Here is a 72,089-nt window from a genome sequence, read left to right on the forward strand (position 1 = left end):
CTTTCCATTACAAAATACTTATGTACATTTTCTTCATGTATATTATAACAAAATAGTTATTTCACATAGATTAACTTGTAGAATTCCTTTTTAAATAACTTTTCTGATGAATGGATGAAGTGTGAGTATTTGAAGGTGCGTGGGCATCGCCAGAGAAAGAACAGGCCACACAGATCTTCTGGTGTTTGCATCTACATCAGTGGTGTGCTGTGACAATCTCGCATTCAGGTGGCTCTTGCACATCTTTCATTAAAAGGAAGCTACTAACAGTTTCTACCACTTCCAAGTTACTGGGTCACAAGCGACTCAGTAAACCTGGTTATTTTCCATTGTGCTGAAAACCTATCCATTCCACAGTGACAGTAATGAGATGTTTCCCTCAGCTGTGTACAAATTCCCCTGCTTATTTGATCACTTAATCAACCCTTTTGATATAGATACCATTGACAAGAAGATAATATGCCCACAACGGAAAGTGAAAGAACACAGAAGGGAAATCGGCTTCAAGCTTAATGTTGAGCTGATGATTCACTGTTTGTGCACCGGATCGGAGTCCTCAGAAACACTGATATTGTAGCTGTTACTTACAAAGTTTGTTCTCTGCTTCTCTGACAACACTGACATTTTACATGTGCTCCAGGAAGGATCCCATTTCCAAATCCCCCCAAAAAACATACATGACTCTTTGAGCGCACAAGAGCAGCCCCTTTTGACAATGCACCCTGTGCCTCGCCCCATCACTGCAAAAAAAATACACACGTTCACATGAGAGCAACAGCAGAGTCATCACTGCCCTTATTTACAGTAGAGTGCTGCTGGGACACCTGAGCTCTTTGCAGGAACATGAACTCTCGCATCTGCGGTCGGCTCTCGCCAGGCCAGCCCCCGTCTCTCTCTCTTTCACCGACTGGTTTTCACACTCGGGCGTCTGCGCGGATCCTCACCTCGCTCAGCTGGCAGGCTCCTGCTGGTTCTGACACGTCTGAGAGAGCAGGAACACCTGCCCCAGCTGCTCCGGCGGAAACTGCAGCGGAGCCGGAGCGGGCCGTGACAGCGGAGCGAGCAGGTGCGTGGGTGCGAATCGGCGAGACGGGACTACAGCGGGAGTAGCAATCTCAGTGGAGGAGAATAATTACAGCAAACGCTTGAGATGCTACAGAACTAACTACGGTAAGTGCTCATCTTTGGGTCCCCTTGTTATAGGGCCCACTCAATAACTATGCAAGCTCTCACGCAGGAGGCAGTAGAGAGCCCCGGGGTAGGTCCTCCTCCCTATCCCACAATGCATTATGATCATTCTGAAATAAAATTCCTCATATCTCATTTTCACTATTTATTCTGAATTTACACCAGTACTATGAAGACCACGAAAGAAAGAATGATCTTCTAAAGCCAAATAATGGAAGGGTGAAAAGGTTACTAATTAACAATTAATTAGAACAGACAATGACCATTTAATTAAAAATGAAATCTGATTATTTGATGTTAATGTGCAGTTAAATGATACTAGGATCTTTCTATTCAAAGGCGACAGCCAGTAAGCACTAATGCTACTTCTCCTGTCTTTAGATTTGAGGGGTATGTTTCCACACACAGAGAGCCAGAGAGTCATGACAGCAGCAGCACATTGAAAGTTTATCACTGTAGGAACCAATGATGTGGTGGTCTCCACATTTGACTCCTAGGTTAACAGCCCTGGGGGTCGAACTAACAGTTCAGTCCAGTTTTCTTTTGATCCAACCTGAACCAGATTTTTAATCATTTATACATTTTATCACAGCACTGAAAGCACTCACATTCTGGGACCAACATTGACCAATTAAAAAATTGCACAACACAACATTAATCTTCGTTAATGCTTCTTTTTCTATTTTTCAGTTTAGAGATGCCGGAAGGATCAGCTGACCTGTTAGCCCCCAGCACCTGGTTTACATGTGATGTACTTGTAAAATAGCGGCATAGGGACCTGAAAAGAGTATCTACTGAGACTGGACTACACTGACATACTGGCATCTGCCTACAGGTACTGGTTTGGGGCAATGGCCTTTGTAAATAAAGGCAGCTTGTTTACAAAAAATATTCACCAAGCTGCAAAAGCAGCGTGAAGTCATTAGTCATTGACTAAAAATATTTGTATTTATATAAACTTATAAATAAATAGCTAACCTCTTACTCATTTTTCCCCATCCTACGCTTATATCTTTAAACTTTTTTTCCCACCACTTGCTCAAAACAAAAAAAAAAGTTTACATGTAATTAACCAAAAGTAAAAAGCTTGAGGAGTCTTCTCAAGAGTGCCAGCACAGCTGACACGCCCGCGCTTCAAGTTTCAGGCAGTCTGCGGAAGCGAAACACTACATATCTACAACACAGCGCCTCCACCCAGGGCTCCCCCTGTGCATACGGCCTTGAGGGGTGCAGCACTGTTCAATAAAGGCTGGGCAGACCGCTAATGCATGCATACACTCCAAGCCACTCCAGGCTCCAACAAATATGTTTAGCAGCACTGTGCCGTGATCCTACCATAAAAAACATACACTGACAGGTTGATTGCGGCAAGGGTTTCAGCGTTTTAAATTAATCTTAGCTGCTGTTTTGGTGGAGCGCTGGACTGTCTCTGGAGTGTATGACAGAAAGGCCTATGAGATGAGATTCCCTTTTGGTCCAATGCCAGTGTTTAATGTAGACCGTGTGCTCGCTGCACTCATGTTCTGACATTGCAGTGGCCTGTCCTCTCCTTCGGCAGCACACGCTCTGTAGCACCGCGTTCGTCTCATCCGAGTAGGAGAACCACAGCATCAGTCACAGTATAGACAGTGATCAAATGAAGGTTTAAAAAAAAAAACAATAAACCCATCAGACCAAAAGGGAATACTCAATCAAAACTCTGCAGAACGCCCCTCAGTTTGGTGCTGCCATTTCCAAATGTACGTTTTCACCTCATGCATTAAAAAAAAAGTAGGAGAATGCACTTACATTTCTTTTTAACAGGGATGGAAAAAATAAAATCAAAAACAACAATTGCAGAGAAGCCTCCAGGCCAGCAGAGGGTGCTACCTGATGCGGCCGTCGGCTCGGGGCGGCCCCAGCTGGGACTTGGGATCGGGGCTGAGAGAGCTCCACATGGTTTTGGCGCAGGCCTGCATGACGGGGCAGGCGCTGGGCCCCGTGGAGCACACGTCCACCGCCGACCACATCTCCCCCACCAGGCTGTCCACCCAGTGCTCCAGCTCCGCCCCCGTCAGCCCCGCGTTGCGCTTCGCCGCCTCCACCTGACCCAAGTGCACTGGGATGTTGAGGACCGGGTTCAGGCCGTGGAAGCTTTGATCCATGTAGCTATTCTTGGCAGGGCCGTTGTGCAATCTCAGAGTGTCCTCTGTGTGAGAGAGAAAGGAATTTAGCTACGGCATTATGGGATAATGGGGTGCATTGAATTATCGTGTGCATAGATTACTGTTACACGATACTGCTACCCATAGTATTCATTTACATATGAGACATGTCTTTTTGTTATGTATGACATACGTAACATTCAGAACATTACATACTGGTAAGACTGAAACAAAAATAGCAAATTGCTAATTGCATGTATCTGTATCAAAGTTTGCTGGTTCAGTAAAATGATGTAAAATGATCTGGCTTTAATGGGTGGAAATGGGTGAAAGAGTAAGGCAAGAATAAAGTATGTTTGATGAAGAGTAAATCATGTGACACATCTGTGTACTGATTTCTGTCTGCTCAGTGCATTAAATTCAGCAGGGATGCAAATGAATTGCAGATAGACTACACTGCATGTTACACAAAGCAATATTTGGTGGATTTGGTTATAAAAATTTTAAGAATTTTTGTGCAAGTTGCTTTGTATAACACGGGTTTAAAGCAATACAATTTGAGAACAGTCTGTTGTGTATTTCAGGCATTTAATCTATTATTGTGATGCCGCACTGCTGTAAAATTAAACAGCGGGATTAATGGATTCTTCTCCTTCCTTCACAGGCTGGGAAACTGCCAAACCTTAGGAGATACAGGTAAAACAATGCCAATCTATATCTCCACTATAGACGGGCTCTGGTGACAATAGACTGCTCTGTGTTACGGAACAAAGACCTGTATCACACAAATGACTGAGTGCCACCGTGGACACAGTTTTTCCAGGCTTTTGGTGGTTTGGAGGCAGCTGTAAAAAAAAAAAATTAAAACGGCCAACAGAGACTGATAGAGGCGGCGGGGTGAGACCAAAGAACCGCAGTCCTGAGGGTAAAGATGAAGATTCCTCATCACTCCTCGCACCTACCCTCTAGCTAACCTCCTCAGGGTGGCTACTGTTCCCCGGCGGCCCTGCCCCCGCGGCTCGCACCCACACGTTACCCGGCGTCAGCGCTTCCCCCTCTCTCTCTCTCTCTCTCTCTCTCTCTCTCGGCCCTCACCGAAATCCCAGCAAGCTCAGCTTGTGCGGTCAGCACGGCGGCTGCCAGGAGCTGGCCTTCACGGACCGGCGGTGCTGTGGGCGGCGTTTATACGCTCTGCCGGCGGCGAGCCCGTAAACGCATTCCATAAACGTTTATTGGCTCCGCATGCGGACGGGCAGCTTGGAATCGGGTGGACCGACGCCAGCCGCGATCGTAAAAACCCGGGGAAAGGGGCGGGGAGGGGCTCAGAGAAGAGATCTGAGGTGCAGGCCCGCGCTCGCCGCGCAGCTCCTGCTGAAGGTGGTGCGGCAGCCGCCGCCGGAGTTTGCTCAGTAGCATGACGGCCCAGGTGTATTGGCCTCTCAGGTGAATTGCCCTGGTGCGCAGGCTCTATATATAGCACCCCGTTGAATGAGCGCACAATGTGACTCGATGCTGAGAAGACGTGGCACGGCATGCAGCAGCGACGGCGGTCGGTGCCTTTGAGAGCCGGAGAGAGAGTGTGACCTTCCAGGCTGCCACCAGCACCATGCTGGGGGAACGGTGCCTATTTAATGTGTCAGGCAGCTGCTTTGTACAATCAATGGGGAATTGTGCTGTAAAAAGTCAACAAAAAGCCCCTTCACCAACAAATCAAAAATCATTTAATTACTCCGGTGACACAATGCTTCAAATCCCACGGCAGGTCATCTTAAGAGCCCGGGCTCTGTTTGTTTATAAGGCCATAATTAAAATAACTCAGCTGACTGACGATTTCTGGAGCCGATTCCGTGCGGCTGCGCTTTTGCTTTATTATCACTGTTCCGAGTGGCATCAAAATCTGTCTGATCAAAAGTCTGAGACTCTCGATCATCCGTACGCAGGGCTTTGTATTTGTGCTGTTCATTACCATTCAGATATTCATGTTTGTCATTCGTGATCATACTTGATCATTGACTTAATTAAAAAAGAAAAAAGGATAAGTAGGAAGAGCTGAGACTCTAATATAACCACAAATCTGTCTATTAGAATACGACTGTGCAGTAAGATTAAATAATGAACTGAGAGCCCCACTCTGCTGCTAGCGAAATGCTAGTTGTACATTACACATGGGTATTTTCAATGAAATGACTATGGAAAAGGACTGTATCTTTCTTTCCGTTTGTTTTGTGTTTTGTGTGTATGCGTGTGTGTGTGTGTGCGCTGCAGGAGTTGGCTCACCTTGGCGGATGGGCTGGTGCTTGTTATAGGCCAGAGGGGTGATGAGGAAGCGGGTTTCGGCAACAGGGCTCCAGTGGTGAAGCACGCGCACCGTCCAGACGCCTGGCCGCAGGGGCAGATTCAGGGGCGGCCTGTAGTGGGTGAACTCCGCGCTGGCGTCGATCAGGATGTCATAGGTGGCAGCGATGACGTTAGTGGGGTCGATCCATACTACTGTCACGGTCACGTTGGCCCCTTTGCCCCACTTCTGCATTCCGACCGGCTCCTCTGTCGGCCCCATCAGGCCCCCGAAGTTCCGGAACATCCGCTCCTTGGCGTCCCACTCTGTCCCAATCTGATAAGGAGAAAGAAAGAGACAGATAGATAGATAGAGCATGGGAGGAATGGAGACAGATTGAGAGAGACACAGAGATCGAGACAGACAGAGAGAGAGAGAGAGAGAGAGAGAGAGAGAGAGAGAGAGAGCGAGAGAGAGAGAGAGAGAGAGAGAGAGAGAGAGAGAGAGAGCAAGGGAGAGAGAGAGGAGCGGAGAGATCAAAAGTTACTCTAAACAAAGTTAACAACACATGCCTATCACTTCAAACAGCTGTTAATTGAAAAGTCATGTTTTTCACAAGTGAGCAACTGCCTCTTGCGCCAAGAGGTTTGCTTGATCAGCACAGGTCTTCTAATGGTGATGGGGGGGGAGGGAGACATAGCGCCTCAAGCTTAAACAGGAGGAAGCCGAAGTGGTCCCCCAACAGACACTACCACCGTCTCCGGATCGATGCGAGACACACTTAAGGTAAACAATCCTGTCCGATCAATGCGGACGGACAGACCGCTGCGGCGATGCCCGTGTTCGCCGGACGCCTTGTTCCGGACACCTGGGACGGGGATCAAGCTCACACCTAAACAAACAACAGCGGAAGGCAATAACCCCTGCTTCTTACTGCGGTAACGACCGCGGCGCGTCCTGAAAGTGAGAAAGATGGAGAGCGCGCGGAGAGCGGCTGTCTGCGGCATGTAAGAAACACAAGACGGATGATGACTTTAGGATCTGATCGTCATTACAGGGACTGATTAACAGCGCCTGCCGATCAATGGCTGCCTGTAAGTGTGCCTATATTAAGCAGAGTGAGAAGTGAGAGTTTGGCTTTATAAATAGATCCGCTTCTGATAAATCAGCACATCCCCAATGCTTAAACAAAACAGCACACATTCAAGCACAGGCCATCAAGCGGAGACTCAGACATTCTGAAACTGGCGATACAAAATAAAACAGAAGCGCTCCATTTCAACTACAGTGCCTTGTCTCCCTTGTTTATGAGGTACATGGTGATTGCCTGCTTCAGAGTTGATCTATCATGTGAATTACCCACGCTTGAGCCTGCTGTTTGAGCCTGATTGACAAAGGTACAATAAATTACCACTCAGCCCCCACTCAGAGCAGGTAACACTGCTGCGTGGTTAGCCAGTTACCACACCTTTGTCAATCAGCCACAGCCACATTGCCTGGCTTGTTATATTCAACGGAGTTCTCGGTGTGGAATGTCCCTCCAGTTGCCAAGAAGACTAGGGAGGCTCCCTTACGCGGGCCTGCATGGTTCGGCAGCTCTCCTCTCCGGTGTCGACGTGGAAAACAGCTCCTACCGGCTACCCAGTAAAGCACCGCCATAAAACATGACAGGTCAATTTGATCATCCTGTTACCAGACCAGCAAAAGCCACAGCTGGAGTTTATTAAAAGTATTTTATGGCTGTGAGGCAGGGCCCTGGGGTTCTGTTCAGGGCCTATTAGTGGCAGCCTTAGCCGGGTAATCACACGCAGGTGTTTAATACAAGCCAGGAGGAGTCCCCCGGCCTGGGAGACGCTCACGCTGAGGATGCCAGCACACGGTCCTCTATTCAACGAGAGCGAAAGGAGAGGAGGGGGGAGAGAGAGGACATGCTCTCACAGCAGTGGCATACTGTGCAGCAAGCATCATTTCCCCGGTCTCACCGCAGGCAAAGACGGGCGGAGGCCAGCTCTGACCAAACGCATCCCGCCGTCCTTATTTCATACACCGCACGCAGGACAGACTAAACACCGCCGCCTCTTTCTCTCCCGCGAGGGCAAGGGAGGGCGGGCTTCGCAGACGATTTTGTAGGCAAAAAAAAAAAAAGGAATGCCCCGTTTCTACCACAACTCGCTCAGCTCGAGATCACAGAGCCTCCAACTAACGTGCTTATGAAGTGGAGGCAGAATATGAATTTATGCAACATCTGACACTGACGTTTCAAATTATTCTGCCTGCCAGGGAAGGCGACTCAAGTGTGAAAAACAGAAACATCTCTCTTCCTTTTGGTTTAATTATTCCGGTTTTTGAACGGCGCGTCCTGCATGCTAACGCACTGCCTTTGAGAAAGTTCTCCAGTGCCTGGATGAAAGATGGAGAGGAGTTGCGCTGATACAGGAAGAAAGAAACATCTTGACTGTGGGAGTCTGTAAGCTTCAGATTAAAATACTGCTAGGACTTTTTCTCTCACTTTTTTGACAGAAGACAGTAAAAAGAATTACCAGCACAGAACAAATACATGAGGATGAAAAAGGAGCATTTATTTACTGAAGCCAACAGTACTGATAAATATCCAAGCCATTTCACTATGGCTGTTACTTTGACTATAAAAACAGAATTCACAAGATTTGTTCATTTGAATTAAAATTTCTTACCTCCGCAAACTGTAGCCGGCTGAAGCTATTGGACGGGTTGGCGATCTTGAAGACCTTCTTGGGCATGACCCAGGTCTCCAGAGTCTCCAGCTTGCTGGTGGCCAGGTTGGTGGCGTGGTGCCTCACCAGGTAGCCTTGGAATCGGTCAGACAGGAAGTAAAGGTGGACCGACACTGGATGGCCCATGGAAAAGTACCTGAGGGACAAACAGAGCATTCAGGGATAAGCACAACACCAATGTAAGACGAGGATCCTCATGGAATCATGAAGAGTCAGCAGGATCTATGCAGATGCTAATTTTTGTTTCTCTGAATCTAATCTAAGGGCTGCAAAGCCTGTGAGCTCTCAGTGTTTGTCATTGAGAGGGCTAGATAATGCGCACTTGTTCCTGTGACCTTTCTTCTGTAACATCTGTTGGCGAGGACTGGAGATGAAGCCAGCGCTGTGTTCTGTCCAGACTGCATGGCAGCCCGTTTCCATCGCTCAGCTCTGGGCATATGGGCCAGGCGTGGCGGTCCGTCACAACTCACTGCCTCTGACGATCCCCTCACAGAGCCCCACAGAGACGTGCACATGAACACGTGCGCATACACAGGCACACAGAGACACACAGAGACATGCACGGAGACAGACACGGGGACAGACACACACACACACACACACACCACACACACACACACCACACACCACACACCACACACCACACACACACCACCACACACACACCACACATACCACACACCACACACCACACACACACCACACACACACACACACACACACACACACACACCCGCGCACACACACACACACACACACACACACACACCCGCGCACACACACACACACACACACACACACACACCCGCGCACAATCCCCAGCCAGTGACATCACTGGCACCCCGACTGTCTGACGGCACTCGGCATTTCGGCCAGTTTCCGTGGCATGCGGACCGCGCCTGCACGGCACTGAGAGATCTCCCCAAGCCCAAAGAGCCGCTCCTGCTCTCTCCTTCCTTCCCTGCACACTGCCAGCACTCACAGGGCAGGGGTGCAGCTAAAAACACGGCTGAACAAAGACAGACTGGACAAGCAGGACACGTCTGACCGCGGGACACGTCAGCTAAATAAGCAGCTGCTCGTGGGGCACTCGTTAGACGTCATTAGTGACAGAGTGACGATGATCTTTTCCTGAACCACCGATGACGGCTTCATTACTCTGAATCCTAATCCCTCACTTCCTTTATCATCAGCAGCTGCACTATACTGCACATTCCACACTCTTCCTCCTTTATTCCCACACAAAAAGGGACCGAATCTTCATTATTGTTACTGAGTCTCAGGAAACAAATTCATATGTGAAAAGAATTACCATCACAACCGTCCTGAGAAACTTCTGTAAACCTACAAAGGTAGGGGGGGGGGGGTGCAGAAATTCCGTACAAATTGTTCCCTTCTTTTTGCCGAAGTATTTAATGCGCGTTTACCGAGATCTAATAAGGTCAGAAACGTGAATGGGCCCACTGTTGTCTGCCACTTCCCAGCAGCAGACAAACCCCCCTGTCCCGGCGGAACGCAGAGGCTGGAGGTGCAGCGGAAAAGGGCCGCTTATGTGCTCCGGGAGCCCGACGGTGGCTCGCGCGCATGTGGCGGGGTGCTGACGGTCTGAGAGGCCACTGGGGAAAGGCAGGCAGATGGGAAACAAACAGGGGCCGATAGAGCCGCGGGCGCTCCTGCGGAACAGTACACAGTCACATCGAAGCACCCCGAAGCAGCCCCCCGCCCCATGGCCAGCCTCATCTGTATTCCAGGGCCCGCCCCGGCACAGCTACCCTGACAAGCAGAACAGCAAATATTTACACCCGCGCAGCGAGGGCTCCGCATGCCCCCCTCCCCTGAGATGGGGAACACATGGGCCGCACAGAGCCGCCATTCAGCCCCTGCCCTTCAAGCTCTCCTTGCCGGTGTCACAGCAGGCTGTGAAAGGCCGAAAGCGCCCCCCTCCATTCCTCCCTCCCCCCCTCCTGTCCCCTTCTACCAAAAACCCAGCCCCTACTTCCCCACACGGGGCAAAACTGTGGTCTGCTTGTTCCCAAGACAACCAGCTTATCTTCAACATTTCACTTCTCAGAAGCTCTTACCCGAGAGTGACCAAATATGCACATATACACACTTCCTTAAAACACACATGACCTCTTCTCTTCCCCTCTGCAGTCTTCACAGCTGGGGGAACGAGCAGGAACAGATGTGAGCGGGGAGACGTGGTGAGTTTTGTGGCTTGTCGCACGGAAGCGTACTTCCTCTGTCCTTATCTGCCGCGCGGCTCCCCTCCCAAACCCAGCGGCCTCCCCGCTCCGGTCTCACCTGCGAGCGTCCCAACCCAGCTGGCACCACAAACCCCCGCAGGCTGGTCTCATCTCCTGCCACAAACCCCCCACCCCCCCCCCCCACCTCCACCTTCCCAGAGGGCCACCCACCCGCGCTAGGTTCCGCCATCGCTCCCTCTGATCAACGCGGAGGTGAGCACAGGTGCCGAGTCCCCATTTACGGCTTGACTGAGGAGACGCACCGCTGTAATGGAGCAGCAGCTTCTTAATGGGCCTTTCGGGCTATGATTATCTCACTTCCTTCTCATCTGGAGAGGTGAAGTGGCAGCCTTTCCGCACCTACTACTGAGTTATAATGTGCCATTATATCGTGCTCTTTCTGATGTACAGTCATAAGGTGCACTGTGTTCTGATGTGGGATTGAAGTACAGAGAGGAGAGAGGAATCTCCCTGAAGCGCATGGGTGTTAGGTTGTCTTTAACAATGAGATCAGTGACATTAAAGAAGGACACTTAATGGCAGTATCAGCACACAATATAATGGGTGGGGGACAGGTGCGGATGGTGCAACTTTACAGAACAGATGTGAACAGGCAGTTCTGCGGTCCCGGGGCGGGGGTCACACCTGCAGCTGCTGTCGTTGGGGTCTCCCTGCAGAGAGCTGGCCGCCCGCACCAGGCCCATGCGGGCGAAGGAGTGGTAGTGGGTGAGCTGGGCGTCCGACAGGCTGTGCACCCCGTCGGGCTCGTCGTACACGTTCTCCCAGTAGGCCTTGAGGCCCGGCGTGGTGGAGGGCATGCTGCCGAACAGGAAGGCGTCCAGCTGGTTGATGATCTCCTGGTTGACGCTGGCCTCAAACTTGCGGGCGAAGAAAGTGGGCCTGGCCGTTTGCTGTAGAGAGAGAGAGAGAGAGAGAGAGAGAGAGAGAGAGAGAGAAGAGAGAGGAAGTGAGAGGAGGAGAGGGGGGGAGAGAGAGAGAGAGAGAGAGAAAGAGAGGAAGAGGAAGAGAGAAAGAAAGGGAGAGAGATAGAGACAGATCGGAGTAGAAAGAGGGGCAGAGTGGCAGAGAGAGAGAGAGAGAGAAAAACGATTGAGAGATTGCAGCTTCCAAGCAGACAGGGAGCGTAGGTAGACTGAGGGAGTCTTGTGTAGGAGGTTGAGAGAGAAGCTGGCCAAGGAAAGGGGAAATTGAGACAGACGGTTTACCGTCATGATATGAAGTACTGTAGTGAAACTTCTCGGCAGATATGTACGAGTGAAGATAAAAATAAATCAAAGTTAGCGCGCTGTCCCTGACAGAATATAAGGCTTGCATTTATTAGGTTCAGCCGTCTCTCCTTCCGTCATCCGCAGAGCGTCTGCTTGACAGTAACAAGGTTGGGATGAAAAAAGGATGATGTCTGTGATTGAGCCAAATCACTGGGGAAAAATCCTTCCTCTCTTAAACAGTTCTGAACGGCTGGCGAACGGGAAGAGGGGCTATGAGAGCCAGCCTGACGGCTTCAATGAAAAGTGAAAACAACAAAGGATTAATATCAATTTCAGTGATTGGGGCAGGGGGAGTCTGGAGCGCCAGCGGGAAAACCAGCTCAGGAGCAGCCATGGTGGGAAAGAAGGGCAATAATGAAGAGAGGTTCTGAGAGCCGTGTCCAGTAAGCTCTGCCACCATTCACCCGCTTTTTTTTTCTGGGTTAGGGGACAAGAGCGGCTTAACGCTGCACTGGGCTGCCGCAACACATTTCAAGCATCTTTGTCACATATTCTCTGTGCGCCTTCCAAAGAGCCCACTGTGAAAAGGGGAGTGTTATTAATGGCTAATTGCTCAATAGAAGCGTCTGGCGGGTTTGTGTGTGAACGGGGCGGGGGTATGATGAATAGCGCTGTCTCTGTGCCCCGCGCTTTTCAGCGGCAGAGCTGCGGTTGACATAAGCTCATGAAAACCAGTCCCCCCCTCTGCCTCCCTGGCACCGGCACAGAATAGCTCTTGTGCTGGGTGAGCGTCAGACCGGGGCGAGGGGGGGGGGGGGAGGGGGGCGGCTCACTGCTAGTTATTCTGCGGCGGGCACCTTTCGCTAAAATTCCTGACGCAGTGGATAACGAATGTTTGTCCACCCTCAGGTCTGCCCGGTAGCCCAAGTGCTGTGTACTTGTGTGGTTTATTAACACCCACATTCGAGACGGTCCCACATAAACAGCACAACAAAGAGGCTCTCACATCCTCAGCGCCGGGAGGAAGATTATGTCCCTCAGCCTCTCATTCTTCCAGGCCAAGGACAACTGGGTCTCTTCAGGCCTCAAAAGACATGAACAGACTTAACCCCCTCCCACACACCCCCTCCTCCCCTTATCAGCTCTTGTCAGCTGTGGGTGGTATATGCTACAGTGGACACTTGGTGTCTTCAGCCGCCTGTTTGGCAAAGGCGCGCTCTGCCATGGAGTGTGAACACAGTTAACAGACAGTCCAGGTGGTATCGTCTAATGATGTCATGGGCTGGGGTAAAATACCTCAGTACCTGGGCAAGAGACAAGAGAGGTCTCAGAGAGCCTTACTTGTGGGGGAGGAGGGTGTGGGGAATAGGGTCTAGGATACACACAAGATCAAAAAAAAAAGACTCTTTAATATGGATCCCTAACAAAGTAATCGGAGGTGCTGTATTGTGATGGTGCATTTTACATTTAATATGTCAACATAAAAAGGGTCTTCCCTTAAGCATGTTCAACAGAAAACGGGACCTGCAGAGCTATGTACTAAATTATATGTGAAACCACAATATAAGGCATCCATTATGTTCCATGAATCCTAGGGATTCACTCAGAGAGGTCTGTGTTTTGGCCAGGGGCTTCGATGCTATGGCTTGCTTTTTAACATAGAGCCACCAAGTCCCATTCTGGAAACAAAGTCGCCGGGAGGAGCTGGGTCAAATGGCTGCGTCAGGATCGCCATTTTAGGTCTCGTTTTAAGTCATCAATCTTAAAAAGTAATGAGTCATGAGGGTGCAATGGAGCACAGAGAGCCGGGCCCATCCGGGAAGAAGACAGAGGATGGTGTGTAATGACAGGCCAGGGGAAGAGGCGAGGTGGGGCTACTGCTACTTTCCCAGTTTTGCCTGCCCTCCCCTCTCCCTCTCTCTCTCTCTCTCTCTCTCTCTCTCTCCCGCTTTCTCTCTCTCTTTCCCTCTCTCCCTGTGCGCATCACACAATCGGAATCCTTTTGATGAACGAGCGCCTCGCAATCGATCTCCTCTAATACACACTGTTAATTACAGATCCTTCACAAAGACGCACATTCAGAGAGTCATCCATCACACAAACCTCAGCGGTTGGGTCTAACAATACCCCTGCAGGGTTGGAGTGGGTCCATTCCGCTGTGGTCATGTTACACACTGTCTTTCTGGCCCAGACCGCATTTCCCTTAAATCAAAGTGAAGTCGAATCTATGCTCATAACTTCCACACATTTCATCAGCGGCCCCCACGTGAGGTGAGGTGCATGCTGGGAGCCCTGGGGGCGGGTTACATCTCCCGTAAGAAGACGTTTCCGCTCACCTGGAAGCGGTGGAAGTCGGGGGGTTTGAAGTCGTTGGGGGAGCAGCCGCACCAGTCCACGATGTGCTTGTACTGACATTTGCAGCCCAGCTTCCGGTTCCAGTTGGTGATGCGCAGGTTGTTGTCCACCATGCTCTCACAGTGAGGACTGTTCTCCAGCACTGTATGGAAGAAGGACTGCAGAGACAGAGAGAAATGGAGAGATCAGGTAAGAGGGGCACAGAAAGAGTGGATGTGAGCGAGGGCAGAGAGCAAGACAGAGATGGGGAGAAAGACAGTGGGAGAGAGAGACAGTACAGAATACTGGCACAGATAAAACAAAGATGGATACTGGCCAGCTCAGTCCATAATGTACACCAGAGATTCACTTAAAGGGGAACCTCACCAAAAATCAAACCTTAACCTTCCAGTTTAGTAAGTATACATGAGAATACATACATGGGAAAGCAAACAGCTTGCTTCACAGTGGAGAAACCTCCGTTTCCTTCTACTTTTTTTCAAACTCTGACATAAGCATGCAACATTCCCCCTCTCTATAATGCAAGAGTGATGAATGGCCACTTGATTTATAACTCTGCAACAAGTCTGTTTCCCCCCCCCCCCCCAATCTCTATAAGAACCTTAAAAGCATGTACATGTGGGTGTTCTGAGACATTAAAGACATTCTACTTTCACTGAAATGTTGATATTTTTATACTTTTAGCTGAATGTTCTCCATCTCAATTAGTTCCAGTCTGTCTCCAGGAGCCGGAATGCACTGTGAGGCTAGCTGTGCCCCTGTCTATTGGAACACTATTAAAACCACCATTTTCAAAAGCTGAAATACCACTCAGCAAGATACACCTAATATTAGTGTACGAAAAGTGGACGACATCTGTGCTTCTGAGTACAGTGCTGCTAACTAGGTGTTTGGAGTCTGCTTTTATGTATTAAAGTGATAAAGCATCTTTTATTAAGGAATGAGTACCAACAATACAAAAGGAATCCACAGAGAGAAGCAGAATAATGCATTTTGGCCTGTGTTATGAGTGTTATCCTGAAGTAGGTTACAGAACCACTAAAAAATTTCAATTTATTTCTTGTTCCTATTTATTAAAACAAACGAAAAGCTTTGAAATATGTGCGCCTTCTACAGTAAAGGTGAATAACAACACAAAATGCTATTTTTACGGTGAAGCCACCTTTCTAATAACTATCACAGAAAAATGCACTCTACTCTAAGCAGTTTCAGACCGCTGAGGACATGCAGGTGACAAGAAATCAGAAAAACCTTCAGTAGGAGGGAAAATGGATATTAATGTTAATATAAAAAACTGTCTAATGTTTTCAAAAAGATTCACAGCTTTTCAAAATTTTAATGACAGATTTTCTTTTTCCATGTTACCCCATTAACACAGCAGGCGGCTGGGTTTCTAAAAGTAATTCTGAATATCAGAGCTCTACTTTCACTCTAATTAAGAAAACACAATTCCTAATACACCAGCAAACTGAAAAACGACACTCCCACTGCTGGAAATATACTGGCAATCACTCAGCTCATCAACTGGCAGAAAGCACTTGCGCAGCCCTCTCTACTGCAGTGTCATATGCGCAGGAACTGTGAACAGGAGGAATTAACACTCAACATGCCCTCACACTGCAAGTCTCTGTCTCTGTGTTGTTAGCCTGGTCTGACACGGTTGCTCATTTAACTGAATGGATACACTTATGTTCTATTGTTCTGGAAGTTGGATAAGAGCGTCTGCTGCATACATGTAATGTAATGCAATGACTCCTCCAACCACTTCTTTCTACTCCAGCATCATCTCCAAGAGTTGGTGAGAAGTAGCACCAACTCTTTCTTTCTGTCTTTCGCTCCAGCAACACTTCATCTATATTCTTTCTGTCTCAGGCTTCCGTATTAGCTTAATCTCATCTTGACTCTGTCTCTTTCTCTATTTCTGGGCCTCACCTCAGCCGGCAGCAGGGTGTACGAGTAGAAGCGCTTCATGCTGGTCACCAGGTCATCCTGGGAGTTGATGACGTACTCCACAAACTTGCGGTTGAGCAGGAACCAGTCAGAGCCCCCGTCCACTGAGATGCCCTCCGGGATCCTGCGGTCGCCCAGGCGCCACATGTGGGTGTCGCACTCAAAGAAGAGGCGGTCTAGGCCCTGCTTCCGGATGAAACTGTAAACCACAGACGCGTGCACGCGCGCGCACACACACACACACACACACACACACACACACACACACACACACACACACACACACACACACACACACACACACAAACACGCAGACACAAACATACAGATCCCTCATTTAGCGCCCCTCTCATCATAAGCAAAGGCAAAGAATGAGCCTCCTGGTGGCACTGATGCCAAGTGTTTAGGTTTACACTTGCACTTGTCCCGGGGGCCAATCTCGCAGGTCGATCTCTTTGAACCAATGCTGCGCGCCGTACGTGGTTAAACTGCAGGGATCAAAGGGCTGATTGCGCGACATCTTTGATCTCGAGAGGAGGTCTGGAGCCGAGTCGCCGTTCCCCGTGCCAGACGCGCTTGCCCTCTACAAAGGACCTGAGCGTGCTCCTGTATTAAGGCTCTCATTAGAGCGGCTCCGGGCCCGCGGCTCTGGGACCGCGGCTCGCTCCCTCTGGCGTCACGTGGCGTGGAATGAGCCCAGGCCCTGAGTGGCGCCTCATTAAGGGCACAGGCGGTCCACGGCGGGACAGGCAAGGCCGCGCTGGCAGCACCTCGCTCGCTGACATGGGAAGGTTAATTAATGTGGCCGCAGACGAAGAGTAATTGGATTAGAGGTCCGTCGCCGCGCTGGCCGGAGAAAAACAGAGCCACGCCGGGGCCTGGGGCACCTCGCAGAGCTCCCCCTGGACTCTCACGACAAACCCGAATATGGGGTGGGGGGGTGGGGGGGTGATTATGCTGGAGGAAATGGGTGTGGAGGGAGCGTGGCAGTGAAGGTGACTGCAGGTCTGTGTTTATGCTCTGTGGAGGGGGGCTTGGAGCTGAGGAGGGAAATGAGGGGGGAGGAGGGTGCTCTAATGGCAGAGTGAGGTCACATTAGCTGAGGGGAGTGGAGGCGAGACTCACCGGGCGTTGTCCCTTCCGTGAGACTTGATGAAGTTCATGTCTCGGTATTTGGACAGGAAGGCGACCAGCTGATTATTGGCCCTGCAGGAGAGAGAGAGGGCAGTCAATCAGGCTTTCTAACTGGCACTGAGTGCCAGCACTAAGCACGAGAGTGCCAATTACTGACAGAGGGTGTACCAAGCACGCTGTAAGGCACGGAATGTCCTGCACTTTTACATTAAGTCTCTCTCTTTTGTTGATTTTTGACATGTTGGTGTGCACAGAGTACTTTCTGAGTGGGTATCCTTTTTCAGGCCAGACATACAGCAATACAATAGAACTACAGCAGCATCCTCAAAAGGAAGCCTATCTAGTCACAGAACTGAAATCCGCACGCGAGCCACAGGGGGGGAAGAAAAAACAGATTATCAGAGGGCACATAAAAGTCAGGGGGGAAGACTGGCTTGAGGCCAGGATGGGCCTTTCATGAAAAATGTATTTTTCTTTCTAAAAGGACATAAACTTGCAACAAAAGCTGGCTTCCATCGAATGCGTATTAGTGTCATTTCTTCATGAAGGAGCAATTCCATGGCCAGGAGGCATACTTACAGAGCCATCACCCTCCCCACCCCCCCTCCTTCACACACACCCCAGTCCACACACACACTCCTACACTCACGCAGCGGGAGGTATCCAGGTCAACAACAGCATTAGCCACCTGAGTGGTCACCCGGTCCAGAAGGCTCCATTGACTCACTTGTCTGCCCCAAGTATGTCCCCTCACTGGCTGCCTCTTATACAAGCACATCAGGGGACAGCAGCGGTTTGTCAGACACCAGCCCAGGCCACCGTTTGCCCCACACCTCCGCCCAGAGCGCACCGCAAGAGCCCCTGCAGTCCACCTCAGACCACAGCTGCTGAGCCAGAGACAGGAATCACAGCTGTCTGCGAAAAAAGGCCGGCACACAAAGACTGAGGTGTTTCCTGAGCCGCACTGCATTTCAAATTACGCCTGAACTTACGACCCTATTTCTTATTGCTGTGATAATTATCTGTCAGATGAGTGTGCTTTATCGCGCTCCATAGCCAGTAGGAGCCATGGAGCTTTCGGGATTGAGGAATAGAAATGGACTATAATTTAATTAATATGTACCATGACTAGCTTTTGGGAAAATGTTAAGCTGCAGAGAGATATAATCAATAAACTTTCCATTCCATGTCAAAGAGTTCTATATTACTTTTATCATCAAATGTCCATCAGAACAAAACAATCAATGGAAATATTTCTAAAACAGCTCAGAGAATAATTTATTTCAAATTACAAACTGAGAAGACGCGCAGAAGGCCTGCACAATGTGCAATATTCATCTGATGAATTCCAAAAATGATTCTGAATGTTTTGAGGTTCAGTGGGCTGGTACTAAGCAACTTCAGCATGTGGCCAGACAGGTTTGGGTGACGGCGCCGTGCGGCGGACAGCTTCCAGCAGAGGGCGCTGGAGAGTCCCCGCAGGACTGGTGTGAGAAGGAACAGCAGAACTCTGAACTCTATAGTCCTGAATAGGCCATAAAAGCAGCTGCAGTGACTTATAAAGGGAGAGAAAGGGTAAGCGGTACAGTGGAGATAAAAGCTGGAAAGAGCCCCGCGCTCTCTGACAAAGCGGGCGTGTAACCCATCCCTGCGCCCCCGGCAGCCCGGGCTCCCCCGCTGAGCGCCGCGGCTTTGTGCACGCCTTTCAGAGCAACCCATGCAGAAGGGTGGACATTATCTGGGAATTAGAGGGGAAATAATGCGGCCTGCTCTGAGCCTTTCCCCGGCCCCCTGACGGCGGCACCTCACGCTCCTCTTTCGCGGGGCCGTCACGGCCGCGCTCCGTTGCCCTGCTCTCACGGGCATGTGAGCGTCAGGCGCACGGCATTACGGCCCACGCCCCTCCAACACGGCCTCTCTCGCCGAGCGCGCTTAGCGTCAGGCATCCGGGTGCAGCGTTACCAGGAATTCTGCAATCCTGTCTGCAGCCTAGCTGAGCGTTCCGCCCCTGTGTCTGGTTCTCAGGCTTTGCGAGGACCTTTCTCGCTCGTATCGGGCTGCTTTCAAAGTGAACAGTGGCCAGCCCTAGACTGTGTTAAAGGGAAACCGAAACCTAAAGGGTTTTCTTTTTTTGCACTTTTTTCCTGCGCAAGAAGACATGAGGGTTAACTTTCGGGACTGCAGTATGACCAAACAAGTGAAAACAAAAGCGGAAGGGGAAGAAGGAGCAGACACTACAGACTTCTACAGCAGTTGCACTGCAGTGGAGTTTCCCACTGAGCAAAAAAGCTTAACAAGCAAAAGATTTCACCTGGAAAAACTGGTTTTGAAAGTGCAGAAACAGGTTTTCCCCATCAACAGTAGGCGTTCCCCTCCTGGGCTCTGCAAAGAGAGGAGCCCTCAGGCAATGGCCCTGGCAACCTCCTGCATGAGGAGAGGCTGCGAGCACTTGCACTGCCTTGGTCCTTTTGCTCGCTTCCGCTTCCCCCCCCCCCGTATAAGGAGTCGTCAGCCTGGCCATTCTCTCTGCAACACGCCTGAGAATGTAAATGAAGACACTCATCTCCTCTACGCCCACCTTCTGTCTCTCAGCATCTCCTCCACACACCACCAATCAGCCAGCCCTCCAGCAGGACGCTGGGATCTCAGAGCTCACCCCGGCTTCAATGCAAAACACACACACACACACACACATACAAACAGACCTGCTCCTTTGCTAGGTTGCACACTTCATTTCCTTACATGCTCAACACACAGAGGTGACAAAGCTGATGAAATGACACTGCATTGAAATCGTCCCTATTTTCCAAAATGGGGACCCTCAGCAACAAAAATGCAAAGCAGACAATCCGAAGAACACACTGCGATCTCTCTAAAGGAGTATTGCCACACTACTTGTGAAATTATTCAACACCACATTCGGAAGCAAAGAAAATGATACCGGCACAGAATAAAAATATGATTTGACTCGATGCTCATTTTTTTTTTTTTGCCATCAGCACTGGCGAGACACCACCACTTAACATCAAAACCAGAGACTGGATATTCCTCACATATCTCTCACATTTACCCACCGTCCTCCGTAAGAACGTGGACTGCATTTACATTTACTACATATTCATTTGGCAGACAGACTGCACTTTCTTTCAGAAATTCCCATGATTCCTGTGGCTCTGACGGATAGAGGCGGGATTAACCTGGGAGAGCAGCGTGGGAGGAACTCCAGGAATACCCTGCCCTCCCCCGCATCTCCGAGGACCACAGCTCCATCCAGCTGGGGCTCATTACTTTGGAGTTTGCTGGCCCATCATATTGATCCCCTGCACCCTCATTCCTGGGAGCTGCTGAAATGATAGTGTTGCGCTATTGATCGCAGCTGAAAGGGGTGAGGCCGGACGACACGGTGTCCCGTTTATAGACTGTCGTGTCATTTCCAACAACGAGGCGGATGCAATATTTCCTGATACCCAGCTGCACTCTGTCACGTCCGCAGCACAGGGCGCGGTATCCAGTCCAGCTCTGTTTCCAATGCCGCTAATGAATGCGCTTTACAGTGATGTGCAGTTTAGTAGAAGGCAGGAACCACAGATGAATTGACCTGAACCATCTGAACAACTGCTGGAAAGAGGCCCAAAGGCAAATGACGATGAACAGCAATATTGATTCTTTGGGAAACGGAGGTCAAAACAAGTTTGATGTACAAAGGGGAGGTGTTATCAATCGAAATATGAATTTGAATATCGGAAGATTATCCAAGGCTCATCCAATTTGCACTGTTTGGAAGCCCAGAAGTAAGAGCATTACAGTAATCCACCCATGAGCACTGGGAGCGTGGATGGATGCTCCTGTAAAATCTCCACCCAGATATCAGAATACAAAAAATAATTTCATCATATAAATGTAATTCTTAAAAGAATCCAAGAATTCCACATAATTCTAGAATTAACACCAACATCGATCCTTTGTGTCTTCTATCAAAATGGTGCCAAACTACAGCATCTACAAATTTTCAATTTTTTCATAATCATAACATCTTGTCATAATCAAATGTGCAAGTCTCCGTTTTATTGACAGAGAAAACAACCTCCACTGGCCCCTTAAGTCCATTTGAGGAGGTCAATGCTCCAACAGCTTTTATACTTATAACACCCAAAACATCAATATCTAGACTAAGAACAATTTAACTGTGATCAATTAAGCATGTAAACTATTCAATGAAGTCACTAAAGCATCGTGTGGAACAAGAACTTGAGTACTTTTCAGTCTGCAAGGTACAGAATCCTCTTAATTGAACAGCTTAATTGTTTAAGTGATAACTGATTTTTTTCCCCTGTTCCCAGCCTTAAGTAATTCGTGTTAAGCCACAGAACAACATGGTGGAAATCAGTTAGCCAGTAAGGGACTACAGCCGGGTGGGACTGTAAGGCACTGTGTGCTGTAGCCTGGTGAGAATAAGAGGCGTCAAGCTCTTCCAGAGGATAGAGGTTTCAGCGGTAATGGCGTATTTTACAAACTACGATCCAGCCACTGGTGGTATCACTCCTCTGCCCTCACCTGATTGGGTAGTCAGCTGCACTGAGGTTGATGAAGAAGTCCCAGCTCCAGTCCCTCATAGCCAGCAGGTCCTTCATGCTCTGCAGGTACATGGTGAGCAGGCTGGCCCCTCCCCAGATGGTGGACATGCGCCAGGGCGTCACGCGCACGTTGGGGTACTGAGTCGCCAGCGCCACCACCTGTCTGTGTAAGTAGTTGGAGCGCTGCGGGGAGAGGAAGGAGGACAACACGGCTTCGGTCACAGGAGCCGAAAACAGAGCGGCGAAAGCTGCCCGGCCAGGCTCCTCCTGGCTCAAACATTGGAAAGGTGCCACTTATCGTCTTCTTGTACTTTACTAAATTACTAAGCAGCAGGTTCTCTTATCTTTCAAAGCTCACGGCTCGTGTAAAATGGGATTCTTCATTAAGTGTGTCTGGCTGCGTGTAGTAATGTGATTGGGTGGGTGATTGGTGTGTGTCTGTGTGTGTGTGTGCATGCGCGCGCGTGTGTGTGTGTGTTGAAACCAACGGTCTTTCATATTCACACTCAAACACTCACCGAGCAGCCAGGAGAAGACTCCCTTATAATTGAGTACCTGAAGTGTGCGATCTCTCTGTAATAATCCCCAATCAGGCCTTTTTAAAGAGCTAATTGTGTGCGTTTTAAGCACAGCGCCTGCTGTTTATCCCGCAGCACTGGAGCCCCTGCCCCCCCTTCCGGGCGCCTCCCGCTCCAGAAGACGCACAGCACAGCCGGGCTGCACAGCGCTCCCGTCCCACCGCTGCAGCAGCAGCCGCCTGTGCACTGCTGAGAGCTCCCCGCAGCAACAGACGCCACCGCTGGGGTAGTCTTCGGGGGTTTTTTACAGAAAAGGGAGGGATAAAGAAAACTGCTACGTTTAGAAATTATCTATAAAAAGGGGAAGCTCGTCCTTCTGCGGGGCCCCTGAATTGGCTTTGCTGCAGCTGCGTACAAGGCGTGATGTGCTTGGGTCTGTGAATGCAACTGAGGCGTTGTGTCAGAGTCTGGCTGACGGCAGCATGGAATGAGAGCTCACCTGGTCTACGTGGATGTAGTAGAAGTGGGAGGTGTGGTAGATGGCCTTGAAGAGGCGCTGGAGCTGGCGGGACGCCCGGCCGTGGACCACCAGGACGAAGGCGATCCTCACGGGCGCAGCTGGGACGCTCTCGCTGGAGTCGTCCTCCCACTGAACGTTGACGTTGGCCTTTCCTGAACGCAGAGAGAGGGACAGAGAGAGAGAGAGAGAGAGAGAGAGAGAGAGAGAGAGAGAGAGAGAGAGAGAGAGAGAGAGAGAGAGAGAGAGAGAGAGAGAGAGAGAGAGAGAGAGAGAGAGAGAGAGAGAGAGGGAGGGAGGAGGGGGGGGGGGGGGGGGGGGGGGGAGCTAAAGTCAGATATGGGTGGAGAGACAACTGGCAGCCGAAATGTCTAAACAGGACCGTCTTGTGGGCTTGGGAGGCGGGTGCCAGTGAGGAGGAGAGCTGCTTTGGGGCATTTCACGCAAGACTGATTTGCGAGAGAACAAAACAGACCTTCCCACACAGACACTGCGCTTAAATCACAAACAGTTTGGATGAATCAAGAAAACCATTCATGGCTTCCTCAGTATGCTGTGGGTATAAATAAGCGTGTGCCATGCCATGGCTTTGTCTGCCACTTCTGCCTAAAGAGGGAAGGGAAGGGTACTGGAAACGGGCAGCTGGGATAATTTTAAGAGGACATACAGAACTACCCTGAGTACAGTGTTTTATCATGTCTTTATGTTGCTCAAGCCTTGGACAGATAATTACTATAATCTGCGAACTACGATTTCCCAGCGGCCAGTGGGATGCTGCCTCTGCAACCCCGACAGGGAGACAATGACAGCCTCCCCCTCCTCTGGTGCTCTGGGCAGGGCTGCCATAGGAAGCCACTCCTGACTGGGTTATCTCCTCCGTCAGTCTGACTGCTCCTGTAATTACTGAAGGAGCAGGGCATTGTCCCACTCCTCTTTATTTATAGGGCTGACCGTGGGGCTGTTCCCGGCCGGCCCCTCTGCGGTGCATCACCCCCTTCCCCCTCCTCCCTCCTCCCTCCCCCTCCCTCCCTGCGAGGTGATTATTCTATTTTATTTATGGATGGCTGACACCACGACTGGGAGGGCGTTCTGTCCTCTTTAAAACTATTACTTCACGTCGTTCCCCTCTGCTCCGCCACACCTTGGGCTGCCTGCACATATAACCAGCACGTGACGCTCAGGGGAGCAATGGAATTTTAAACTACATTCGACATTTTTGTCATTTTAGCTCTTTTTAACTTTTTTTAAACTTATTTTAACTCTCATCTGGAGCGACTTACATAGGTTGCAATCTTACCCAGTCATACCGCTGTATATTTACTGAGGCAATTGTGGGTTAAGTACCTTGCCCTAACAGCAGTGCCCCAGTCCTGCTCCTTACCGCCCCGTGCGTTTATGAAGCACCATATGAAGACAGTGACTCCAGTGCCAAGGCGGTGGATGACACTGCTCCCAGAGAGCATGTGCGAGCTGGATTCTCTTTTTTTAAACTGAGATCAGAGTGCTTTTATAGCTGGGTGGGAGGAAGGTGAGAGAGACGCCCTCCTCGGCAGCTGTGCTTGTTTAGGAAAGGGAGAGGGGAGGGACGGATGGAGAGATAGGGAGGGGGTGGGGGGGGGGGGCACCGAGTCATTCCCTTTAATCACTTTCTCTCTCTTTTGTCATCTCTCTACACACATTTTTCACACTCCGTGCCCTTCATCTGTTACCAACACTCTTTCCGCTCATCTCGCCAACCCTCTGCGCCGCGCCGATGCCTTTCGCTCTCTCTCTCTCCCCCTCAAGGATGTGATCTGCATTTATTTTGCCATTGAAAAGCGGCGGCTTTTCAGGGTGTCTGGCGGGCGGGAGACTGCCCCGTGTAACTGCAGCTGACCCGGGGCTGAGAGGCCTGCGGAGTACACCCTCTCCCGCTCCCCTCCTCCTCGCCCCGCTCTGTCAACTTGAGGAATAGGCCCTAATTATAAGGTGACATCTTCGGTGGAAAATACGTCCCAGGGAATGCAATTAAAGCCGGAGGAGCTGACAGGTTTGTAAAGATTACTCCTAGCGTGCATAAAGATTAGAGCCGAAAGAGTGGCCGGCGGCAGGGCTGCGAGACACTCGCCTCCTCTCCGAGCACATTAGCCAATAAAAATGTCACGGGTGAGCGTGTCGGTGATTTGAATACGTCTAACCGAAAGTGGACCTCAAAAGGTTTTGTTGTGGTGGCTGCGCCCGAGCTGAGAGTGGGCCTCTCTGACGAATTTCACAGGATATAAAATTGGTCAATTTACAGTTAACAAGGTTATGACTTAGATTCCGACTGTGACTGCAGAGAGGAGATAAAAACCATTGTGGCACAGGTAAAGGAGGGAAAAAAAAAATCTAATTTAATTTAGCTGTGATGTGTTACACAGAGAAAGGGAAAGGGACTTTCTTTTGATCTGTAGGCTAAAATGGAAGCGCAATCCAATACCAGAAAGGAGCAACAGAGGAGGCAAGCACAAGGACCAAAGAGGCTCGGCAGCACAGAGATTTAAAATCTGATCTTCCATGACGGACTAATCCTCAATAAATACTCACGTTCAAACACCCCCCCCCCCCTTTTTTGTACATACACTTGCATTTGGGAATTTTCATTGGATCTATATGATATGCTGTGTTCTCAGCATGTAGAACGTGCTTGTCCTCCCAGTCTTGCAAAGATGTGTATCTCCCTCCCTCTCTCTTTCTCTCTCTCTGTCTCTGAGATACTCTGCCTCCTGAAGCCGCAGACTGTCAGCCTCCACGCTCACTCCTCCCTCCTAAAAGAGCCCTGCTGCAGCCGGTCCACGCCGCTTCCAAAAACTCACTCAGAGATGCATGCTCAGTGTCACTATTAACCTTTCAATTTTGCGCTCACAGGCGGCCACCCTGCACTCGCAAATGTTCGGTGACTCAGCACAGCGGGAGCGAAGAGGTGTTTGTATGCTTTCGTTAGCCAGCTCGGGTAGGTGGAATAAAATCTGGATGACTATGTGTTTAAAGGAAAGAAATGGCATCTCACACTCCAGCAGCGATTACGTCTGAAGAAGCCCTTCTGAGGGGAAAAACAAACTCCACTGTAGCATGTCTGGGACTTTAATTACAAGCACCGTGAGTGCCCGCTGCCAGCCAGCATAGCACCTTGGTGTGTCTGCTCCACTGGCCAGTTTAGACAAAGGCTTCAGTTAATTGGAAAAAACCATCATATTTATTCATCATTGCTTTTAAGAGATACATTAATCTTATTCTGCTGTCGTGCCCCTCTGCAGCAGCAAGCTGGAGGGTTCACATTATGTTTATTTATGATCTTCGTGGAACTTATTATGTTCAAATTTGAAGACTTAGAGAATAAAAGAGAGGAAATGAAAAATAGACGTTCGGCAGATGACAACGCCAGCAGGCGCACACACTTACCCTCCAGGGGGCAGTAACGGGTGACCTTCTCGGGCATGAGCTGGCCCTCTTTGTGGCGGCAGTACACCTCGGCGATCTGCTGGCGGCACTCCTTGGTCTTGGCGCGGGACAGGGCCGAGATGGCCTCCTTGCCGTTGATCTCGCACTTAGGGGGCTGGTCGTATTTGATCTCGGGGGCGGCAGTGGCGGGCCTCTTGCCCTGCTGGTGGTACGGGTGCTGCTGGGGCTGCGGGGAGCGGTGCGCCTGGCCGGCCCCCGGGGGGGCTCGCCTCCCGCCCGCGTGCGTGCGGTTGCGGCCGGGCGGGGCGGGGGGCGGGCCGCCCTTGGCCTCGCCGTACTGGATGACCTCGTTGGAGCCCTTGCTCAGGACGGGCGCGTTGTCCTTCCAGCCGGGCTCCGCCTGGGCCTTCTCCGGCAGCCGGTCTCTGTGCTTGCCCGGCGTCTGCCTCTGCGGCTGGGAGCGCGCCCCGAAGTTGCTGTTGTCGATGTTCTCAAAGTCTTTGGGCACCGAGTTCTCGTTGTTGCTGTCCACGCGCACTTTCTCCTTGGGCCGGTGGGAGTAGTAGCCATCCTGCAAGAGGAGACAGAGCAGACACACGGCAGAGTGAGGCGCATGTTAATGGCAGATCCCAGATTACCGTGGCATATCGGTGGCAAAAAACGTGAGCACGGAGCATGAAATTAAGTACCAACTTATTGACTCCACAACAAGGTGACTCGGCTGAGGTTTTTTTTTTTTTCCCCCCGCGTGGCCCTTGTAAGATTGGCAAGATTCTAATTAACTTTTTTTGAGACGTGCCCACATCCTAGGGAAGGGATTACCCGGGGATAAAAGCAGAAAATGTGACGGTGTGCAATATTTGGGATCGGCATCATCTGAGCTCCTTTCTCTCCGGAGCAGCCGATGTGACGGAAATACAACGGCGCGGCGTGCAACTCGGGGGGGGGGGAGGCGAGGGGGGAGGTGCGGTTGTGTCTGTGCGCTTTGAGCCGAGATCAGAATGTACAATTTCGCATCTTTTCTAGCGGTGCCGGTGGAGGCGAGGCGCGGAAGCGCCGACATGCTGGGAGGATTCTGCCGCGCCTCGGAAACGCTCACTCCTCTGAATGCTCCCTCTCTATCTCTCTCTCTCTCTCTCTCTCTCTACAGCGAGCGGGAACCCGGAGCTGCCACCGTGCAGACTGCACAATCAGTCAGTCCGACAGACGAGCGCGATCCGGACAGGGAGAGAGGGAAGGGGCCGGAGAACAAAAACAGCACAGAGAGAGAGAGAGAGAGAGCGGGAGAATGAGAGAAAGAAAGCTCTGCCATGACTGAAGAGCTTGATGTGTCTCAGTGTTTACAGACAGCGAAAGAAACCACAGTGGAGGGGAGGGGGGGATCCTGTTGCGCTGTACAGTATGTAAATTCTGCTTACCCTGACACCAGGGCTGTTATCTAGACATCAGCCTGCTCCTTTCTGCGAGAACCTGCTTCGGTGCCAATTACTGTGGGGCTGCCTCTGGCAGAGTGTGTGTTCTCTGAGACAGCTTGCTCCTGTATTCCTCTCAGGTCCGCCCTGCTCTTAAACACAGGATCCCTTCAGCCTGCCACCCCACAACTGGGTCACTCCACACACACACACACACACACACACACACACACACACACACACTCTCTTGTTGGGTCTGAGCTAATGGCCACACAGGCTCTGGGAGGAGGAATGGAACTTGTCCAGTGGAACTTGTCTGGAATTGCCTCCCGCCTTTGCAATGGTGCGCTCCTGCTTGTTATCCAATATGCATGTCAGTCTCGTCAGGCTGTACTGCCTGATGTTCAGCGTGATGTTTGAAAGTAGACTGTACTGTGCTGTGTGACAAAATGGAGGTCAGATGTCAGCCAGGGAGAGGAAGCGGCCAGGTGGCCCAGTGTGTATGGAAGAGGAAGTAGAGGCGCTGAGGATGGCCTGCTCAACCACAAGGACAAATGCACATACACATAGCCCCTGGCTTTTGTGGCCTTGTCACTGGAGAGTGCTAAAGCCTTACTTTCAAATCCCTTCCTTTGTGTATACACACACACACACACACACACACACACACAATCTTGTCTCAGAGCTGACTTATGGCCTAATTAATATTCATTTCCTATGATGATAAAACGCATTTCATTAATGTGAGTTAAGTTACTGTGGACCCAGACTTAAAATTCAGATCACAACTGTTAAACCAGAAATAAAGACGAACGGGGGAAAACTTGTAGAATGTTTCTGCTCTCCCGCCGCACCCCACCTCTCCTCCTCTCCTCGCCCTCTCCCGCTCCCATTTTAGAGTCCTACGGTACCAGCTCTTTAATCTCCTGTCTGCTCCGCGTTCTACAGGGACAGAAAAGGGGCTTTTAAGAGGAAATTACAGTGCGTAGAATTAATAGCTTGAGAAACCACTGGAGGTGAGGTAGGCTGCCAGAGCACAGACTATCGATCGCTTGCGCGAATCTGTCTTTTCCCTGTGTGCTTTGGGAGCCCAGCTCTGAATTGCTTGGCACACCGACCCCCCATCGCTCTCCCTCGGAGCGGGAGCGGGCGGTGGGTACGCGGGGGCAAACAGTCCCATCCATCACGCATCACTGAAGAGGGGAGAGCACCAGGTACCTGTTTATCTCTCGTTTTCTACCCCCCCCCCCTCCCCCACCCCTCCCCGTCCCGTTCGCGCTCCTTTATTGGCCCCTCGGCGCAGTTCAACAAGCGCGTCAGATCATTTTCACAGAGTCTCATTTTCAGCCCGCTCCCAGAGGCCTCGGCTCCTGATAAATCACCCCGCAGATAAAAACACTCAGACCGCAGGTCGGTTCGCCGTGGAGACTGTAATGCAACTCCGCCCTCTGTGGCGGGCCGTTCGGTTTGGGAGTTCCGCCCCGGGACGGGAGGGGGGAGTGCGTCAACCCCGCCCCCCCCCGCTAACACCCACAGAGGCGGGCATGAGGGTGGAGTGGTAGTGCTAACAGAGGCAGAGATAGGAGGGGTGGGGGTGCTGGGGCACTCTCACTCAGAGAAATCACAGGGCAGGATGGGCATCGCCTTGGGACTCCGCGGTCAAGCCGCTGTAGCTGAGAGACAGCGAGTGATTGGGGTGGGGAGGAGATGGGGGGGGGGGGGGGGCGGTCAGTGAAACAAATGGGCTGTAAAAAGAAAACAAAGGGCAGCATTCTTCCCCTCCGCACATCAGCACCACTTAAAGCAGCCTCTCCCTGTGACCTTAAAGAGCTTCATTATTATTTGATGTTAAATAAATGGCTGTGGAGGCCGGCACCGATCACAGCGAGCGGGGGTCCGCATTGGCAGGGCACGCCGCGACGGCCGCCAAGCTCCGGCGGACGAAACCACGCGGAGCAGATGCCAGCATCTCCTTTCACCCACATCCTGCGCCCGGCCTCCCAGCGCAGTTATTCAAAATAATAATATCAGCTAATAATAAAAAAAGACGGAGCGCAGACAGCTTGGGATGCTCGCCAGTTGTGCTCCTTGTCATGCACGACGCTGTGGTGTGCCGACAGCCAGCACAGGCAGGGGTTATAGAATATAAATGTGCAGACACACTAGAATACACATGCAGTAGGATAGAACGTACACGTAGCAGAACAGAATGTACATACTGCACAACCCATTTTAATCTATACCAGACCTTCAGAGCGGCGAGCTTATGCACATTTTACAAATACACAAAAAATCAAATTAAATGCCGCTCCCTGAAATACTCTCCTTTGCCGCCACGACATTACAGTTAAATGTCTATCCCGAACTGTGTTAAGGGCTGAGCGAACGCACTGTTATCAGTTTCCCGTGACCTTACTCATCACTCGAGCTGGGTGATCCGAGCCGTCCCGGGCAGTTCCTCTCTGCGCGCCCGCGGTGCTCCGCTGAAGCTTTTTAATAATCACCTGGCTTTCAGCGCGGGGATCCAGGGCGCACCGGCAATCCCCCCTAATTACAGCCGCACTGAGTGAGTCACAGCTGCGGGGAGGAGATGGGGGCGCGGCGCTCCCGGCGTTCCTCCGCCACCTCGGCCCCATCTCCCCTGCGCCGATCGCTTTCACCGGGTCACACGGGCTCACCGGTGTTCAGAATGAAACACGTTTTTTTTTTTAGTTTCTGTGGTCTGAATGAGGAATTTGAAGAATTTTCAATGTGGGACCACTAGTGTTCCAACAAATGTCTCCCTGGAGGAGCCTGCCCCCCCCCCCCCACCAACCCGCTGACTAAAGTGAGACTGCTGCCACATCAGCACTCCCTCCAGGGACACATACACACAAACACATACACACACACACGCACGCATGCACATGCACACACGAGAGACACCTCCCTGGTCCTCACAGAATGCGTGTATCTCACGCATCCCTGTCCCTGACTCCTGGACCGGCTCTTGGACTTAACCCTTTGGCGCTCTCTATTGGAGTCTTGTTTGAGCCCCCCCTCTCGGGCCAGGGCGAGGAATGCCGGTCACATGTGCTCTTTGTGTGTGTCTATGAGAGCGGCGGCCAGGCCGGAGCGGCAATGAATGAGCTGCCTGCTTTTGGTATGCGAGGCGGTCTCTTGTTGTTCACCCCCGGCCCGGCCTTTCACAACACTGCTGAAAGGAGGGCCGTCAATCATAGGGTCGTGAGGCCCATTACCACAATAAAGTCCCAGGATCCCCCTCCTCACACTGCGAACACAGACACACACATTCACACGCACACACATACTGTACACCACGCCCACACACAGTGAATGGGAGAGCAAGCTTCTCGTATAATGGCATTCATTTGCTATTTGTACTGTGTTTGCTCTGAATGCCTTGGGAATGGATTCTGGCATTTAGGCAGAAGAGCACCACACTGTATTTGCAGTCAATGCCAATAGCCAACATTAACAAACTACTGGAATCAGCATGGACTCAGAACGGAATGAATTCCCCAAATGCAAGCCTGAATACAAAACGTGCCCCTCCCTTCTAAACCCATGTCGACTCTGGAGAACAAATCAGTGCTTTATACATCATATACATTGTAGGGAATTTGTTTCCTCTACTAATTCCAGCATGTCACGTTATGACAGCATTTACTGCTGTGGCTGGCGGCTGAATCACAGCGGTTTCTGACAAATTCCTCTCAACTGCCTCTGAGCTTATAAACTGCGAGACTTCACAGAGCAATTCCACTTGTAAAAAAAAAACACAGAGCTCAACCTGCAACAACTGCACCACCAGACCATTTCGGACCCGTTTCTCCCCCTTTTCCAAGCCACTGCTGGTTCTATGAAGTGAGATACGAATGGGCCGGCCGGAATGGAGGCCCACTGGTATGTTACAATGGATTTCCTGAAGATCAGAGCCTTTAAAAGAAGCGCACACTCACTGCGAAACAGGAATAACTTGATTCCTGTTGAGATAGAAACCCACGATATGAAAATGATTCACTCAGGGGGATTTACCACTTCAGGATTTCATAATCAGATTTAGGACAAAAAAAAACGTGCAGGGATATTTTTGGCCTGCCGGGAGTTTCTCATCCCCTGGCAATCACCACTCAACGCAGCTGACATACTTGTCTGTTCTCCTGCAGGCCGGGGGCATTCGTGACTTTCATCCCGGTTCTATTGAGCAATTCATTACCACGGTCACTGATCAACAGCGTTCTTTAATTGCAACCGAAACATATTCCGCCTCCCCCGTTTACTGAGCAGGAATCGATGCTCAGAGACAGACAGAGAGGTACAAGCAGGGGGTAGAGACACGCGCAGCCGGAGACGGACGCGATCCAGAATGCCGGGATAATGCTTCCATTTTGTGATAGCGCTGCAGGCAGGCCGAGAGCTTTGCAGATGAGGAAGTGCAGCGCAGAAGAGTCCCAGTCAGCTGATCTCCAGCAGGGCTCCGGAGGGCTGCGGGGCCCTGCTCAGGAGCAGCTTACTGACAGAGATTACTTCTCCCCTTTCCCGAGGCCAGGGTCAGCCCTCCTCACGGAGGCGGCAGGCAGGCCGGCCGGCCGAGAGGCTTCCTGGTGGCCAGGCACGCTCGTACGGGGACCGTCCCCGAATTCATGGCACGCTCTGTGACCCCCGCGCCCGCCCGCCCACTCTCGCCGGCGTCCCGTTCCAGCCCCGGCGCCCGGAGGAGAATCGATCAGCGGTCTGCAGGGGCCGGCGGGACGGGAAAGCCATTAACAGCCGATAATGCAGCGGGGGCAGAGGGAGCCGGGGCAAGGGCGACGGCTTAACCTGTTTGCAACACGGCGTCCGCACGTCCCTCCCCATCACCTCCGTGCCCCCTCTCACAGCACAGTCCCCGGGAAAAGTCCGTGCTGCGCTCCTCCCTGATCAATATCACACTGATGAATTATTGTTTCCTTGCTTTCTTCTACTGGTTTTGTTATTGCCTCCCCTGCCACTCCCACCTATGCATGGGTCAACACGGCGGCCGCGGTGTTGTTTGTGCCAGCGTCGGCGCCGATCTCCATCACGCATCCCGAGAGCGTCCTGCGCCCGAGGGGGGTGGGGGGGTGTGGGGGGGTCACGGGGAAGCTGCCACAGCGCGCGGCGGCCGTCACGGAGGCCTCTGTTATTGCGCTCGCCCCGCCGTGTTTATTCGCTGTCCTCTACGACTCGCTTTAATCTGCCTCCACCCCGGCACCACGAATGCCGCTTATTACATCGAGTGGGCAGGGAGGAGAGAGAGGGAGAGAGAGGGAGAGCTGGAAACAGTTTCCGTGGCGCGACAAAACGACAAATAAACCCATTTCTGTCCCCTGAAGGAGACAGCGGATTTCGAATTAGGTGCTCATTTTATGCGTTCCGCGGCTCCGGGAACATGGAGCCCCCACCCCCCTCCCCCCCCCCCCCCCAACTTTTTATTCATTCCAAACAGGTTTCCGGGAGCCTGCTGCCGGCTGCCTGGGAGAAAATGACGAGCCACACAGACAGTCAGGTTGATGCGCAAGGACATCAAAGCATCAATCGGCCCCCTTAGTTAGGAGCTGCGCTTGAGGGCAAGGGCAGGTTCAGATGAGGACTGGGGCAGGGCCGAGCGAAGGGGGGGCTCCGGTAGCACCTGTTGGCCCCTCCGCCTGATTGGACAGCTCCTTCTCCCCCTCCCTCCTACTCCGGTCAGCGCCGCATTAGACTCGCAGACACTCGGTGAATCAGGGCTTCACCCCGGCCCCCGTAATCTAACTACCGCAAGCAATCAGGAGCAATCAAGGGAAAGGGGAAGCGTGGACGGTGAGGAAGTAATGGAGACGTCAGGATGTCGGGCCGCGCACGGTGGCCTGCCACTGCGATTCACTCTCCGGCTGACAGAGGAGGGTCCCAAGCGACTGGGACGCTGGGAAAATGAAGCCTGGGAGCCCCCCGCAACACAAAAGGCAGATTGGGGATGTGGGGTGGTGAGGGGTGGGGGAGGAGGGGGGCTGCCTGAATAAGCCCTACTGATTAAAACGGTGGGAAAACACAGCTTGCATGATGTCAGCCTCCCGCTCGGCGTATAGGACACATTGCTTGGATTCCTGCCCCGTGTGTGACAGCGTGTTCCTAAGCATGACCGAACAGTGACCCATCCTCACTGGTCACTGTGGTAGAGTGGCTCTATTTTTCAGAGGGGCTCAGTACACCAAAGGGACCTGCCCCCCCACTGAGAGGAGCACAAGTACACATCCCCCCCCCCCCCGCCCCCCCACTGACAGAAACACAAGTACCCCCCCCCCCCATCCCATCCCACCCTCTCCTTGGATCAGGTCGGCGGGCTGGGCAGCTGTTCAACAATTTCAGAAAACCAAAAGACAAATGCAAGTCTATAGAAAATGTCTTGCATGAATAGACGTAATTAATCAAAAATCTTTTTCCCCCACCCAAAATTGCTTCAGACACACTGAAATAAGTAAATAAAAGTAATGATCCGAAAAGAGGATGAATGTGCATCCGCACAAGAGTAAATGTGTGCCGTTCGGCCATTAGTTACTGTCTGTATTAAGGGTGGTTCAGAGCGGAGAAAGCACACAAAGCTGGATCTGTGGGTAAGCCCGCCACCCCCCGCCACCCCCGCCCCCCACCCCCTGTTTATTCTCAGTGCTCCGCAGCCCTCAGTGTGGGAACTCTGCACATGGCCAACGAAAACAAGGTTATCTCCCCGGCCCACTCCGGTTAAAGCCCCTCTCTCAGCCCTAATTAAACCGGCTGTTGCCAAAAGCACAAATGCTACATGCGGCCTGAAAAAAACAGCAAGTCTTTTTGCTGCGTTTTTTGTTGTTGTTGTTGTTTGTTTTCAAAATTTACTTCAGGAGGGAAAAAAATGGTGAGGAAAACGCAGCACATGCTGGCGGAACAGCCCCATGCTGCGTGCCCCTCACATGTCTGAGAGATTCGTCGGTTTCACAAAAACCCCGCGGGGGCATTGTATTTGAGAGCGCCGTGGCTAATAAATGCTCATCCAGTCTCCGCGCTCTTACGTATGTACGGAGAGCGCACTCACACAGCTTCCCCTTGCATGCACTTCTCTCACGACTCCCCCCCACCCCACCGCGCTGACAGGCGCTCATCAGGGCTGTCACCGCTCGTCCTCCGCTGTCAGTTCAAACAGGCCGTTCTGACACGTTCAATGATGCGGAGCAGAGGCGCGGCTGCGTCTGACTGATGAGGCGGTGACACGCCGGAGAGAGCGGCGGCGGCGCGTTCAAATGCCCCTCCTGTATGGATGCAGCGTCTACAGACGCTGTCTATTTCTGCAGCAAATCTGAAGAGTGGGGGAAAAAAAAAAAAAACGGGCTTGGAAAGTGGAAAGCAATCCAGACTAAATGCTCTCTGAATGCACGGGCCCTGAGAAGGCCCGTCTCTGAAAATCAACACAAATAATCGGAGGCTTAACCTCGTATGCTTTCAAACGCGGACCCTGTGGTGCTCGGTTAAGTGTAAACACAGTGGGGCAATTTGGCATCCTTTCAGAGAGGTGACTTCAGCCGGTAGGGAGCGGGGTAAGTGGCGGAGCGCTATCGAGGCTTGCCGACATGCTTCCCGGGCTGGGCCACGGCTCCTCCCCCAGGGGTCATCTTTCCCTCGCCCCTCTCTTACCGGTGCCTTCATGCTGAGTGCTCGGGCAGAGGCTCCATCTACCAAATTCAAGTCACGGTGAGGTCCGAGACCTGCTTACAGAGAGCACCCCAGCAGTCTGTGGGTTTGTGTGTGTGTGTGTGTGTGTTTGAACTGAAATTTGCGGTTAGCCGTGATGATGGCGCGCTTCTGCTCCTAGTTATAACAAGCTCCCTGCCATTCTTGCACACTGGCTCTGGACTAACTTTTCCTGCCAACCTTCAATCCATTATTGCAGCTGTTCAGGTGTGGTCTCACCGGGCGCCTTGCCGCTGTATCCATACGTGCTCTCGTCACATCTCTGCGGCCCTGACACAAGGAGAGAGGAAGATGCTATCTCTCATGGCTGGAATGAGAGATAGAGATCTTTCAGGGGGATGGGTCATGGGAGTCAGGGTATGTGCTGGTGCAGCGGAGTGAAACTAGAGGCTACAAGTAGCAGACCGCTGATAACATCTCCCTACCAGAGTTAGGCATTTTTCGCTCTCTCGATAACTCAAGGCTAGGCTTCAAACTACAAAAAAGCAGCAGGTATGTAGGCCAAGCCAAGAGAAACCATGGCAGCTAAAAGCGGTGAAGTATGTTTTTTAAAAATGTCAGAGGAAGCATGGCCATCATGGCTATGAGCATGGCTGCAGCAAAGCAGCTTATATTACTATGTACCATTGGAAATAATGTCACTGTGGTGGTTTGCCTCCATCGCCACCTTCTATTGCTGAGCACTGTGGCAAACATGATTTTCATATCGATATGTTGCGCTTCAGTGTTTTGTTCTGATTTTTCACCATGGAAACCAAGGCTGGCTACAGCTAACATTCAACAAATTATAACTGTAGACTGGCAAAAGATTCTGCATGGTTCGTGTGTTTGTGTGAATTTTCTTAAGTAGGCCTCAGCTTTGCGACGATGGGGGAGCAGGGCAGAGCAGAGGTGGTGTCAGTTTGGTACAGGTAGAGGGGTGGGCGCAGGAGACAGGGGTGGGGCAATTACAGGGGCAGGACCAGGGGAGGGGCAGGACAAGGAGAGGCGAGGAGATGGATGAGAGACATGACTTCAGAGTTCTCAATAACCAAGGCCACTCTAAGGCAACACCAATGTCCCCCTAACATTGACATCGACATACTTGGTTGGCTGTGTCAGCTATTTTGAAAACAATTTCTTTTTCAGGGCTTATTTTTCATCAGAAATTGCTTGAGAGTCATGAAAAAAAAAAAAAAAAACTGTCTACTCAGAGGTTGGTAAAGCTCACTCCAGTAGGTCATCTGTGTCTTACATTTGCAACAATTGGTGCAACCTTTTTGCATTTTTTTTTTCTTTTATTAAAGGCTTTTAATGAAACATAAGGTCTTCGACAAACATGCGCTCTAACTTTACACGGGATGATGGGATTGCCTTCATGACTCCAGTTGGCAGTTCACAGGCCTTGCGTGCCTGCTGTCCATAACCCTCACGTGTCACGGCTCCTGACGACACGGCCGCTGCTCTGCTGGAGGACGCTTTGCGTGATCTTGGAGCAGAGCAGCAGGCAGCCGGCGGCCCAGCTGGTTGGCTTTGCAGGCGGCCTCTGACACCCAGGAGTTACTGCTGACGTCCCCCAGCAGGAGGGCGAAGCAGAGAGCACGGGACTTAGGCCTCCCGCACTCAGGAATAAGCGGGGCTTTTCATTCAGGCCAAGTGGCTTCTCGTTACCCTGATGGTACTAAGTGGATTGCCTTAATCAACCTTGGGGCGAGTTGGGAGGAGGCCGGGTTGGGTGGGGAGAGAGCAAGAGAGCAGGAGAGCAGTGCAGCCCAACTGCGGAAATCAGCGCAGCCACGGCTGTTTTGCCAGACATGCATGTTGGCATCTGGATTAGAACCAGGATGGTCTGTGCATTTTACCAGAGAGATGGGCAGCAGCGTCGCTAAGTCCAGAGCTGCAAAGTCCGCTGCGTGCAGGGTAACGAGGCCTCAGGGATCCGGCCTCCTAATGCTGCGGATCAGATGCTGGAAGGCAGCCCCTGCGTCCCGGGCTTCTTCAAGCGCTCTGTGGACGAGCTCCAGCACGGTGGCCACGTGGCCCTGGCACGCCCCGAGCACCCTGACTCGCTAAACTCTCCGAAAGCGATTCTTCAGGGCCGCAAGGCGCTACTGCCGCCGATCGGCGTTTTTAAAAGTGACTTTTCCCCTTCGCAGAAAAAGAAAGAATCAGCACCCGCATTTCCAGCGTTCATTTTCTCAGTGGCTGCTAATAGCAAGGTATTGCAGGAGGAAGGGCCCAGTCGGAGGCGGTTTGGCAGCCAATCAGGCCTGTAATTTGTCCGCAGCGAGAGGCGAACGGAGCGGGCGGCTAATGGAAGACATCATTAAAGCGCCCCGGCTTCTCCCCGCGCCAGCAGACGGGGACTTCAAACGCAGGGCCCAGCAGTCGGGTGTGTAATTAGCAGCTGTCTGTCATCGAGGGGGCTGCGGGCCCGGGATCCCCGGCCCCCGCGTTAAAACAACTGGCACCGCCAGATCCCCCCCCCCCCCAAACCCTACCGCCACTTCTCTCGGCTCCTCCTGAGCTGCAGATGTTGGTTTTGGCAGCGGCTCACCGAACGCCGCGCGGGCAGATGTGTGCCGTTCGGATTACGGCGCATGAACGCTCTGTCTCATGTGCGCATCCCCCTCTTCACACACACATGTACACGCAAAGGGTGACACGGAGTCTGATCTTCTGCCAAAGCGTTTGTTTGCTTTACTTTCATCCTTTGCGTTTGAATTACTTTTTTGCGCTCCCTTCTGCAAACGGAGACGAGCAGAATTCTTCAGGTCTGTGTGCTGCTCCACAAGCAGCCAGACCACCTCGCTGCCGTCTGGACCAGCCACACCCACCAACAACGCAGGTCAATTCAAACCAGTGTAACTGTAATTGCAGGAAATGGTCTGCAATTTGTAAATGACAAACTATACTGAGAACAGAAGCCACTGTGATTACAAATGGCCGTTGTAAATGAGAGGTGGGGGAAAAAAAAAAACAGAAAGAAACATTTCAGAGACGCTCATTGTCATTGGGCTCACCCATTAGCTGAGAAGTGAAGCCCTAAACCTTGGTGCTGCCATCACCCTTTCTAAACAACCCTGAGCCAAGCGTGGCTGATAGGCTAATTAAACTCACTACGGGGAATAAACGCTTCCTCGCTGCCTGCTATTAGTCACAACTGGCACAGAAATGTCACCAGGAAAGAGGCGCTCTGCCTCCTGGACATCCGGAGGTGACAGAGACACATCTCCCAAGTCCGCCACCAGTGCCCACTGAGGACCGACAGCGGTGGGAGAGAGAGGGGAAGAACGAGAGAGGGAGAGATGAACGGCCCTCTGTTCTGTTCACAGCAAACCCCCCCCCCCCCGCCACACACACACACTCCTCAGCACTAGGGAGGGGTAGCATGACCAATGCAGGGCTTGCCGAGTCCCCCGGGACACCCCCCGCAATCCCTCTCTGCACTGACAGCAGGTCCCACAGCACGGGCGTCCGTGTCAATCCCCAGATAACCCCCGTCCCCGGCTGACAGCCTGTTACACTCGGCGCTTTGCTGCGTGACAGCTTTCGCCGCGCATCACCATGGCGCGCGGCATGTGGCGCTAACCCCCACCCGCCCCGGCAGCCTGCTTCCACGGTGCCACGCTTGGCTGTCATGCGGCGCTCACACCGGCGGGTAATTATGGGCACAACCGCACACGGGCAGCGGAGCTGTACGGCACACGGCCCAGCGCTCACTGTGCTCAGTCACAGCAGGCCGAACCCTTTCGCTTTCCATGGCTTTGACGTTTCAGTTTCAAACAGGCGGCGCTTGCACAACCCGTGGAGCCACGGGGCGATCTTAGCCCTGACAGGAACGCGTTTCCGTTCGCATGAGCGCTCCTAAATCAGAAGACCAAAAAAACAGCCTCGCGTCTCCCATCGCAGGCCGCTCCCCGCCACCGCCACCGCCGCCGCGGCCCCCCGAGATCGACACGCAAGAAACGTGGATTTCCTTTGTTATGACAATATCCACCAACCTGCCAGACAGGATCCGTATGGCCTCATTTGCAGACATCCTGCTCAGCAAACAATAAACACGCTTCCCCTCCATATGGTCCCAGTCTCCCTCTGTTGGATATTGCGAGCTCCTGAGGTGCTCTCCCTGGATGTGCAACACATTCTCTCCACTTCATCCCGACCTGCTGTTCCACTTCCCTGAGGACCCATCTCCATCTTTCTCCAGCTTTCCGCACCTAGCGCTCTGGGGTTATTTGCCTGACAGAATTCAAACGCACACGAACACACGTGCGACGCAGCGTGTACGTCGTCTGCATCTAACCGAGCGCACGCCTCAGCCGCACTTTTGAATCCAAATGTATTTAGAAGAAAACAAGCTAAAAAATGCATCCCCTGAGTTCACGCTACAGAGAATATCATACTTATTGGCAAACTGTCAGAGAAATGCTAAATTATTCCTTGGCACTTTCTCCATCTGGTGAAAGCCTTGACAGGAATTTGAAGTCTTCCCATCACCCGAGTCTCATTTGTTTCTCAATAAGCACTGTCTGATTTCTCAACCCCCCCCCCACCCCCCCCCCCCCCAAAAAAAATGATTGCACTCTGCGTTAATGTGCAAAAAGAAATTAGATAGAACTGGTACTCCGGTTTTGCCTTTTAATCCCACTTCCCACCCGCTCAGCCTAACTGACATTTACTTAATTTATCCCTTTCAGGTTGGAACATTTTAATTAGGTCACTCTAAATACTCCCCTTCTCAGCCTTTCAAAAGTTTGATGTTTTTTTGTGTTTGTTATCTCTCCCTGTTCTCACAGGCCTGCCTTTTCTTGTCGCAGCAGCGTTCCTATTGATGTCCTCTGGAGTTTTTCACACGGAGTCACGTCCCGCTTTTAATGCCGTCTCTATAGCTCTCCAGTGGAATCCTCGCTGTCGGGGCCCTGTGGTGAAAGGCTACCGCACGTTCTCTGGCTTTTTCCTGATGTAACGCAGGAGGTATCTCAGATCCTTGAGCCTCTGGACCAGAGTTTACCACAGGCGTGGGAACCCCTATGCAGTGGCGAAGTGCGCGGCTGGCAAAGAAAGCGGTGCACATTGTCCAGGAACTGCGACGGTCTAAGTCTCTGTGGGTCTGGAACATCAACCAGCCCAGAGGACCGCGGTTCCTCGGCATGCGCGGGTCGTCAGTAGCGCTTTGTCTCGCGGCGCGAGCGGGGCTGACCACCGCAGGCCCACCCGCTCCTTCAGGGAGCTTGGCCCCGATCCAGGAGCGGTGGAATGTCAAGAGTGGAAACAGCAATCCGGCAGAAACCGGAGACTCCGCCGCGCAGAGACTCAGCTGGGGGGCTGAAGCAAAGCTTCCACCGCGAGCACCGACAACAAAAAAGGCTGAGGGCCTGGTGTTAAAAGTGCAAATGATCGACCTCGCGGTCACAGTCACACGGCGGAGACGGAGGAATGTCACACCGCCGCCTCGCTTCCTGTTTTGGGCAGAAATAGGCCAAGACAGGAAGTGGCTCAGTTGGGTTTCCTGCTCTCTGGCTGGCATGGTCTCTTTCTTCTTTCTTTCTTTCTTTCTTCTTTCTCTCTTTTCTTACTGTCCGCCTGCCGCTTCCATGCCCTGCTTCCATTTCCACCAGGCAGAAGGAATGTGACCAGATCACATCCACCACAAACTAAGCAATCTGACTCTCTCATACTTTCCAGCTATGCGGCAGCAGCTAAGCCACTCCAGCGTACAGCTGGCCAGAGCTCTACTGCAACTAACAGAAGAGCTACTGAGCACAGTGTCCCCCGAGCTGCTGAGCACTCAGTAGCCCGCATCTTGGAACAGAATGAATACTTGGGCCGTGTACAGTATCTGCCGAATGCAGCGAAGCCCAGAAACTTCAGGCTGAGGCCGGGAACGCATGAACCAGTGTCACACTTCCTTTAATCGTCGGGAGTTTTTGTTAAAGACACGCTTCCAGCGCTGTCAGTGTTCACAAGACTTAATCGGCACTAAAAGTAATTAAATCGTGGGCAGACGAGGCAAAAGCAGCGGCAGAGATGTGTAGACTCCCACTATCGCAGCTGAAATATCTGGTTACAAGGGAGCAATGTGGATTAATTTTAATTTGAAACAAGACCATGATGTGGAGTGCTGCACTTGCAAAGTTCCACTTCCATTATTGTTATTATCATATGAAAAGTATTAAATATGAAATTACCAGCTCGACTGAAGAGGGGGATTATGAAGCTGTATGTGTCATGAAGAACGGGGGGGGGAGAGGAAAAAGACTGATGGGGGAAGCACGGCTCAGACAGTTCGGTAGCAGGATCTGATTCACTGTTCCCGGCTGCTTCCACATGGCATGATGTCAGTGGAACAGGAGCCCGTTTCCAGCCGACTGACCGTGCAGCTCATCTCGGGACGCGTCAGATCGGGAACAGCTTCACCCCCCCTCCCTTCCCCCTACAGCTCTCCTCAGACAGGACAGTAAACCCGGGCCCAAAAGCAGGTCAGAATCCAGGGGCCCCCCCGAGCCCTTAACTCATTTCTGCGGGACCTCACACCGATGACATTCCCTTCAAATTTGACAACACACAACACGTTTTTCCACAAATGTACCTTGACATCTTCCATCCCGCGCCGGGGTTGTGTTTTTGCTTATCAAACATTCAGTGGGCTGGGGACTCCATGGCAGCCGGGAACATGCTGGAACCCTCAAGTGTGTTTTAAGTGTGGGGGGGGTGTACAACGCTCGAGAGGCAGCCCATTTACATCAGCTCTCTGCGGCAGGCTTTTCAGAGGGCACTGCGAGTGTCCCTCCTAATGGGACCGAAAATAAAGCCGACCCCGCTGAGCTCAGGGGGTTGGGGAGGGTGGGGGGGAGGCTCATCCTGCGGTTCGGCCGGGTCCAGAAGGTTCTCCAACCTAATCCCCTTTTTCAGAGCTCCCGTTTGGATGTGACCGGCGAACCCCCCCCCCCCCCCATGCATGTGTGCAGATTTGCATGCCGCGCGGGCTAATGCAAAGTAATGGGTGGGGATAATCTGGGGGTTTTGAGGGCTGATCTGGCCGGCGGCTGCAATGCCGGGGTGAGAGAGGCCTGCCCGGGCAGAGCCGCCCTCCCTGCTGCTGCTGCTGCCGCTGCTCTGTATTCCGCCCGTGTCGCCGAGCTCCGCCGGGAGCAGTTAGCCAGCCCAACAGCATCGATTTGTCAGCAAATCAGTCTCACGGCCACTTGCAGCTGAGCCGGACTCCAGGGAGAGCGAGGGAGAGCGGAGAGGGAGAGGAGAGGAGCCAGGAGGAAAGGCAAAGCAGGCAGGGGACCCTTGCCGCAGCGACGCGCGCGCGCGCGGACAGACGTGGGGCCGACCGAAATCCACTGCAGGGGCCCGCAACGCTCTTGCCTGCGTCTGACACCTTGAAAAAGATTACAAGTTCTGTCGTAAATGCATTTTTTTTTTTTTTTACACACCAGCGTGGGTTCAAGCGTGCCACTGTAAACCCGCGTTACGACGGAAACCTTTAACTCGGCGAGTTTTGCAAAAACAGCAGTCCTGCACGAGTGGAAAATGGTCGGCGGGAGCACAGCAGGGCGGCGCAGCGCTTTTATAGGTGGCTCGGCAGTCACACATAAATACCTGAAACAAAATGGAAACTGCAACCACTTAAGTCTAATGGCTGTCTCGCTGCATCTCGCGGGGGCCTCTCCAGATCAAAGGCAACGGGCAGAGCATTAGCACTGATGACAATTAAGAATATCATCATAATCAGAGCTGCTCTTTTCAGCGTTTAGCACAGTTTAATTCACTTGCAGCTTCTAAGTGTTTAAAACCTCATTATCTCATAAAAGACAAAATTTCAGAGAGAGAAAAAAAATTGTAATTAATATCACTCTTCCGGCAATATAAACAATTTCTAACTGCAGACGGAATCCGGCTTCCTCCCCTCAGACTACAGCAGGCCGTGTGTTATTTCCTCATCAGGAGTATAAGTAAATATCTCACAACATGACATCAGAGAACCGTAGCTGCGGATCTACGACAAGGTCATTTCCTGTTGCATTATACTACGGCTAACTTTAATTTGTCAATACAATGTTGTGGGGAGAACAGTAAATCTTGCTTTGATTCTGTATGATGAGACTATGTGTCAGAAACATTCAGTAGTCATTACGTTACATTATTAGCAGCATTTAGCATACGGTCTTATCCAGAGCAACTTGCATAGGTTACAGTTTTTACATACTGTTATCCATTTATAGAGCTGGATATTTACTGAGGCAACTCTGGGTTGAGTACCTTGTTCAAGAGTACAGTGGCACTGCACCAGCGGGGAATCGAACCAGCAACCTTTTAGTCAGAAGTCCTGCTCCTTCCCACTATACTGCACCACACTCCTTACCATTGTGCTAGTCAGTGGTAGTTCAATGAGTTTCACCTCAACAATTAAAAGCCATGCTCTGAGTAATACGATGCTGACCCCCCAGGACAGTTAGAGCACTTGAGAGACTGAGTAATAGACACATGCCTCAATCATGCGGCCTCTCATTGTGAGTCACCCACAGCAGACAAGACATTTATGGAGCCATTCTATCGCGTCCTCCCCCTCCCATCCACACACACAAGCACAGAACACCCAACATTCTAAAGTGTACTGTTACACCATATCCTAAGCGCAAACACTCATTTGCACCACGCATCAACTGTAACAGGAGCCAGTGCACTATTTTAAGCCACTGGCCTTATTTTTAAATGCTAGGGGGAGTACGCGTGGGCAGGAGGTAGTGTCTTCGCACGACGGCATTGTGTCTGAGCTCTCCATTCTGTGCAGGATCTTTCAAAAAAAAAAAAAAAAAAAAAAAAGTTCAATCCCCACAGAATTCGCGAAGACAAGAACCGCCGTAAATTCACAAGAAGCATGACATTGCATTACAATGGTCCATTATGCCTTTCACAAAAAAAAAAAATCATAAAATGCTTCTGCTTAAATGACTTGGCATTTACGGGTTACTTTCGAGAACAACAGCGAGCCAATACCCAACAATAGAAAATATCTTAATATGTCCCCTCTGGATTTGTAATCTAATACAGTACATAACAGTACAAGAGAAGCACAGAAAACAGCACAAAGAGGAAAAGCTAGCGCTCTGTCCCATAAATGAGTGTTTGGCTTATCCGGTAGGAAAAAAAGACAGCCGTGTGAACAATATCGTGTATTGTTTAAAGCCTTCTAGGACGCTGTCACACATGTAGTACTGCAACCAATAACACGTCAATGATTTTGCTAATAACTCTCCACCATGGAAGCGGAGCTCTCCTGGGCACAGTTACAGCACTATGAGAGCACACCCCCCCCCCTTCCCCCAACCATTCGCTCGCAGTGGGCCTCACCACCACATCTTTGGCACTCCCTCACTCCCTCTTTCTTACCAGCTCACTGGCCTCAATGGAGTCTTTTCAGTGTGCTTAAGAAAGGCACAGAGCCTCTTATTGTAAATCACAAGTGTGCGTGTATGTGGGTATGTGTGCATGCATGTATGCGTTTGTGTGTGTGTGTCTGTGTGTGAGAGAGGGAGAGAGAAAGCGATCAAGAGAGTGAGTGAGTGTGTGTGTGTGTGTTTGAATTTGCATGCATGTACGCATGTGTGTGTGTGAGAGGAAGAAAGAGAGAGTGCGAGAGTGTGTATGTGTACATGCATTCGTCTATGTGTGCGAGTGAGAGTGCACTTGCATGTGTGTATGTGTGTGGTAGAGAGAGTGCACGTGCATGCATGTGTGCGCACATGGGAGGGATGCCAAACTTCAGAAGCCTGCACAGCGACACTACCTGCATGTGCAAGGTGTAATTCAAAATCTACTTTACACTGATAATGATGGGTTTGCAGCAAGCTCTGCTTCCAGCCCACATGCCTGTCTCTAGCCAGAAAAAACATAATTTAATGGTCAGTTCGCTTTCACTTTCTCCGTTTGTCATTCCTCTATCTTCTCTTTTTTTTAACATGCATTTAAATCCCTTTATCTCCTTGGCAAGGGCACTGCAGCCTTACATAAAGACTGAAGCCTCGGAAACAGCCTATGACACTGCACTCTGAAAGCATGATGATTCACTTGTAGCAAAAAAAAAAAAAAAAAGAAAAATCAGGGCAAATATATCATTATTGTGCAGCTCAATTACCATGCAATTTTGAAACAGCAAACCTCTGCAGGGCCCCTCATTGAGGTCTGATTTATGGGCCATTTCACTGTAAAGGACCATCCAGGCACTTGGCATCAGGGAAAAATCCTACTTGAACTTCAAAAGGATGAGGGAAGATTTGGTTTGCCTAAAAAAAAAGATCCAGGGACAGGTGCAGTTAGCAGAGCTTTCATTCACATCTGCTGCCTGCAGGAAATGGCTCTGATGTTCAGATGTACTTCCCTCACTATTGATACTAAAGGTGTGGTCTTGTTCCATACTTATGATCTCTTCAAAGCGTTTTTGTTTAATATTTAATACTTATTTACTTATTTATATGCACGTGCAAGTGGATTTACTGTAGGTGTGTGTGTGTGTGTGTGCGTGCGTGCGTGCGTGCGTGCGTGCGTGTGTGAGTGAGCATGTGAGGCTACATGTGTGAGTGAGTGTGTGTGCGTGTGATTGTGAAAATGAGAGAGACATGTAAATGTGAGTGTGAGAGTTTGTGTTGGTTAGTATCTATGTGGTAGTGAGAGTGTTAAGGTGAACATGTGATTGAGTGTGGGGATGAGAGTGTGATTATAGCTACAGGATGTGGTGAAGCTCGATGTCCATCCCTATGACTCTCTGGTCAATGAGACAGGACTCCTGGCCATTTCCCTCAGATGGGCTAGTTAGTGAGAACTGTCTCTCAACTCCGATTCCTAACTTTTAGTCGAGGTTTCCTAGGCATTGCTAATGAACCCTAAACACATCTACTCACTCTGACAGCGCAGGCCACTAAACAGCACGCTAGTCACATCTGCCAAAAGACAAGGCTAGACAAAATACAGGGGAATTGCACAGTGCAAACCCAGGGATTGGGTGAAAACATTCTTCATACAATTTCCAAACATATAGGATTACGCCTCTTTTGGTAGAATGACGGTAACAACACAGAATGATTCTCAAGATTACATTTTATAAGTTACTAAGCTGGGAGCCTCAAATTGGTTTTAAAAGCCACACAAGTGTGCCATGCTTCTTCTGTGTCCCCCCCGAGTCTCCTGTGGCCTGAAACACAGGCAAACACACTTAGCACATGGCCTCGCCGGCTCTCTCCGTTTCAAAAAGCTTTACGCCGGCAAGGTGGCCGCCCCTGTATTCGCTTTCCGGCATTAAAGGGTCAGGGCGGCGGAGAAGAGTTAAAGTGGGACTCGCCAGCGCTGCACTAAGTAGCCTCAAAACCCATGGGATTGCAGGGGATTACGCCAGGGATTTGAGTGGATGTCGGATTTACAGATAGAAGAAAAAAAAAAATTTACAGCTCTCTCCTTGCATGTCACTGTGCTCTTAATCACTAATAGAGACAACATCTCTAGACCGTTTCCATTCTGTTCCCCGCTGTGGAAAGAGACCAGCTTCCCAGCAATTACGGTCCCCCCTCCTGCTCCGGCGGCCGTGAGGAGAGAGGATGGCTCCCTGGCCCTCGCGCTGACAAGGACGCTCCTGACCTGACAGGTCTCCCTGCAACGGCAATCTGTCATCTCCCTTCCGAGCGCATCTCTCCTCCACAAAACTCCTCGTTATCAGCATCGCATTGACAGAAAGAAAGAAGAAAAATACATACACACATACAGTCTCACACCCATCCACAGAGATACACACACACACAAAATGCGATTATGCCCAAAGGATGGATTGCTGCCCAAACTGCGGTTTTCATGGGAGAAGCAGCATCCATCATGCGAGACTGAGGGGAGGAGGGAGCCGTTAGCTTAACCCAGCATGGGGCGCTAAGGACGTTCATAAGAAGCAGGGGAGGAGCCCTCAGGAAGGCACTACACGTGCATTCTTCAGCGTCCCTGTGCAGACATCTTGGAAAAAATAAATGTGAAGACAGCTGGGAAAATGGTTTCCAGTTCCACCTTTCAGCTTCAAGATGTGACTTACACGATTATGTAACTCATACACATACAACCCACCACCTCTGCTTTACTGCTCCCGTTGATGATTTTTTTTTTATTTCCTCGTGTTAAAGAATGGGACAAGAAGTAGAAATGTGTGCCTCTTAATCCTGCTGCTGGGAAATGTTTGTACAGTTAACCTCACAAAGAGCAGACAAAGGAAATCCTATCCACCCCTGTTTCCTTCACTTCAATGGGAAGACAACAGTGTTACAAGACCTTAGATTATGATTACTTACATGTGCTGCTCAAGGCTAGTGTGCTTTGTATGCGCCATTGCAGCCCTGCTGCATAGAGGCTGGTATGGAAAATCATAATCAGGATGTTTTACTGAACACAAAACAAGGCCCTATGCTGTCAGAGACATTGTACAAAAGCAAGGACACAGATAAATGCTGCGGTGAAAAGCAGCTTCAGATCTCTACCCTCCCTTGGGAGATAAGGCATAGCACTGAGGCATCAGAAGCATGAAGGTACACAATCATTGAACCACTTTCACCGAGACACGCCCTAACACCTCCCGCTCATGACCACAAGAATCTAGACAATATACTTACTATTAGTCGTAGCAGAATTATCATTAGAAGGATTACTTCTATACTTCTATTTGTCTGTGAATTTAGTTTCAATATACCACATACATATTACATATATTTAATACATATCATATAATTATATATAAACTTATTATTAAAAGAAAATATTTTACACACACACATTATATATATGTGTATATAATATTTGAAACATAGACACATTGAAAAAGTCCCTGCAAGGGAGCTAACAGGAAACAGACCGATGTTACATCGTAAACAGGAAGTAAACACTATACTAAACCTTTCCTCTCTCAATGCTGGGGAGTGACAGCTTTGTCCCAGACAAAGCCTGAACAGTAAAACATATCTGAGTTGATATTCCAGACATGGATCTAACATAAAGAATCTTTACAACCACTCGTTTACCGCAGCGAACCCATCAAACAGTCGGTGGGGTAAGCTTCTTACCTATGAGACTATTAGAAATGCATGGGATTATGAGTTTCAAATTACATTTATAATCTGGATGTAGCAACAAATCACTCCTGTGATATTGGCATGTTGGTAATTAACCTCCTCTCACGGCGGAGTGCGTTTGATTATCTGGAGCCATGTAGGTTTATTTAAAGGATTAAACAGTCTGCCGTTGTTTTCGCAAAGCGCTGACTCCTTGTGCAACGTGTGGTTTTTTCCAGGCGCTAAGAATGGGGCGTTTTGATGACTCGCGCACACCTCTCTGCTCTCAGGGGCCAGAGCAAAGGAGGGGGGGTTGGGGGGGGGCTCTCGGCACGAGTTCTGCCCCGCTGGGGTCAGTCTGGTCATCAGGGTTCCCTGAGGACCTGCGTGTTTATTTATGGTCAAAGTTCCCGACCGGTGAGAAAACAGAACGGCTCGCTCAGGACCCGCTCCGCATCTGTGTCACCGATGTCCCCCGGAGTGGGACAGGCACCATTATGAGACCACCTCGCAAAGGAGCGTGCCTCCCGCCGCACACAGAAAGATTTCAGACCGGAGAGCGACGGGGGCTGAAATCTCCAGCGGTTACGTTAAGGGTTTCCACGGAAGCAATCTGAATCTAACATTACTGGCTTCATTCCCCGCCAGTACCTCCGTTCAAGATGTAATGGTTTCCATGTAATTGCCTTTAAAACACTGGGCACTTTTTAAATCAAATTTACAGGCATTCCACTCATTCCTTCCCAGTTCTCATTTTAATAGTCAAGTTGCTGATTCGAGGGGCTTATTTAAAATGCAGCAAATACTATGCATACAGTAGAACTAAATCTGCTATATTTAACACTATAATACTTGTATATGTACAGATAGTAGCACTGTAACTGAAACGTAGCTTGCCTCCTCTGTGTCTCTGTCTGTTGCGCTCCAGTCCCAGTGAATGAAGCCAAGACAGCAGTGCTTTAAAGGAGATGGAATAGGGTTCAATTGCAGAATAAATCAGCGTGCGGCACACGCCTGTCTTTGTCTCTATCCACAGATTTACCCTTACTGCAGAAAAGGAACCTGAGGGTGGACATTCACACCAAGCATAGTCTGAATGCCTACATTGGCATGTGGCACGAGCCCTCTGGCAGACCTGAGATATGCACACCCAGACACTTGCACGTCCATACGTACACACACACACACACACACACACACACACACACACACACACACACACACACATGCATGCACGTGCGCACACACGTACAAACACACAAACAAGCATGCATGGGGATGCCACTGCTGTACTGCTGTTATGATTGCCGCATTCCTTGGTGAAAGGTGCTGTTGAATCTGTGCCGGTCGTGGGTCATATCCACAAACAAAACACAAGCAGAATTTCCCATGAAGCACATTCCTACCCAAGAACAACACGAACACTATCATGGGCTTCCAAACCAATTGTGGTGAAACTGCACATACGTAGCTTCTGCAATCCACAGTGTAGATATGCATGATAATGCAAGGTCGATAACATTGTAATTGCTTTGATTCCAAAGTTTTGAAAATGGGCCAAAGGTCTGAATAAGCATTAGCACATTTTTTCTCATGAGAAACGTGGCAACCGAAACATGTGACCTATCTGCTGCTAGTTCTCAACTTCCAATGGACTTACATACAGTGTATGATGTAAATCACTTTCATGTATGTCTCTAACAGTTCACAGGGAAAATTTTTTTCCTTGAGGTAATGCGCTTGCGAAATGACCCACTTACACACAGAACTGTCAGACCCCAGCTGTCACACTATATGATATAGTAGGCTTTTCTTTATTATTTTATTTCCTATACATGTGTATAGTATTACCTGTAGCTGACGCACTGCAAATTTCAAGCTCCTGCAATTTTAACTTCAGAAGTGACAATTCAGTGCAAACGTGCCTTTGTGTGAACCACAACAGCCTCAGTGGTTGACCGAGGAGCAGTAATAACTGCAGAGGACATAAATACAGAGGACACACACAGCATTTGCAAGAACTGCACTGCATGGCCTGCACACCCAGATGTGCAATTCTTTGAGGAAAGACATTAATGAATTGTAAATGGGTGCGGCTATACTGAATCTAAGAATTACACAGCAATTTTTATTTGACAATTTTTTTGTTTAGCAATCTCATATACCCAATACGATAGATGTGCAGGGAACGCCAGGATCTTTAAATGTTACGATTAGGAAATGCATGCATTTGCTCAGAAAGTCACTGGTGGCCAGACTGAGCTCCGTTATAGGCCAACACCAGCGCTGTCAGAACAGACAGAGAATCTCCCAGAAAAAAATAAACATCAGAAAAGCAGCACCCAGGAAAAGCTTTACTTTTAATGAATCACACACTTTATTCCTGATGAGGCAACCTTTATATCATACACAGCAACAGCTTATGTTTGTTTCCTGCTACGCAGAAACAGGCAGGGAAAAAAAAAGAAAAACATTGCAGCAAGAACAATTAGGCTTACAGTTGCTGTCTTGAATGAATTATTTATCAATTCTGGCTTAAGATTTAGCCTACATTCCAAAATTAAATCAAAAATTAAAATTCCATTAATTGTAATAATTGGTGGATATTAGTTTGCATTTCATTTTTTCCTCAATGCATTCTGAATCCACTTATTTTTTAAGCTGCAAGGTGGTATAGGCTAAATTATATAGGTATTTATTTTAGAGAACTGTGTTTTTAATTATGTGGCACATAATGTTCCTTAGGAATCTAATCATGAAAAAGTGAATGTAACTTAGCTGCTGTGTCTCAGTTTCTATTTCTGAATGCAATATCAGTTTGAAGTAGAAATTCGAGACCTCAGTGTGCATGTTAGGACTGAACAAAAAGAAAGCTAATTTTGCTTTTATCTGCAAAGGAAAGTACAGGCAAATTAGGGCAAGGAAGGTTTACCAATACCAATAACCAATTTCCTGCCCCTGCTGAGGGGAGTTTGTGTGTTTAAGGTTAGACACAGCTTACTCTGATTCTTTATTGACGCTCAGACTGAATCAAACCGCTCAACAGTTTTTCCACAAGTATTCTGTGGCACTAAGACACAGTAATATACATATTCAACTGCAAGTCAGTCTGTACTCAGCAACAAAGGGTAATTGCTATTTATTTTTATTTTTTCATGGTTTATTCATGGATGAGCTCATCACAAGGAGTAAACAAACATGATTTAACTCCTACAGTTACTCTTAACTCTTTTCAGAGCTCAGAGGAAAGCAGACATAGGAGACAACCAACTGGCAAAATCATATTCAGCATAATTCCCATCAGGGTAATTAAATTAAATCATATAGTGATTCACTGCTGGATGCAATGACCAAATGCCATTTTTGCAACTTAACATGCCTAATGGTTTGGGCCAAGTGAGAGATGCTGAATTTTTATGGACTTTATGCACTTTTTATGGCTTTAAAATGGATGCTTTACAGCAAATGAATTATTGACAACTTTAATAACAAAAGCATTTCAAGCTACTGGGACATACATCTCAAAGGAAAGAACATACCTCTCATCATTACAATACTGACTGGCAAAAAGACTGAAAATGATATAAAATGTTACTTACATTTACAGCCACAATAGTGTATTTTCGTATCTAAAAGGACATGTAATTAACAAAAAAGGTCAGTGTTTAAATTTGTTAATGAACATTAAGTTCTCATCTGGGGATGTCAATGATTAACTACCTTACTCCTAAATCCATAAAAATAACTGCACTACGCATCTTTATTGGATGCAGAAACACAAGCCCACTGTGCCAGACAGAAATGGGCTCATATGGTTGTATTGCTGAGTGAAACATCAACTGGATTATTTTTGACTGCTTAAATGTCAATGGCATTTGACTGAAATTGGACTTTTATCACTTTTTGAAGGACATATCAGCCTCACAGGGAAAGCATCATCATGGTTTAGCAATATAATTACTTTCCTTTCCTTTACATTTAATAACAGGCAAACATTTCTCTGGGGAATTCTGGCATCAATCATTTATCGCACTTACAAAGCAATTCTACAGAGAATGCATCATTAGCACGGCCCGCTGGGCAATGAGGTGATAACCCTGAGTAAAGGTTTATTTTCCTTTGTTTTTGGAAAAAACAAACACAGGCTATCAGCATCAAACCTGGGATGGACACAGATGAATACATGCTGATTGGTCATTTTGAGATTTTGTACCTCCTTGTTAGCAGGCAATAGGGAAGCAGCCTCATAATGAGAAGCACATAATGTTTTTTTTCTTTCCATTTTTTTCGCTTTACTATGACTTCAGTTTTCTCTTGGGCTAAGAAAGGAAATTATATTGTCAGTAAACACTGACAGCTAATTGCTGCTGATAAAGTTAACTGTATTCACAAAGGCAATGTAGCTATACGTGGTGAGAATGATTAGCTGTGACTAAACAGCCCCAGAAAGGCTCACTCACCTCCTTTCACTGACTATGTCAGTTAGCAGACACCCCCCCCCCCCCACCAAGGTAGTGAGAGTACCATGTTCTACCACGATCACCACCACATTTTACCACTAATAAGGGAGTTCAGAGTAGTCACAACCCTAGCTTTTGTTTTCAGAAACTAAAAATATATTATTAACATTACAGATTAACCACTGAATCTCAATCAACAATTTCATTGGGTTAACTTATTTTTTCTTGTTGTTAATGGTTATGTACATTGCTACATCAAACACAATAGCACAAGGTCTGATACAGGACTGTAAAATGGCCTGACACTTTTTCCCTTTGTACCAACTTGGAATGCTGTGGGGAGCTGAGGCTTAAAAACATGAATGCTTTAAAAAAGGTTTAAAAAAAAAAAACAAAGGTCCATCACCTTTGTATTGGTTTTGCCTACTTTAAACACATTCAAATGCATACAAGTTAAGTGTATGAACACTTTCAGGAAACATCACTTCAATGCATTTGTACACAGTACACAGAGATGTAAAAACGGGGAAACCTCGTCTCAGACATCAGTGACATACGGCACCAACTGGTGAGGCAAGGCCGCTGTTACACACCACGAAGTTCAACGCGAGGTAACCGAGCGCTGACAACCACGCACGACGCAGAACGGCAGTCCGGGATATACGTTTCATTCAGCGCGCAAATCGCATTACGGAGTCATGTGCCGAGCAGCGGGGTCAGAGAGCGCTCCCACCGCCTGAGTGAGGCGCAGCGCCGTGAGGACATCGCCGGGAGAAGCGCACAGTCAGCGCTCTCCCGTCAGGAGGTCATTCGCCATGGAGAGCTTTATCATGCCGGAGCAGGAGGCTACACGCTACACGGGGAAAAAAAAAATTATGTTCTGCGATTTTTTTTTTACAAGGAAACAAATCAATACGCGCTAGTTATTTCTCATATTATTTTAGGAGCTAAATCAAGATGGAAGAGTTCAATTTCCTCTTTATGAGTTCCTCTTTATGAGTTTTAGAAAAAAAAAATAATGCAGCGACTACAAATCAGCATTTGCCCCAGAAACATCCGCCTTCAATCTTCTTCTTTAAAAAAAAAAAAAAAAAAAAAAAAAAGAAGCAAGTTAGGTCAACTCACTCTTATCAGTCTTCTAAGCTCCATCGGTTGACAGTATCCAGCAGGGCAACAGCAGAAGGATTGGCTGCACACTCAGACAGGTATGGTATAACGGTGCATGCACACATGTGCACACACACGCACACAAACACATTACATTACACGCATTTAGCAGATACTGATATGCACAGCGACTTCGAGCACAATAGAACATAAGTGTATCCATTTAAGTTAAATGTCCAACAGTGTCAGACCAGGCTAACAACACTCCCCGACCAGTGAGCTTGAGCATAACACCATTCAAGCCCTACCACAAGTTAACTTCTGCCATCTGACTGGGCAACGGAAGCCAAGTATACTACGATAACTGACCCACAACAACACAGAATCCAAAATACATCACAATACTACACGTAAAACAAACAACAAATACTAATACTACAAATACACACACAAACAAACACACATCAGCACTGGTGCACTGCTGCACACACTCACAGCTTTTGGCTTCACTGAATAGACACGAATGGCTCACAGCTTCAGCTGCACAAACAGGCGCCCGCACAGAGACACTCGTGGAGGCAGGCCGCGCCGACCCCCCACGCTCAGGCCCAGCTCAGAGCCGTGCTGCAGCAGCAGCGGCAGCACGACAGCCGCTGGGGGTAGGCAGAGGGGACAGCGGACCGCGTGAGTCAGCACGGAGATCAGCGCGGAGCAGCGTGAATCACCCCCCCCCCCCCCCGCCGCCCGGGGGGCCGCGCTGCGCGGAAGGACCACGCTGACACGGAGGGAGGACGGAGGCGTCTGGACGCTGCTCCTCGTCATCGTTCCACCATCGCTCCCCGACACACGCTCACCGCTCACCACACCCCCCACCCTCACGCCCGTCCATTCACCGCTAACTCACACAGCGGCTATGACACAAACCCGCCTCACCGCTGGACTGCCACATGGGAGCCCCACCACGCGAAACCACAGACAGTCATGAAACAGACGGCCGGTCACCTGTCAACGAACGCGATCCATGACCTCTGCGTAACCCTTCCTGTTTGTGTCATAGGAGCCTCTGACTAGCATACAGTTGCCATCCTAACATGTGTGGAATCTGGATGAAAGAGATATGTTATTACACAGCACAGGTGTTGCAAGCCGACTGTAGCGTCTGGTTCACTGTAATGACAGGATGCACACATGGAGAAAAGATGTACATGCAGCTTTAATGGCAGATGAAAGCAGCCCCGAAACATACGCAGACAGTGGCATACAAGCACCATCAAGAGTTCCGCTGCGCAGTGACTCAGTGGCTGACCATGTGCTGCCGTCACAACACTTTGGGAGGAAAAACTCGACTCCGTCCACACCTGGCCGTACGCATCATCACTGCCGAGGGGATAACGGCCCACTGAGCGTGAGGAAAAAGTTACTGAGTGAAAAAGACCTCTGCCCTGCATGACAGCAAAATCTCCATCTCCGTGTTCGGAAAAAGTCAACACGTGCGGTTAAAATGTAGCCTGCTAAAGTTGATTTTCCCTTAGATGGTGGCAACAGATTATAGTGACAGAGAGCAACCGCAAACCACCAAATTTTAGCTGAGCGAGACTTAATTAGAGCAACACTCCAACAGTCCTGCCACCCTGAAGCAAGCAGTCCCAAATGGCAGCCGCGTCACAGAACACCCAGCTAAGGTTCCCCATGCAGTGATGAACTGCGCAGCTGGTGTCCACATTGTTTATGGCTGTTGCACAAAGGGGGGAGGGGAGGGGGGGGGGGATTTGGGGGTCAAAATCGCTCCAACCAACATCTGACAATGAATTGAACAGGAAAAGCCCAGGGGAACAGAGGTTCCGCTAAGATTCCCCATCTCTAGACTTTTCTGGTGCCAGGTAGAGGAACAGCTGTGGGAGAATGACCTGGAGCGTCAGTGCTGCTGCACGCCTTCAGACTCCGGAATGACAGAGCGAAAGACATGGCAGCAGACCTCGCAGCCACAACAAAGTGATAGGCAGCTTATCAAGAAATACAGAAAGAAAAAGGTATTTCGCTCATTTTAATAACTGAGGGCTGAGTCCTTGAAGGTGCTCTCCAGGCATACTTTGTCACAGTGGAATTAGAGAGGGGAGGGGAGGCATTTTAAACCCACACAGGGCACAGGAGCCCAGCTTTTCCTGCATAGAATTTCACTGGGAAAAAAAAAAAAACGCTCACAGCCCGCACAGCTGATGATTTTCTTACTCATTTGGTGTGAATTCAGTAAATTAATTTCTGGAAACTTGGCACATTTCTGGAAAATGGCGCGAAGCAGTTATTTCCAATGTAAATTTGCAAGTTGAAAATTTGAGGATACCTTTCAATTTACATGAATCACAACTGCAGATGGCACACTGGGCTGTACATCAAAGACAAAGTTGTCAAGGTGGCAAACTGTATGAGCAATAACACTTGCAGTGCAGTTACGCTGCCTCCCTATGGATTGCACCATTTGAACTCCAAATTCTTGAGCCTTGAGAACTAACTGCCTTCAGTGTCAGTTAGCTAATAAGTTATTCATTAGTATTAGTTATTTGTTATTATTCGCTTAGTTATTCACCTGCCTTTCCTCTAACTAACAGCCCCGTGCCTTTGGTTATATCGCGTGTGTAACCTACAGCCAAACAATTTGGATGAACCACCTTGCAGATGCTCCAGCATAGCTGAAATGTAAAGGCGAGGAAACGAAGCTGAGGTTTATCTTGCGGCCGCAGGGGGTCGGTTTGAAACCCTCCCCGCCCCCGCGTGCCACCGGAACAGCCCTGCAAAGTCGACGTGCGAGCACGAGATGGGCAGGGAGGCCGGCCGACATCACGACTGCAAGGACGCAGCATACCGTATGTCTGACCACTTACATAAGCTGAGGGGGAAAGGCCACAGGAGCGGATACGTCGTCTTCTCAAAAAGCAATCCTCCAGGAGCCGTTGTTGTCCCGCCCTGGAACCGATTCTGACAGAGAGAATGCGCTGAGAGCTGTCTGTCACTGCCGATTTCCGACCCCAGACCAGAGAGAAATCCATCCTTGACCAGAGCTGCAATGACAGGCCTCCTCGGCACACGCCGCAGTGGCTTCCTGATCTTATCGCCTACTGTCCTCACAATGACTTTCCACGTATTCTGCAGGGCCACCCCGCCAACTCGCAACACAAGCGCAAGACCACACCTCGAAAAGGCTGTTTCTGCCACTGAAACCGCATCGTTCAAAAACCAAACCATTCCATTCATTGTTTTTGTGGTGTACTGTACACAGTGACACCTGCATGAAGAATGTGGTTGTAAGTACAGGCTATGTGTGTAAGGTACAGAGAAAAGGATATTACTACACATCCAGCCTCAACATTTAGCTTGTCCAAAACCTGTTTGATGTGCGAGGAATGTGCTAAATACCAGCTTAGCAACTCTCACGGCTGAACAAAGACTGGACAGAAAAATGAAAATTTCAATGATTAACCAAGAAGCAGGTACGTACAGAAATAACTAAGCAAAAATTAAGTTTTGGATAGAGCATTACAGTCATTATAAGCAAGCGGTGTTGTGTACATCAACAACTCCAGAAGCGGTATCAAAAGATTCCAATATTATATAAAAGAAGCCTTCTCTCCATATGACTAGTTCTCACTGGACTCTTTTTCCCTGTCTCTTTTGTCTTTACCTTTACCATGCTATAGCATGTAACAGACTTATTCTCCAGCACATGAACCCTCAACATGCATTAAGACTTTGTTATCTACAATTATTAAACAATATATTTACAATAACAAATGATTGTTCCTCCCCAAACTGAAAATGACTTTGAGCTTGACTTAAGATGCCCTGTGTGCACAGCTTCACTTGTACAGGGCAAAATTAAAACACATGCTCGATGTGTAAAGAGTGGCCCTAAAGCAAAGCAAACACTATTTTACAGCCACGCTCAACCTGGTGGCAAGCTTACCACAAAGTGACTCAAAGCTCTGTGTAATGTCATTTTTTCTGTACTATCACCACATTTGTACTTGCATTTCCCCCAGTAAGCCTTCCAATGAACATTTTGCATTACATGGGCTCTTCATGCATATCCTGTTTTTACCTGATGGGTGCTACACATCAATGGTGGATGAGGTGAGCCACCTTTGCTCCACTGAATGAAACACATTTTGAGATCCACGAAATACACTATGTGAAAACAATTTTTATTCAATAAATATATACAGCCCAGCTGAAGTTCTTATGTTTTTTTTTACCATCTGCAGAATTAGGGGATCGTGATTGTAATGTTTAGTATGACATGCATTTTATTATAAATAGTTGTCAATTCCGTTCTTTAACTGAGCTGCGTCAACAGAAAAATAAGCCGAACATGCCATTAATGACTGATTTTATTACTGCAGGATGTTGTACTTGATACAAGTTACGGAATAAACTGAAAGATGTTATCAAGTACAACATTAATACAAATGCATTTCAAAGGCTAACACTTTTTTAATAAAAGCAACATTAGCTATTGGTCAACAGCAAAGTTCCCTGTCAATTAGTGAAATTAGTGTACTGGTAAATGAAAAGGGTAATTTAAAAAGGTTTCAAAAAGGACCAGAGCTTACTGAAACACGACCCCGTTTCCCATGCCTCTTTCGACCACATAAGGCTGAGTATACGTGGCTTTCCTGTCCAGCGTTCGGGCTCCTCTAAAGCAATGTGTTTCAAGTACCGCACAACCACGGTCTTTTGAATAAACTAGCTATGAAGTTGCTGCCTTTCCGCTTGACCGGTTTCCCATGTAGAGGATGGCTCGTTTAGAAAGTGACCACTCAGTAGGAATTTTAATTTTATTGTATTTACTTGGTAAAACAGAGCATTCAAGCTTGCGCTTGGTCCTCAATCATACCTACTTATAGCATGCCAAATCCAAAATTTAGCCAAGCTCACGAGACAAACGCAGGTATCAGAATATACATAATGTTGTCCTTGTCGCCTTTGAGGCTGTCTGGGTATTTAACTAATGTTTATGTTTTCTAGTGTCAGAGTTAAAAAATAAAAAAACACAGGTCCCCATTAAAACTGATCGCCACTGACATCCAGGTCTAGAAGCGCTTCAGCCGCGGCAGACTGAAATTCACACATTCAAACGCACTTCTGTGTCAGTCATGTCCAGAATGAGTCAATTGTTTCAGTTTCAACAATAGCTACAGCATCTTATCCAACGGCGCATCGTTAGCTAGTTATCTAGCTAAGCTAGCTGCTCGCACCTTCGCGGGAAAGGAGAGACAAATGTTCCACGCTGCAAATTGAAACAGGCACCAATTTTAATTGGAAGACAAGCTCGCTAGCTACGACCATTGATCCACTCAGTCAGTATGGGGAATGAGATGCACCAAAAATGACGAGACCAAAAAAAAGATTCAATGAAACCTGTGTCAGCGTCCTCTATTAAATCTCATAGGGCCCCGTACTATTCGAAACACCTTGTCCATTGAAGAGCTGAGGTATACGGAGTAGCTAACGCTACTGGCTTACCGGCTGGTGTTTATGTCGAACTGCTCCCTTTCCGAATGGAGGCTGAAGATGTTGCTGCTGGAGCCCGCTTTTCAGATACTCGCTGCCGGCTTTGTTGCTGCCTACCCTGTCTCTCTTTTCTCTGATGTTGGAGCCGCCGTTCTCCCTATCTTCCCCCGAGTCCAGGCTACTGAAGTTCCACACTATGAGCGTCTGCACCAGCAGCACAGTGAGAGCCGCTATCAAAGCGGACCGTGAGCGGCGAGCCAACCTGCGAGCGCACGAACCGCCAACCATCTTCACACTGAAGGCGGAGAGGTGCAGACAGTCAGCTTTGTGGTTCTGCGTTACGGGAGGAGGGGGGGATCGCGGAGGTGGTGGCTGGCGAGGGCTAGCAAGGAGGAGAGAGACCGCAGGAGAAAGCACGGAGCCCCCGTGTGGCGAAAAGGGGGATAATGAAATGTATTCTCCAAAATAATCAAAAAGGTAACCATGAAGTCTTGCTTTTAAAAACAGACTACTTAGCTCAAATGTTTTAATTACACAGTTAGCTATGTCAGTAAAAAACTGTAAAACATTAAAGACTATGTCACAGTGAAAACAAACAGAAAAGACGTTGCTTTTCAATTTACATGATGCATGCGAAAATAAAATGAGCACTACAAATATCACCATTATTTAAATCATGTATCAGTTTGGAATTTTTTCTTTACTGTGCACGAGAAAAAGCTATGAAATGAAAGTGATCTGCCAAACAGATTAACGGTTTATGAGCTGACTGGACCATCCGACCTGAGTGGTGAGGCTATGCTTTCCATAAGGCCATTTTACTGCATCACGGCTCTCTATTAGATATGCTCCTAAAAGTACCTCAGAACGTGCTTGCATAGGGTCGCGTGCCATCTTTGTTACTTCACTGACTAGTCATAACATTTTCACCACCGGGCCCACTATTTTTTGGCACATTTGCCTGGTCAAAGGAGAAGCCAAGTGTATCATAGAGTATATAGAGCATTTGTTTATAGAATAAACACAAGCTCAACAGGCTGCAGACATTGACTCTGGCTTTCCCAAAGAAAAACAGACTTTGGGTCTGAAAGACTGAGTCTCAGTCCACTGCCAGCTTTGATTTACGCTCTGCAAAAGAAGGGCTCTGCTGTGATGTTTGGCTGTAAAGAAAGTTCACGAGTTAAAATTTAGACAAACGACACAAGCCTAATTCTTTCACTAAACAGTAGTTATTGGCATCTGGATTTTGCTTACTGTATGAAAACTGTAATAACAGGAAAAAAGCAGATTTCTGTCTTGGTCACAATTGTGAGCAGCATGGTAGACTGGCTTAAAGCACAGCGGAGCGAGCAGGATGGACTCAAAAGGACAAGTGAACTGAAAAACACTGGTTCTGTGATGAATGCTCCAGATCACAGTGGCTGTAAGAGGGATTAACATTTTGCATGAGGGTGACAGGAGAGGGACTCAGTGACTCCACCATCATGTCACAATATGAAACCGAATAACTTCAGCTGATGTTTTGATTGTTCACGAGCGTATGCAGTGTGATGTACAGTGACATAGAGCCAAACAGTACAATTTTTGTGGAATCCTCATATAACAGCTTATATGATACATTATATACATCATAGTATATATCATATATATCATCATAGTACACATCATATACTATACATCATATCGTATCTTAAACTCCCTTTACCCCATAATATGAATGCTGGTCTTTCCGGTGCCATTGACCTATCCTTAGCATGCCATTGTCACCCCAGGCCTTGTTACTGTCTGTGATGAATGTTCTGTCTAAGTCCACTCCCATGGCTTCCTCTGGGCATGCAGACTTTGAAGCAGAGCCATCAGCCCAGCTACAATTGATCCAATTTCTTGTAAATTTTATTTTACATTATTAAAATGTTTAAAGCTCCTTTCCTACGGTTCATAAAGTATCTTTAAAGTTGTTTGTCTCCAGTGCTCCTGCTGTCTCAGCATGATCCACCCTTCTCCTCAGACAAGGCAAAAGACGGTTACATTATTCCAGTTAGTTGAGAAACTACTTTTTTATTCTTTTTCTTCTTTATGCAACACTGTTTGGAATTGACAATTGTGCATTAGGCTAGTCTTGCCATGCTGTGATACACTCACATACAGTCAACAGCACTTTTTTGCACTTTAAGTCAGACAGTGCACCACAGTCAGATGGATGCCAGTTGTAGGATAGGTGCTAGGCCACTGACAACTTCCAAGCAACTCGCAGGTACCTGGCTAATTTATGTCTGTGTCTGAGAATGCTGAGACCAGGAAATCCTGCCCAAAATACCCACGCAGAATGAAGCAAATTTGTTCCATCGTTGTGGGCTCTCAGTCATTGTTGGTAGATGACTTGGCTAGATTCACCCCTGGACCTTGTTTGCTGTGCCACTTTGGAGCCCAGGTGAAGCATTACTTTTCACAGTGTAGATTAAAACACTAAAATATGAATCTGAAATTTAGATACTGGAACTTCACATGCTTAGATAATATTCACACTAACATTTGATGCATACTAAGGTTTTTTCTCCATATTATAATATTTTAAAAACAAATAACCCTTGACCATCACCCTACGTGCTATATATACGGTGACGTTCAAGAGTTATTTCTTTTTAGTCCTCTGGGTATATAACTGAAAATTGTATATGCTAAAAAGATTGTGTGTGTGTGTGTGTGTGTGTGCACACATACATGCATGTGCTTCAATGTGTATATGTACGTTAATGACTCGCTGAAAAGAGAATTGCAGAGCAATACATCAACATTCTGTTGAGCTTAATTTGGGCAGATTTAGGTTTAGATTTAGGTTGATGTTTGGCAATCGATTCCTCAGCCAAGGAAAAGCATGACTTTAATATAGTTTATATATTATATTATATGAACTTTATTTAGACTTTAATATAGTTCTGTTGTAAGTAGCATTAGAAGCCCATTGTGATCAAAATACAGAGGATCCCATTTTACTTGAGTGGATGTGTTCAAATATGGTAAGGTTACCTTCAAACCCATGTATTAAATTAGTTTGGGTCAAGTGAATAGGAGACAAATCTCTCCTTCTCATTTGACAAGCCTTCATTTGGTGTGCAGTACAGTATAGTACATGTTGGGCAGCAAGAATGGTAGCTCTTGACTCCCTGAGTAACTCTTCCCCATTGAAAGACAGCATCCCTGCTCTATGAATCATAGACCAGTCTGGAATCATTTTATGCCACTCTACAGTACATCTAGATTACTGTGCTGGTTTGAATAACAAGGTTTATTTTCTGTGGGTGAACAGGACCTTGCTACTGGGCCTGTCTCATGCATATGAGCCTCTGTGCACAGCAAGGGGAATGTGGTATTCAAATTTAAAATACCTCAGCCATAGACATTCCAGAGATATTTGTATATTATGTAAACATGAATATTTAGTGAAGGACAGAGAGAGAATGAGAGAGTTCCTGTGGCAGAAACCACGCTTCAGCTCTTATTAACCAGCTGCACTATTCCCCACAGCATTGTGCAGTGGGACATTTACCAAGACTCCCTGTCCCCCAGTTCCAAATGATAAATTTAATTAGAGCGGATCTCTCTGTCAGTCACTCCTGTCGCGCATGGAGACAGTTCACTTCTGACCAGGGCGCCATTAGCAACGTTCCCAGCATTGCTTGTCTGCAGAGGAGCCTGCTTTGAAGGGGTACGGAACATGACTGGTACAGCCTCAGGCTTTTATCTACAGGCTGCTTTGTTTTACACAGTCTATATTTTTTTATCTGTATAAAATTAGACCACTATTTAAAGATAAAGCAGAATGCACTCTGTTGACAAGGATTAGCAATAGTACCCTTGAAAGAAATGGCTTCTCTGGAGGGAACCTTGGGTTTGAGGAGACATATTAGAGGCAATTCAGTCAGAGATAATTCCTGTGTGACATCATCTTAGAGTAGCCATATGGACCACCCATCCTCAGAAGAAGGGACAAAATATTATATAATAATTATATAATATCATATTCAAAATATTTACTTACCTTTCAAATTAGAATGACATATGCTGTTTCCATGTGTCTTTTTTCTCATGTTCATTCTTATTCATTTTTGAAGGAAACCGATAATGAAGACTGAATCATGATAACCACAGATTCACAAATATGAACCATGTTTAGCTATCTACTGATTAGCAGCTATTAGCTGGCTGCTCCCACAGCAATCTAGTAAAGCACACTGTTAAATACAACACAGGTGACATGGCCCTCCCTGTAGAAGCAAAGCAATTTCATCTGCCACACTGCAGAACCCATGTCTCCTGCAGTGTTTTGGGCTGAAAGGGCCCCTGTTTCTTTAATGTTCTTCTGCTCTTAAATGATGCCTTTATGAGTTGATCATTTTCTCCTGTGCAGACATGCACATCCAGTGCCTCCTAAGGCCAGTGACTAATATATGGTTGATATTTGTACGCTTGTAAGGTGGACCCCGTTGAGTGTTTAGAGGTAAATCGTTTTATTTTGAACAATATTTTTTTCAATTGCAATAGCAACACTGTTCAGTAACCTTCATGTACCTGGCTTAACTGTAAAAAAGAGACATAATGAAAGTCACTAAATTAAGAGTGGACAGTATTATTTTGTTCATTGCAAAAGAAAATTAAAATTAAGATATATTTCAGCACAGAAATGTATTGTGATTGATCAAGTCAAATATTTACATCTTTATTATCTAAGCTCCATTTTGGATCGATTGTTTATATATATAAAAAAAACTGTTAACAATCAAAACATTTTCCAAAATTAAGTAAAATTTCCAATTTGTTTAAATTTCCAATTTGAATTAAGTTCAATTGTCCAATTTGGTCACCAAGTTGTATATGCTAGTATGTGACATCAGGCACAAAATCAAGAGAGTTTGCTACAAGGAGCTGAAGCAATAAGTAGCCACAGCCAATATGTTCTCTGTAAGAGGTTCATTGAATGAATTATTCAAATAGGAAAATAATGGGGGCAAATAGGCAGGAGTCAGAAAGAGGGAAGAAAGAAAACAGCTTCCGCACACAGTGAACTAGGGTCAGATCTAAAGTAGATAAAGGACAAATCATTTGAATGTGCTAAAATAAGACTTAAAAACTAAGACTGAGGAAACAAGCCTGTAATAGCTTGTTTGATTTGCAGTCTTCCAGGTGAACAATTTGCCAAACCAAAGCTGAACACTAACACACCATGTCCCTAAAAAAGCAACTGCATAAAGGAGTGGAATTGTATCTTAGGGGACTGGGAGACCTGAGAGACCACACCCAAACACACCTAGTCTAATTATAGGCCAAACAGCAGGTGCGTTGAAATCAATAACACAGTGTGACTTAACTGCTGAAGAGCAGTAACCCACACCCTATCTTTAACCTTTCAGAACTTGACTTCACTTTTAATCAATGCATATTTTCAATGTTCATCATTTGATATAGCTGTTTTTAGAATCTTATCAATTATATTGCTTTGACATTAGATATATTTATGTCTTTATATAGATTTGATGCATTATATTTATTGAATCTACCAGTGAATTTTAATGCCAGATTGGCAATACCATGAAACAGAAATAAGCAAGTAAATGTACTGAGGAAGACATTTTAAAAATAGATAATATTAGATTATATTTTGGCACCCTTATGGTTCCTGAAATAGGTGACTGTATCTTACCCAAGAATACAGACTCCTTAATGAACTCTGATGGTTCTCCTTGCCTTTACCTTCCACTGTAGTCTCACACTGCCTTGGACAAAGATGTCCTCTAAATGGAACAAAAAGTGATAACTGAAACTGACAACTGTTTGAATTAAGTGCTTAATTTCTGTGCTTGGGATTTTCTGACCCCTGACATTTTTTTGAAAGGGTGTATGAGCAGGAAGCTGCATTAAATCAGTGATCAGCAAGCTCCTGTCACTGGAGTCAAAACAGGAAGAGTTATTGACCCCCTTGTGGTGTTGCCCGGTAATCAAAGGAGACACACAGTGTTGTTGTCTTTGTGTTGCATGATCAATAAAGAGCGAGTGAGAAAAGAGAGGGAATCTTCCTCAGTGGCCTTTCTTATTCTCCAGTATTTCTCATAATGCAGAAGTCTATAATGAGTTCTAACTAACACGCATTGAGAGAACAAAAACATAAATGCCAGTTTATTGTTCAACAGTACACCATTCATTTAAACAGCATCGAAACACATCAGTATTTTTTTCAGAGCAGATTAACCTGGCCTTGCTCCTTTAAAAAAAGCCTTTTGCTTTGTTTTTAAATACCATCAGGGCATTAAAATGTTACGCGCGTTCACAATGGGCTTGTTGCTTGAGCCGATAGTCTTGAGACAGATGTTCCATGCTTTCCATACTCTTGGCTTGTTATTGCCGTGAGATCACTGCTGAACAGAGGGTAACATTGTGCGGCATTGTTTCCATCCTGTACTCGGCATATTTAAATAAATGACAGATTGATTAACCTGATGGTCAGCAGATAAATTTACAATGGTCATTTTCATTGTTGCTAAAAGCTCGTTTATGATTTCACAGCGATACCGTTGGTGAAGAAAACCTTATGTAAAACAATGGCAGCAGGCAGCTTCTTGAGAGAGCAGAGAGCGTGTGAGCCCACTGCTGTCTGCCTCAGCTGCAACCACAGGAGCATAAACAGCACACTCCTATTGCAGCCATGTAAACATATTCAGCTGTGAATTTATCAAGGGCCAAGGATGATGGAGAATAGCCTCTCAAACTCCCTCCGGTGGAAGAAACAAGTAAGAATGGTCACAGAATGCAAACGCCACTGGTTCTGTTTACTATTCTGTTGGAAGAAGCAGTCAGAAATTATTTTGGGTTCTAGCCTTGAATTTGGTCATCACATGAAAGATGAATACCTACAGCATCAGCATCAAGGTCACTGCAAAGCCTATTCAACAAACAACAGCACAAACCAGCAGCACCACCTGTCTAAAGTGAATAGAATACAATGCATCTCTTTTCTCAGGAGATTATCATTGTATCATTGTAAGTTAAGCTCGACATTAGAACCTCTGCCTCAAGCGGTACTGGTGAGTAAAAAATACTAGAAAATAAAGGCATTCAAGACCATTGTACATCTGTTATAGTGCCAAGATGCTGACCTCAGCTCCACCTGTAAAGTGGTGTGGGTTGAGCATCTGGGGTAGAGGTGACAGGAATGCAGTTTACTCAGATGTGAGACTCATCGATATGGGAATGACATTTATAAACACAACTGCGGCACATATGACAACTTAAACCACTAAAATAGGGCTGCTGACTCACTCTCTGCAGCAGTTCCATGAATCCATACATCAGCTGTCCCGTATGACACACAGGAGCATGGACAGAATTAATTACCTGAGGGTGACGTCATTCCCACCAGTTGTGCTGTGATCTTCAGAGCCAGGGAACTGCACAAATTTATTTAACCCCTTCTCTCCCCTAAAGCAAGGGTGGTTTGTCCATACTGTGAAATGCTTTCAACAACAGATAAGGAAGCTATGGCTGAACCTGGCCCAGATTCAGAGGCGCAGATGTGCATTGGTTAACTCGAGAGCATGCATGCTTTGGGATGTGTGTCTGGATGTTCGTACAGAAGAAATGTACACGACAGAGAAATGGGAGTGTGATCAATATCACCTGAAGAGTGAGAGCACCGTTTCCTAAGGATCTGAACCACCAAATAACAATTAGAAAAAAAGAGGTCCATAGTCAGTGCTTTCCCCTGGGGCCTGAGCAGTCCTGAGTTATTAGATTATCTAGTGATGGCAAGATTGAAATCATATTCCATGACTGCCCTGTCAGTAACCTTGACCTGGGATTTTATAAGGGCTCTTTCTCATCTGTCACGCATGCGGATCCCCGTACATCCATTAATATTGATATTCCTGTGCCTGACATCCGTCTTCACCCCCCATGTCTGTCATTCTCTTCTTCCTCCGCTCTGGGACAGACCATTTAAGGAGCAATAGAAGCCCGTGTTCATTTATTGAACTATTGAATAATTGATTGTTTTAAATATATCCAGACAGATCTTTATCTCCCCTGCTGATTGGGCTCATAGCTGAGGTTAAAAATATTTAAATTAGCTTTTGTGACTGAAAATAAAATTCTCCCTACTACTAACTACTAACGAAAAAACACTGGAGTGAATAGACAGTGTTGCATAACTCAGTGAAGTAAATGTCATTTTGACGTATTATAACATGTATTACAGTGGGTGTGCTATTAACTTCTCCTCGTAAATGTATGAAATTCTCAATCTGTCAAAGCCTGCTTTATTCTTTGCTCCCTTCCCTGCAGAGGCAGTGCTCCTCGGAGGTGTGGCTGCCCACCTGGTTCTCCTCATCTGTCCAAAGTTTAAGGATGTCTGACCCCTGCTGTTGCAGCAGGTACAACGGCCCACTCTCACCCTCCAGGTGCCAGACTCTTTGCCCTCAGTCCCTCCGCTCATCCCAATCCACCTGAGCACCATTGATTTTCCAGAGTGCCTTTCCTGACCGCATCTCCAGCCCTCCGCTGAGCCGAGCTCAAACCTTGTTAAGACAGTAAAAATAGTAACAAGAACAAGGGGGGGTGAACAACCAATGTGCCAGCCAAGCCATCCTCACAGGGGCCTGCGGTTCAACAAAGCAGGTTAGACCAATTAAACAACTCTCAGCTGCCTTCCCTGATTTTGCTCCAACACTTGACAGTAAAGTAATTTCATACGGATCGCCATCGCCTTTATCTTAGGCTCAGAAATTAGCGTTGCTCTGGGTTTTTGCGTGCGGCTGCTCACTACAGCCTCACCCTTTTGAAAAGCACTGGAGAACTAGCACATTCTCAAGTCTGCACCTTATGTGCGCACTGCAGGGGGGGTGAGGGCATCCTTCAGGAATGGTGGCTGTAGCGTGAGTTGGACACTGAGATTTGGCTGCTTGATGTGAGGAGGGGCTCTAGCTCTGCTCCCCAGAAGTGGCAGCTCTTCAGGTGGGCTCACGGAGAAAATGATGAATGTGATGAGAGCCCATGCCTTATGCCGAAGTGACTGACCCAGTTATGCAAAACAGCGAGGAAGAAGGGGCTGTCTCCATAAGAGACCCGGAGTGTAGCGCAAAGATATGGCTTGGCGCTCACTACAAGAGTTTCCTCCTTGCGACGCGTCTGTCAGCAGGATTACACACTTGGAAGAGATCCACAGTACACAGATGTTGCCTTGCTGTATTAGGTGCCTAAGTTCTCCGGGTGGGGGTCATTATACCTCCCATTTAGCTTGAGTGTTTGGGAAACACAGATTGATGCACTTAGTAAATGGCAGTTCTGCCTATGCGGACAGCCTCTTTATAGGCAAGTCGATAGCAGGCTCTCCAGGGGTCAGGGCAGGGTACACTATCACTGTGACGATGTCACTTGGAGTAGAGCGACAATCTGGCAGCCACTGCCACTTACCCTCAACTTGTCCCCATTCTCTGATCATGTGTTACTTACACTACCTCCCCCTATGTCCTGCATTATTTCAGGTTCAGGTTCAGATTCTTATATATCATCATACTCATCCTATCATACTTATTTACAAATGAATACATAATTAGATCAACATGAATGACACTTGAACTCTGCCTCCTAATACTATGTGCTATTTTATTTATTTATTCATTTATTTGACTGATGCAGAATTACACAGCTTTCATATATGAAGTACTGGCAGGATCCAGCTATATTTTTGTTTCTCCAACAAATAGGCCCCATGGAGCTCTACTTTCAGTCCTATGAAAAATAAAAGTTGTGGGCAACATTACATGAATTGGTCATCTATTAGGAACTGGTGGATCTGACACTGACCTCATTCAACAGACCAGAACTGACCACAGAAGATGGACAGGGATCCCCTCACTGTGGCTCTCCTCTTTTTGTGTGTCAGGTACATTTTGCAGCAGCCCCTGCATCTCTACCCCGCACAAAACAACACGCTGCAACGCTGCTTGCATCCGCCACATCCCATTTACATTCACACATAATAAACATCTGATTTACATATTCACCACCTATTCGGGGTGCACAGTTCTTTCCGCATCTGTCAGTGCATTGCGGGGTGTGACCCCCGGGGTGTGAACCCCCCCGCCTTTGCAGCCGTGGCTTTGTAACTTTGACTGCTGTCATGTTGCTCTTCGTCTGTTCCCCACCTCGCTTTCCAGATAGTTTACCTTTTCATTTGTGCGTTTGCGGGGGGCTCGGCGCTCGCTGTGATTTGACACCGAGAGCCGAGCACCGCTGCGTGCAGAGTGCACCAGCCTCGCGCTGAGAGAGCTGCTGCGCCCGCCACCGCCACCGCCTCCCTCCCTTTGCACGAGTGCACGCCATCTCCATGGAAACCATCAGGAACCACTGCGCCTGACAACAACGCAACTCTGACTCGGAAATACATGGGGGAACAAAAAAAAAAAATGCTGCTTCCAAATTCCTCACATTTCATGATCTGAATCAAATTAAATGAACGAGTGCTTAATTCACAATGATCTCCTGATAGCTAAGTTTAGACAAGCACAGCACAACTACTCATTGTGCTGTGAAACACTCACAGTAAACCTCAGTTGTTGTCAGTCTGTTTGTTTTTAAACCCAGTTGTAATGACTCAGCCCAGTGAACAGCAGACCACGCAGTGCTGGAGAGGGCACTGATCTATCATGTGGTAATTGCAGGTGTCAGGTGCACGCAATGGGAACACAGATGGGGGGGTGACTGCCCTTACTGAAGCAGGTAAACAGTGGGTTTACCTGCAGTAACCCAAACGGTGCAGTCTGGCTGCCCGCTGGACACGCACTGCTGTTCCACTGGCAGCCTTCCCAGGCCTGGGAGTAGGCCGCACAGGAGTCCTCTCTCCTCCCCTCCAAATATCTGCACTCTCTCTCTCTCTCCCTCTCTCTCTCTCTCTACAGCCATATCACTCATGGTAGCATTGTCTTTGGTAGGAGCTGTCATACCTCTTTCTCTCTCACTCTCGCTGGCTGTAACTGTGCCTGTCTCTCTCCCACATATGCTTTCTGATGGCACCCCACACATACAGAAAATAACCACAATAGCAACTGCATTTTATATAATAATATAAATAATATTAAATGCAACCCAAAGCACTTTACAAATAAAACATATACAAAATATAGATAATTTAGAATACTGCAACAGAATATATTGTGTGTGTGTGTATATATATATATATATATATATATATATACAGTATATTATATACACAACCTCTGAAAACAATTTAAAACATGACAAAGTAATCAAAGGTTATTTTATAGTGTTAATATATAAAATGAAATGATGGATAAAAGGAAGATAAATTGAGGAATTAAATAAAACACAAGCTGTAAATACCAAAGAAAAAAATGCATCTTTAGCTACTTAACTATATGTAAATTAAATATATTGTGATATACTGAGGAAAATGTTGTTCAGCCCAAGAATATATTGAAACCATATTTAAAATATAATAATGAAAAGCAGAAACATTTACAAGATACCAAAACTGCATTAATTTACATATTGTAAATGCATTGATCGAGCTAAAAATGTTTTCAATATGCTATTTTTTTGTAAGGGTTTTAAAATTTAGTGAGCTTGTGTGATTTCTTGCGGCAATGTGTTAGTTACTTTCGGTGCATAAAAACAGAAAGCTGCCACATCTTTTCCATGTTTGACCTTTGTGATACTGAATAAGGCAGCATCTGAGGATCTAAGGGCACCAGCATGAATATATTCAGACAAGTATTCTAAAATGTATGCATGTACTAGGCTATTAACAGGTATAAACATGAGTAAAAGAACATTAAAATCATTTCTAAAGGACACTGGGAGCCAATGAACTGTTTCCAGAACAGGTGCAATGTGATCTCTCTTTCTGGTTCTGGTTCAAATTATGGCAACAGAATTCTGAACAAGTCATAGCTCTTTGGCAACCCAGTACATTACAGTAAGCAACTAAAAACAAAGGCGTGTGTAAGCATCTTTGCATCTTGTATCATAAGGAATGGTGTAACTCATGCAATGTTCCTGAGATGTGAAAAGGCAGGCCTAGTTACATGATCAATATGAGACTGAAAACTTTGTTAAAGTCTAGAAAGATATCTAAATTATTTAAGTCAGCTTTACTTTATACAGCCAAATGGTAAAGTTCGGTGGACCATTTTTCTGTCTTTTTGATCTGATTAAAAGAACCTCTGTTTTTTTCCCTCATTTAATCAGACAAAATTATTAACCATTCAATACCTTATGTTAGACAAACCTTATGTTAGCAGCACACAAATGCTTAACTGTATGACATTTGCATAACACTGTGTCAACACCATGTTTAGAAGTTATTTCACTCAGTGTCAGCATGTACAATGAAAAAAGAATAGGACAAAGAATAGATCCTTAGGGAACACAACACGTAATACTTGTTTTCTGATACATAATGACATGATACGTAATATGTGATATGTAATTGCATGTACTGAAGTAACT

The 72,089-nt window shown here is 48.1% G+C and overlaps 1 protein-coding gene across 1 annotated transcript; it reads right to left on the minus strand.

Moving 5' to 3' along the window:
- Window positions 1–1,497: 1,497 nt before the first annotated feature.
- On the minus strand, window positions 1,498–59,889 carry xylt1 (xylosyltransferase I). The gene is made up of 11 exons (XM_036542615.1): window positions 59,586–59,889; window positions 26,304–26,874; window positions 22,866–23,038; window positions 21,829–22,031; window positions 17,266–17,346; window positions 16,123–16,339; window positions 14,172–14,348; window positions 11,252–11,517; window positions 8,301–8,496; window positions 5,610–5,943; window positions 1,498–3,376 (listed from the first exon to the last, which is right to left on the minus strand). The coding sequence occupies exons 1-11, from the start codon at window positions 59,859–59,861 to the stop codon at window positions 3,054–3,056; spliced, it is 2,817 nt and encodes a 938-aa protein (XP_036398508.1). The 5' UTR covers window positions 59,862–59,889; the 3' UTR covers window positions 1,498–3,053.
- Between the last annotated feature and the right edge of the window lie 12,200 nt (window positions 59,890–72,089).

This window comes from Megalops cyprinoides, chromosome 1 (genome assembly GCF_013368585.1).
Source record: "Megalops cyprinoides isolate fMegCyp1 chromosome 1, fMegCyp1.pri, whole genome shotgun sequence".
NCBI lineage: Eukaryota > Metazoa > Chordata > Actinopteri > Elopiformes > Megalopidae > Megalops > Megalops cyprinoides.

What these genes read in the sequence shown, in the direction of transcription:
- xylt1 (XM_036542615.1), bottom strand. Translation starts at nt 59,861, where the DNA reads ATGGTTGGCGGTTCGTGCGCTCGCAGGTTGGCTCGCCGCTCACGGTCC. An exon ending in ACTACATCCACGTAGACCAG is followed by an intron (nt 22,032 to 22,865) that starts GTGAGCTCTCAT and finishes CTCTCCCCGCAG; the next exon opens with CGCTCCAACTACTTACACAG. An exon ending in GCACCAGCCCATCCGCCAAG is followed by an intron (nt 3,377 to 5,609) that starts GTGAGCCAACTC and finishes TCTCTCACACAG; the next exon opens with AGGACACTCTGAGATTGCAC.